Below are 72,089 nucleotides of genomic sequence, written 5' to 3' on the forward strand. Positions count from 1 at the left end.
ATTTTGGATGATGGTTCTTGAAACAGATTAGAAATGCATAACATTTTGGACTTGTACGACATGGCTTAACAGATCTGTTTCGTAAAAGCCATTAGGCCTTCATTCTTCAGAGGCATGGATTCGTTCAAAAGTGACAAATTCCAGCAACTTTTTGTCCATTTAATGTTATTTAAACTAATATTTTGTTTGTTTTTCCCTCACTCAGGTGGTGACGACTGGCAATGGGGTGGTTGTAGTGATAATGTCAATTTCGGCGAGAGACTTTCCAAGAATTTCATAGACGAATTAGAAACTGGTGATGATGCAAGAGCTGTCGCCAATCTCCATAACAACGAAGTTGGAAGAAAGGTAAGGCGACTAAATCTTATCCCATTATAATGTATGCCTAATAAACGCATCCTTACATGTCAAAGTGACAAAACTAGAAAAGCCAATTGTCATATTGCTGGGTTTGAGGCAAGTTGCGATTGATTCGGTGCATTTTTGGCGTATCGTGGGAATTAGGGGCATAATAGAAATGGAACAAATTGGCTTATTATATTCAGCGAAACGAAACGAAACGAAACGAAACGAAACGAAACGAAATGAAGTTCTCACGGCTATTGGACATTATGCAGATTGTCACAGCTCATCTTGTGATACCAGTTGTTCCTCACGGGTGCAATGAGTCCGCATTGTTGATTAAGAAACACATTTCTCACGGCTATTTCTGAATGAATTATGAATTGATTTTGATTGCAAATTATGCAGATAGTCACAGCGGATGTTTTGATACTCATTTCAAAGTTGTCATTCATTCCTAGCAGGTGCAGTGAGCCCGTTTCGTTGATTATCACTTTTGGCCAAAAGTGATAATCAACGAAACGAAGTTCTCACGGCTACTTCTGAATGAATTATGAATTGATTTTGATTGCAAATTATGCAGATAGTCACAGCGGATGTTTTGATACCCATTTCAAAGTTGTCATTCATTCCTAGCAGGTGCAGTGAGCCCGTTTCGTTGATTATCACTTTTGCCAAAAGTGATAATCAACGAAACGAAGTTCTCACGGCTACTTCTGAATGAATTATGAATTGATTTTGAATGCAAATTATGCAAATAGTCACAGCGGATGTTTTGATACCCATTTCAAAGTTGTCATTCATTCCTAGCAGGTGCAGTGAGCCCGTTTCGTTGATTATCACTTTTTGCCAAAAGTGATAATCAACGAAACGAAGTTCTCACGGCTACTTCTGAATGAATTATGAATTGATTTTGAATGCAAATTATGCAAATAGTCACAGCGGATGTTTTGATACCCATTTCAAAGTTGTCATTCATTCCTAGCAGGTGCAGTGAGTTTGTTTCGTTGATTATCACTTTTTGCCAAAAGTGATAATCAACGAAACGAAGTTCTCACGGCTACTTCTGAATGAATTATGAATTGATTTTGATTGCAAATTATGCAAATAGTCACAGCGGATGTTTGATACCCATTTCAAAGTTGTCATTCATTCCTAGCAGGTGCAGTGAGCCCGTTTCGTTGATTATCACTTTTTGCCAAAAGTGATAATCAACGAAACGAAGTTCTCACGGCTACTTCTGAATGAATTATGAATTGATTTTGATTGCAAATTATGCAGATAGTCACAGCGGATGTTTTGATACCCATTTCAAAGTTGTCATTCATTCCTAGCAGGTGCAGTGAGTTTGTTTCGTTGATTATCACTTTTTGCCAAAAGTGATAATCAACGAAACGAAGTTCTCACGGCTACTTCTGAATGAATTATGAATTGATTTTGATTGCAAATTATGCAGATAGTCACAGCGGATGTTTTGATACCCATTTCAAAGTTGTCATTCATTCCTAGCAGGTGCAGTGAGTTTGTTTCGTTGATTATCACTTTTGCCAAAAGTGATAATCAACGAAACGAAGTTCTCACGGCTACTTCTGAATGAATTATGAATTGATTTTGATTGCAAATTATGCAGATAGTCACAGCGGATGTTTTGATACCCATTTCAAAGTTGTCATTCATTCCTAGCAGGTGCAGTGAGCCCGTTTCGTTGATTATCACTTTTTGCCAAAAGTGATAATCAACGAAACGAAGTTCTCACGGCTACTTCTGGATGAATTATGAATTGATTTTGATTGCAAATTATGCAGATAGTCACAGCGGATGTTTTGATACCCATTTCAAAGTTGTCATTCATTCCTAGCAGGTGCAGTGAGTTTGTTTCGTTGATTATCACTTTTTGCCAAAAGTGATAATCAACGAAACGAAGTTCTCATGGCTTTTTTAAGCCAATTATGGAATCTATTTAGAGTGGAAATTATGCAGATTGCCACAGCGCATCTTTTGATACCAATTTCAAGGTTGTCACTCACTCCCATCAGGTGCAATGAGCCCGGAATGTTGATTTAGAAACACAGTTCTCACGGCTATTTATGAATGAATTATGAATTTATTTCGATTGCAAATTATGCAGATAATCACAGCGGATGTTTTGATACCCATTTCAAAGTTGTCACTCACTCCTAGTAGTTGCAGTGAGCCCATTCTGTTGATTATCACTTTTTACCAAAAGTGATAATCAACGGAACGAAGTTCTCATGGCTTTTTTAGCAAATTATGGAATCGATTTAGAGTGGAAATTATGCAGATTGCCATAGCGCATCTTTTGATACCCATTTCAAAGTTGTCATTCATTCCTAGCAGGTGCAGTGAGCCCGTTCCGTGATTATCACTTTTTGCCAAAAGTGATAATCAACGGAACGAAGTTCTCACGGCAATTTCTGAATGAATTATGAATTTATATCGATTGCAAATTATGCAGATAATCACAGCGGATGTTTTGATACCCATTTCAAAGTTGTCACTCACTCCTAGCAGGTGCAGTGAGCCCGTTCCGTTGATTATCACTTTTTGCCAAAAGTGATAATCAACGGAACGAAGTTCTCACGGCAACTTCTGAATGAATTTTGAATTTATTTTGATTGCAAATTATGCATTTCAAAGTTGTCACTCACTCCTAGCAGGTGCAGTGAGCCTGTTCCGTTGATTATCACTTTTGCCAAAAAGTGATAAATTCTAGTTCAAAACAACTGCTTGTATCACAAGGGATTGATTTATACCCAAATCACGGATGGTTCTTCCATCTTAAGGTAGAAATGACCCCGTTTCGATGAATATCAATTAGGGGGGGGGGGGTCCAATTGATATTCGACGAAACGAGTCAATTACACCTACTTGTGACTTCATTTCAAATTCAATGATACTTCAAAACAACAGCTTGTATCACCTATTCATTTCAAATTGAATAGGTTCAAAACAACTGCTTGATTTATACCAAAATCACGGATGGTTCTTTTATCTTAAGGTGTTAGGCACAATTACCTCGGGCCTTTCCTTTCAATAATGTCCACAATATCCCGCTGTGCGCATTTTAATGATAACTTAAATATTATGGTCGTTTGTTTTAATACTGAAATAAAATTGAATTGAATTGAAGGTGGAAATGACCTCGTTTCGTCGAAATCAAGGGGGGTCCAAACTGATTTGTTTGAAGGATGATGGTAACTGCACATTCTTTGAGAGTTGTTCTTTTCAGGTTTTATCCTAACTGAAGCAGGTCCTTAAATATTGTACCAGAGAAAATCTTTTCTTATCTTCCCAGGGCATACTTTAAAGATGCTAATTAGACACTTCTGTTTGGTAATTAAATTCACTTCATTTCGGTATTAAAAACAAACAAAAAACCATTCAAACAAACAAACAAAACATACAAGCGAGTTATACTTTAAATCAGAATGAGTTTCATGCAAACTTTTATTCATAAAGTAACTAATAAAACAAGGACGTCTATAACAAAGTCACGTTTTTGCAATACCATACAAATATATATACATTGAAAACAACTGTTTCACAGCTTCAAATCTCAACCACTTTTTAGGTGTAGCGTCTTTTCATTTCATCAATGTGGGGGTATGCCCCAATCGAATCACCAATTTTTTACATTCGGTATTTTCCATAGAAAAAAATGGGGTATTGACATACTGCGGTTTATGGTCACTGAATATATTAACAAATTCGGTAATTGGGTTGTTTGATTTCTCGAGTACCTATTGTGTTTTATTTTGAACTCATATCAGCAGTGTCAACCAAATATACCTAAATTTTCAAGAATGTTAGGTTTTATTGACAATATTAAATGATAAATCACATCTCGGCATCCACCCATCCAAATCCCTGAAAGGAATTGTCCAAATCCCTGCAAATATTAATAACATACTCCTACTCCAGATGACAAGATCTGAGCAAGGCAAGATCCAGCAACTTGCAAGGTTTTAGTTGCCTGATTAGAAAGTTATTACCTCAACATGATTTTTGCTTCACATATCAATGCAATGACAACGATACAATCTAAAATCAAGCTAGTTTCCAGTCACCCAGTCCCTGCGAGGGTCTAGTTGTCCAGACACCAATCAAGCAAAGCTCCAATTGTCCAGATCCCACCATGCCAATTCTATTCATCCAGATCCCTGCTACCAAGATTTTAGTCACCCAGATCCATGCAAGATCCTCTTATCCAGATGTAAGCAGGAAGGGTTTCAGACATCCAGATTCCGCTATGCGTGGTTTTAGCCATCCAAATCCCTAAAAAGAGATCTAGTTGTCCAAATTCCAGCAAACGAGATTCCAGATGACCAAATCCCTGCAAGCCATGTTCCAGTCAATCAGACCCATGCATGGAGGTTCCACGTGTCCAAATTCAATCGAACAAGGTTCTAGTTGTCCAGATTCAGCAAGTAAGGTTCCAGTCATCCAGTTCTCTGCAAGATATGGATTAGTCATCTAGATTACCCAAATAAGGACTCTAGTGGTCTAGATCCCCAGCAAGAAACCAAGTTCCACACATAAGATCCCTGAAAGAAAAGCTCTTATCATGTTCACCTCAGCAAATAGTAGTTTAAATATAAAAGCAATATAAATTTCAAGCAATGCAAGGAATAGCTAGGTTCCAGTCCGCCCAGTCCCTGTGAGGGTCTAGTTGTCCAGACACCAATCAAACAAAGCTCCAATTGTCCAGATCCCACCATGCCAATTCTAATCATCCGGATTCCTGCTGCCAAGATTTTAGTGACCCAGATCCATGCAAGATCCTCTTGTCCAGATGTAAGCAGGAAGGGTTCCAGACATCCAGATTCCGCTATGCGTGGTTTTAGAATTCCAAATCCCCTAAAAAGAGATCTAGTTGTCCAAATTCCAGCAAACGAGATTCCAGATGACCAGATCCCTGCAAGCCATGTTCCAGTCAATCGGACCCCTGCATGGGAGGTTCCAGGTGTCCAAATTCAATCGAACAAGGTTCCAGTTGTCCAGATTTAGCAAGTAAGTTCCAGTCATCCAGTTCCCTGCAAGAAAGGGTCTAGTCATCCATATTCCTCAAGTAAGGACTCTAGTAGTCTAGATACCAGCATGAAACCGATTCCACACATAAAGATCCCTGAACGAAAAGCTCTAATCATGTACACCTCGGCAACTAGTAGTTTAAGTATCAAACCAAAAATGTGGACGGTTGTATTATCTGGATTAAAATAAGGATCTAATTTCCTTAATCCCAACAACTTAAGATCTAAGCTTTAAATATAACAGCACACTGAATTCCTTTTGTCCAGATCCCTAGTGTGATCAAACATGCAGGAAGAAAGAATCCTGTCAATTCAGTGCAATGGGTATCACAACCAGTATTTTCTATTTCATTCACATGTGGTGAAGTTATCCCTTATAAAAATGTTATAAGGCTAAGACAAAAAATATATTGTGTTGCCCTCCCAAGTGTAAAGTGCAGAGGGTCGGACGGTCGGCAAAAGGTTTTTGTTTTTTTTACAAATGCCAATTACATCTGTGTATGATATATATGTCAGTGTACACACAATGTGAAAGTACCAAGCTTATAGGCTTCTGATCTTTTCAGGCTTTTGCTTGAAATTCAGACACAAATTATTCATAAAAAAAGCCGGTCCTTTTGGACCGGCACTTCTATCACTTCAAAATCATTCCACTGTACCAGCTTAACATTTTCATTAAATTGTCTTCCTTTCTTCATGGTCTTAGGTGTCAATCTGAATGCCATGTTGTAATCCTGAAAAAAAGGAAAAAAGAAAGAAATCGTAGTATGAACTTTTAAAATATATTTGCATATCACTCAGATTAACAGATTAAATCAGATTCAGATTAAATCAGATTGAGATTAAATTTATTTCAAATTAAGTGGCCCGTGAGGCCAAATTACATGAAATATTACATTTGCATTGTTAACATTAAAAGACATAAAACATATAAAACATACATGAAAACACCATAAAATTACTCAAAAAAATTAATTGCACTTTGAGGCAAAATCTCACACTCACACATCTCACACACCCCTACATCTCCACACACACCCCTTACATACACCCCACCCAAACTATCAGCCCTCCATATACACACCCCCCACACACCACAGATGCACTAAAGAATTTAATTTAATAAAACAGTAAGTAATAAATAACATAACAAAGTATTGCACATAAATTGGACAAGCCAAATTATAAGGAACAAATTGAATACATCAAGATAAAAATGCTGTCATAAAATCACAGTTAAACACAATGTTGCTGTCATAAAATCACAGTTAAACACAATGTACGAAAACCATGGCAACCAGATTTCACTTTATTAATTCTAAGATATAAAAAGTTCTAGGTAGAGTATGTCATATTTCAACAGATAGAGGGCGCCAAATATGCTTTAAAACCGCTCTTTTGTCGCTTAATTTGGGTCGATGCATTTTGTTTTTATTGGGTGCTTCCCCAACCTTCCAACTTCTTAGATTCACCTTAGGGGCTGTGCAATAATTATGAGCCAGGGGTAAAATTTCCCCTCGGCCCACCAAAATCGCTTGCCCCCCCCCCCTCGGCCTGCCAAAAAGTCTTTGCCCCCCCCCCTTGCACATGCCAAATTCTTGGGATCCCAATTTCCAAATCTTAAATGGTCTATATACATGTTGCGAGCGCAGCGAGCAGGAAAATTTGCATATTTAAGCGTTTCCTAAGCGTTTCCTAAGCCTTTTTAGCGCGTTTTATTTAAAAGGCGCCCCATGAATGTGTGCCAAAATCGCTTCCCCCTTCTCGGCTTGCCAAAATTGCTCGCCCTCCCTTTTGGCTCGCCAAAAATTTCTTTTTACCCTCCCCCCAGGGCTCATAATTATTGCACAGCCCCTGTTATGTTGTCACAATCACACCACATGTTGTTGTGGTGTGCTGCCTTATAACATGTGATTGATCATTGTGAAGATCATCATCATTCATGATCATCCTCCACATTCCCTATATATTTAACTTGTAAACCTGAACTTGCAGTATTAATTCTTACCTGGATATATTCACAGCCATGCATGAGGCACTGACAATGTCACAAGCTACTCGGCTTTGAACGGCTGCACTCCCAAGCAAGGGCGCACACCACTAAATAAACTCCCATTGAAATACGTGTAAATATACATGAAAGTAAGTTTGTTTTTCTACCCCATGTAAAACCATTTTTCATATTTTGGTAGCACCAATGTCTTAAATAAAGATTAAAATTTAATTTAAAATGGGTTTTTTGACACAAGTTGAGACTAACTTTTAAGCTACGGGGACTTGAACAGCGCCACCCTTATTTTCAGCTTGCACGAATGCCTCCTTACCATGTCCGTACGCGGATTAGTTTTGGGAGCCAAACTTTTTGACCAGATCAAGATGCACCATTTTGTGATATTCTGAACATTTACCAATTGCATATCTTTTAATTTAAATATAATAAACAATCATGGCTACTCATCTTGCTCCTAAGGGACACCCACTTGTTTGCACTACCGACCTATGTTTACCGGGACTATCAAAGGTTACACCAAATGCGGAAGGATTTAGTGGTGTGCTGCCTTCTAAGAACAAAATATTTTTGTTTTTCTTTATTTTTGGAATCAGTGTTAAACATCTTAAAAAGTGTCATTTCTTTTTTATTGCTAGTCGCTCCAAAGTTATAAAACAGCGCTTCAAACAAGTTCGCACCTAGTAAAATGTGCTACTTTTTGCCCTTTTGAGAATTCTAGGGCCAGAGCAACATAGTAGGCCATGTTAAACTGTATTTATATTCCCATTGATATCAGAAAAGTGATTGATTTCTTTCAAAAATATTCACAATCATAAATATGACAAGGTGGACAAACAGTATGTGAGCATTCCCCCCACTCTTTATCATGCAGTATATACGGATATGCCAAAGGCCTATGTTCTAAAGTTTGGGGGTATGGGTAGATGGAACGTCATTTTGGCACTTTAAAATGTTCATTTTCCAAGTTGTGTGTATTATTGTGGCAAGATCTAAAATTAAGAAAACCCATCATTCAAATTGTTTGATATATTTCTCTCTTGGGAATTGAATATTTGATAATATCTTTAAAATACCGGCATTTTGGGCCGTGTATTACGAAAAAAGCATGCATTGACTTTCAAAGTCTATTGCGAACCAATTAAATGGTCAGTGATTATTTTAAAAACGTTAATATACGAGTTTTGTTCGTATAATTACATTTTGCATCAAAATAATTTCAAAGATGTTTCACTTTTTCTGCGCCGGGATAATCAAAAGTGACCACTCCTATGATGTTAAGGCCAAAATAGCTCATTTCTATAGCACGGTCTTAAATTGTCAATTCGATGGGAACTTGTGTTTTGAAGACAATTTCGTGTGCGTTTAAGAATGAAATCGCGTATTTGTAGACGGTAACAGAAAACAGACATTTTTTCTTTGCAAATAGAAAAGTTTCAGGCAAAAATCTCAACTTTTGGGCACTTAAAATCAGGTATCAATCATGCCCATAGCCTAAAAAAATGAGTCTTCGAAGGGCGCACACCACTAAATAAACTCCCATTGAAATACGTGTAAATATACATGAAAGTAAGTTTGTTTTTCTACCCCATGTAAAACCATTTTTCATATTTTGGTAGCACCAATGTCTTAAATAAAGATTAAAATTTAATTTAAAATGGGTTGTTTGACACAAGTTGAGACTAACTTTTAAGCTACGGGGACTTGAACAGCGCCACCCTTATTTTCAGCTTGCACGAATGCCTCCTTACCATGTCCGTACGCGGATTAGTTTTGGGAGCCAAACTTTTTGACCAGATCAAGATGCACCATTTTGTGATATTCTGATTATTTACCAATTGCATATCTTTTAATTTAAATATAATAAACAATCATGGCTACTCATCTTGCTCCTAAGGGACACCCACTTGTTTGCACTACCGACCTATGTTTACCGGGACTATCAAAGGTTACACCAAATGCGGAAGGATTTAGTGGTGTGCTGCCGCAACGGCGCAAAATAAATGATACAGCTCGTCGTACAACCAAGAGAGGGCGCACAGTACTAAATCATTTATTTATCTAGTAACAAACACACGGCGCATGTGCGAGCCGGGAAGTTCAAGCGTGTGAAAACAAAGCTGAGAGATGTAAACATGACCGAGAGCAGAAACGACTCGGTGCAGAAAATCACGTCTTTTTTATGAATCTAAACAAAATCACAGCAATCCTTTCACGGAATATAACGCCAAAGTCATATCTATCACATGTCAAAAAGAAGCTGAATTTATCAGATAAGCGAGAAAGGGTCGAAATTTCGGGTCAAAAATGTTTTCAAAAAAAAATCATATTAATTTTTGTACCCAATAAATGGCTATAAAAAATCCCATACACCAACAATCTGCATAATTCCCACTCTAAATTGATTTCATTATTTGCTTTAAAAGCCATGAGAACTTCGTTTCGTTGATTATCACTTTCTGTAAAAAGTGATAATCAACGGAACCGGTTCACTGCACCTGCTAGGAGTGAGTGACAACTTTGAAATTGGTATAAAACATCCGCTGTGTCTATTGGCATAATTTGCAATTAAATAAATTCATAATTCATTCAGAAATAGCCGTAAGAACTTTGTTTCTTAATCAACATTCCGGGCTCATTGCACCTGATGGGAGTGAGTGACAAACTTGACATTCGTATCAAAAGATGCGCTGTGGCAATCTTGCCGAAAGTGATAATCAACGGAACGGGCTCACCATGTACCACTGTACCTGCTAGGAGTGAGTGACAACATTGAAATTGGTATCAAAACATCCGCAGTGACTATCTGCATAATTTACAATCAAAATAAATGTATAATTCATTCAGAAACAGCCGTGAGAATTGTGTTTCTTACTCAACAATCCGGGCTCATTGCACCATGTACCACTGTACCTGCTAGGAGTAAGTGACAACCTTGAAATTGGTATCAAAAGATGCGCTGTGGCAATCTGCATAATTTCCACTCTAAATAGATTCCATAATTGGCTTAAAAAAAGCCATGAGAACTTCGTTTCGTTGATTATCACTTTTGGCAAAAAGTGATAATCAACGAAACAACTCACCTGCTAGGAATGAATGACAACTTTGAAATGGGTATCAAAACATCCGCTGTGACTATCTGCATAATTTGCAATCAAAATCAATTCATAATTCATTCAGAAGTAGCCGTGAGAACTTCGTTTCGTTGATTATCACTTTTTGCCAAAAGTGATAATCAACGAAACAAACTCACTGCACCTGCTAGGAATGAATGACAACTTTGAAATGGGTATCAAAACATCCGCTGTGACTATCTGCATAATTTGCAATCAAAATCAATTCATAATTCATTCAGAAGTAGCCGTGAGAACTTCGTTTCGTTGATTATCACTTTTTGCCAAAAGTGATAATCAACGAAACAAACTCACTGCACCTGCTAGGAATGAATGACAACTTTGAAATGGGTATCAAAACATCCGCTGTGACTATCTGCATAATTTGCAATCAAATTCAATTCATAATTCATTCAGAAGTAGCCGTGAGAACTTCGTTTCGTTGATTATCACTTTTGGCAAAAAGTGATAATCAACGAAACGGGCTCACTGCACCTGCTAGGAATGAATGACAACTTTGAAATGGGTATCAAAACATCCGCTGTGACTATCTGCATAATTTGCAATCAAATTCAATTCATAATTCATTCAGAAGTAGCCGTGAGAACTTCGTTTCGTTGATTATCACTTTTGGCAAAAAGTGATAATCAACGAAACGGGCTCACTGCACCTGTTAGGAATGAATGACAACTTTGAAATGAGTATCAAAACATCCGCTGTGACTATCCGCATAATTTGCAATCGAAATAAATTCATAATTCATTCATAAATAGCCGTGAGAACTGTTTTTCTAAATCAACATTCCGGGCTCATTGCACCTGATGGGAGTGAGTGACAACCTTGAAATTGGTATCAAAAGATGCGCTGTGGCAATCTGCATAATTTCCACTCTAAATAGATTCCATAATCGCTCACTTAGGCCATGAGAACTTCGTTTCGTTGATTATCACTTTTGGCAAAAAGTGATAATCAACGAAACGGGCTCACTGCACCTGCTAGGAATGAATGACAACTTTGAAATGGGTATCAAAACATCCGCTGTGACTATCTGCATAATTTGCAATCAAAATCAATTCATAATTCATTCAGAAGTAGCCGTGAGAACTTCGTTTCGTTGATTATCACTTTTGGCAAAAGTGATAATCAACGAAACGGGCTCACTGCACCTGCTAGGAATGAATGACAACTTTGAAATGAGTATCAAAACATCCGCTGTGACTATCTGCATAATTTGCAATCAAAATCAATTCATAATTCATTCAGAAATAGCCGTGAGAAATGTGTTTCTTAATCAACAATGCGGACTCATTGCACCCGTGAGGAACAACTGGTATCACAAGATGAGCTGTGACAATCTGCATAATGTCCAATAGCCGTGAGAACTTCATTTCGTTTCGTTTCGTTTCGTTTCGTTTCGTTTCGTTTCGTTTCGTTTCGTTTCGCTGAATATAATAAGCCAACAAATTCTAGTTTTATCATCGGAGATGTAAAGAAGTCCAAACACTTTGGTTCCACTAATGTGCTAACTCAGATATCACAACACATAGCGCCATATATACTATAATATTGATGTTGCTATCTTCAGTAGACGAGAGATGACTGTGTTCATGTTCATGGCGTTATGTATCTACATACGAATTAAATTGTTATTGAGCAATCCTTTAATGTGAGAAAAGGCCGCGGCTGATTGTAAATTTCAATGTTTAACGTTTTTCTTATGTTTTTTTCTTAACAGGTTGTTCGTAAGAACATGCAACGACGATGCAAGTGTCACGGTGTGTCAGGTAGCTGCTCCGTCCAAACGTGCTGGGACCAACTCGCTGACTTCCGCGTCATCGGATCTATACTCAAGAAGAAATATCTGGATGCCGTCCGTGTAAATTATGTTCGTGGTCAACTCATCAATGGAAAGGTTGCTTCGAGAACTGAAGAAGGAGGAGCCAGCGAGGATTCAACTGTTTTGAAAAAGGCGAATTTGGTCTACTTGGAGAGGTCCCCTGATTACTGTAACGCAAATTCTACCATCGGTACACGCGGTACGGAAGGCCGTGAGTGTCTGCGAAATCCTAAAGATTATGCTTCAGTTGATGAACTGGCCGCGTGGGAACATCACAGTTGTAAGAGACTATGCACTAAATGTGGACTTAGAGTAACGGAGACAAAGGTTGTGGTGGAGTCTAGATGTAATTGTCAATTCCAATGGTGCTGCAACGTGAGATGTGATACATGTAAATCGGAGAAGACCGTTTATGCCTGCGAGATTTTATGAACTTGAACTGGACAGTTTTGTGCACATCGTGGATTTATAGGCTATTGTGACGTACTTGATAACTGACAAAAACATACAGTAAGGTTATTGCATTATGATGCACAGCAAGGTGCAACACAAGGTGCAAAAATGCCGTCCCTATGTGGGAAAACAGTAACCGTTTAAATAACATTCATATGGAACAGTAGAGGGTGAACGTTTAACACGTTTAAATAACATTTTTGAAAACTTGTTGTAGCATTGGGTCAGACTATTTGAAAATGGTCGTATGCACGGCAAAAACAGCAGACCACTTAAAAGCATTAAAACACTTTGAAAGTATGAAGATGTGTTATTATTATTAACACAATAGTGTTGAAACGTGTTTTAACACGATAGCGTGGTACTAATAATTAACTTTAACATATTTGTATTTTAACGCGTTTTAGTGTTGGAGTATTAACACTCCCTATGTAATTAGCCATTTACGTGTTCACGTGTTTGTTAAGTGTTTGGTCTGCTGTTGTTGTAGTGTACCAACAAGTATTTTCTCTCGATTTAATCAATAGTCCATTGAGGATAGGGTAATACATACACTGTAAAACATATTTTAATCAACACTGAGTAAAAAAGTTTTTTACTCAACAGTTGAGTTGAGTGTTGAGTAAAATATTTTTTACAGTGTAAGATTTTTATGGATGAGCAGTTGACGAAATGTGAGATTTTAACCAAACGAGCTCATCGCTCTAATGTATTTATAAACAAGTATAAGCGAACTGACATTATAAATAAATTTGTGCATTTTGTAAATAATATGTAAATATTTTAACATGTATATAACAAAACCTATTTTGGATACTTAATTCACATGAACTATATTTTTGTTGTTGTCACTTTTGTATACCAATTAACATTATATGAGAAATAAAACACTCGTGTAGATGAAATATGACTTTATACCGCTTCGATTATTTTGCTTTCGTAACATTAGGGGCTCTGGTATGAACGTTTGGACAGTATTTTGTGGGACATAAGAGCGCATCAGACATATCGAATTGTATTCTAAATATGAGGAATGTCCTTCTGATATCAAATAATTTAGATAATTCGCGATATAATACAAATTTTATGAGAAATGATTAAAATTTGATATTTTTAAAATTTCGATATTTAACAGTCTTCGAAGTAAACTTTCTAAATAAATTGATATGTACTTAAAGTACATGTAGCTGGGATGAAAAGCCGACGTTCAATTGAAGATTTTGACCGTTCATATTGAAGATTACATTTTTTCCCAAAAAGACCTTTTTTTTTTGGTGTTTGGGGAAAAAATCGTCAATACAAAAGGTTAAAATGTTCAATTAATCGTCGGCTTTTCATCCCACCTACATATACTTTAAGTGCATATCATCAGATTTATAAAGTTTACTTCGAGGACTGTTAAATATCGAAAATATCAATTTTTAATCATTTGTCATAAAATGTGTAATATATCGCGAATTTATAAAAATCAAAATTATTTTATATCAGAAGAACATTCTTCGTATTCAGAATGCAATTCGATATGTCTGATGTGCTGTCATGTCCCACAAAAAATCTGTCCAAACGTTCATATTTAAAGGTGAAATAAACTGAACTGAACCCCACCCCTTAGAAGGACTGGTATCTTAATAAAAGGCCATCCAATTTTGTGCATATTTTTGCATTTTTCTCAAAAATCATAGCGCATTGGTGACAAGTAAGATACCGTAAAACCCCGTCTACAAGCATATAGAGTGCTTCTGATGAAAGCTACATTAATCCAGGCACCATTATGGAGTTCGAACAAATAAATTACGGATCCAAGCATATGCAAAGAAGTATTATTTTAAGACCAATCTATTGTATTGGTATATTTACGCTTGCTTCGAATTAATTTAGCTTTCATAAAAAACACTATATATGCTTGTAGACGGGGTTTTACGGTATGTATATTATAGGGCAAGGCCTACAACTACTGCACTGGAAATTTTATTTCAGCACAGACAACAGTTGTGGAGTTACAGTCAAAAATGAGGGAAAACCAGTATTTGATCAATAACTACGCCTTGAGTTGTTGAATTTTCAGTGCAGTAGTTGTAGTCCTTGCCCCTATAATATACATATCTTAGTTGTCACCAATGCGCTATAATTTTGGAGAAAAATGCAAAAATAGGCACAAAATTGGCCAGGGGTGTACCACCTTAATAAAATCCTGAGTCCCAAAGCTGCCGCGCGCGTTAGTAAGATCTTTGAAAATCAAGAAATTCCGTTTTTATATCTATATTTTTTTATCAAAATAACAAAAATAAGACACAAAATTCCAACGCAGAGAAGAATTATTGTGTAGCAATGTCTTGATTTGTCTATTATTCTATACAACATGTACATCGGACACAAAATGCTTGTCCAAAAGCCTGTACTGAAACATAAACAATAATGATAATAATGAAAAAATAAATAGGCCTAAATAATTTTTAAAAATCAAAATTATTTGAAATCAGAAAAACATTCTTCGAATTCATAATACAATTCGATATGTCTGATGTGTTCTAATGTCCCATAATAAATACTGTCATTAACGTTCATACCCCAGCCCTTAAATGTTAGAAAAATAATCACAAATTACATGGTTTTATTTAAAACAAACTCATATTGAATATAAAAATTAAATCACAGCATTATGCTTTATATGTTAGAAAATTAATCATCAGGCACGAATCACTTTTTCAAACCATGCAAAAAAGTTTGGGTCTAGAAATCACAACTTTCGTCGGCAAAAATATTTCCGTTGGTACATTTACAAGTTGTGCCCCCCCCGTTCCAAAATCATGGCTACGCCACTGTCTCTCAACACGCGATATTCAAAATTCCCGGGCACCGAGATTGTCGAGTGCATTGACGTCCCAGTAATACAATGAAGGCTGACAACAATTGAGCACAAATAATCACGACGTCATTGCACTGGACAATGTCGGCGCGGGAATTTGAATATCGCGTGTTGAGAGCCGCTGTTTTAATTCGTTTTTGTTTAAAATAAAACCACGTGATTCGAGCTTGATAATTAATTTTCTAACATATAAGGTATAATGTTGTGATTGCCGGAGTCAAGTAACAAAGTATACAAAACTAAAAGTAGGCCTATACTCTTTCAGAAAGGAAATTCATCTAGTGCAGCAGATTTCTGACAAATGAGCAGTTTCTGATAAAAGCACCAGTTTTAATTTCCCCACGCCATTTTTTTTCGTCCACCATATATAACAACTTTCCATAAAAAACTGCACAGTTATGTTCTAAAGGGAGAAAACTAATAACTGTTTTGAATTGGGATCTTATACTTTTACTTTACCTTAAAATATCTAAAATTTTAGTCAAAGGTGGAAAAAAACTGTTACTGGTTTTGTGTCTTTACGTACAACGTAAATATGCAGTTTTCATCGATATGGAAATTGAAAGTAAGTTATTATATTGGATGAAAAAATTGGCACGGAAAAATCAAATTTGACGTTTTTCTCAAATCTAAAAAATTCCTTATTTTGTCAGAGATCTGATGTGCTAATTAGATTTCTAGCAACATTTTCTTTCTGAAAAAGTATTCTTTTTATGCAAAATGTCACCGGCAGGTATACTTTTAGTCTTTGGGCTTTGTTATCACGGCATGCAAAAAAAAAGAAGAAGAAAAAGACTTATTAAAGAGAAAAGTTTTAAAAACTTGAGGGACTATTCATAAAAGTTTTGCTTTTAGGTCGCTAACGCCTATAACCCCCACCCCCTTTTTTAATTCTTTCTTTCTTTCTTTCTTTCTTTCTTTCTTTCTTTCTTTCTTTCTTTCTTTCTTTCTTTCTTTCTTTCTTTCTTTCTTTCTTTCTTTCTTTCTTTCTTTCTTTCTTTTTCTTTCTTTCTTTCTTTCTTTCTTTCTTTCTTTTTCTTTCTTTCTTTCTTTCTTTCTTTCTTTCTTTCTTTCTTTCTTTCTTTCTTTCTTTTTTTTTTTTTGGGTAGCTGGCCACAAAGTTATGGGTTGTTTAACGTCAGAGGTCATCCAGGGGTCATGTGGGCCAAAAAAGGTAATTTTAACCGAAAATGCTAAATCTGGCGGATAATCCACAATCTGGCGGCCTTCGGCCCCGGTGTTGTCACTTCCTATTCAAAGGCGTAACGCATGATCGTTCCCAAAGTCAAAAATACCCCCCTATTTTGCGCGGTTTCAAGAACATTTTCAGCATTTGTTACCCCTATTTTACACAAAAACGGGTACAAATTAACCTTACAAATTACCCCTATTTTTGCATTTCAAGTACACTTTTACAAAAGCACCCCTTTTTTAACATTTCTAGAACACATACCAAAGAACACAGCGACCAAACTGGCAAGTGAGTTCCTGAATATTACTTGGAATGCACAAAAGTGAACACAAAAATGGAAAGGTTGCTTCGAGAACTGAAGAAGGAGGAGCCAGCGAGGATTCAACTGTTTTGAAAAAGGCGAATTTGGTCTACTTGGAGAGGTCCCCTGATTACTGTAACGCAAATTCTACCATCGGTACACGCGGTACGGAAGGCCGTGAGTGTCTGCGAAATCCTAAAGATTATGCTTCAGTTGATGAACTGGCCGCGTGGGAACATCACAGTTGTAAGAGACTATGCACTAAATGTGGACTTAGAGTAACGGAGACAAAGGTTGTGGTGGAGTCTAGATGTAATTGTCAATTACAATGGTGCTGCAACGTGAGATGTGATACATGTAAATCGGAGAAGACCGTTTATGCCTGCGAGATTTTATGAACTTGAACTGGACAGTTTTGTGCACATCGTGGATTTATAGGCTATTGTGACGTACTTGATAATTGACAAAAACATACAGTAAGGTTATTGCATTATGATGCACAGCAAGGTGCAACACAAGGTGCAAAAATGCCGTCCCTATGTGGGAAAACAGTAACCGTTTAAATAACATTCATATGGAACAGTAGAGGGTGAACGTTTAACACGTTTAAATAACATTTTTGAAAACTTGTTGTAGCATTGGGTCAGACTATTTGAAAATGGTCGTATGCACGGCAAAAACAGCAGACCACTTAAAAGCATTAAAACACTTTGAAAGTATGAAGATGTGTTATTATTATTAACACAATAGTGTTGAAACGTGTTTTAACACGATAGCGTGGTACTAATAATTAACTTTAACATATTTGTATTTTAACGCGTTTTAGTGTTGGAGTATTAACACTCCCTATGTAATTAGCCATTTACGTGTTCACGTGTTTGTTAAGTGTTTGGTCTGCTGTTGTTGTAGTGTACCAACAAGTATTTTCTCTCGATTTAATCAATAGTCCATTGAGGATAGGGTAATACATACACTGTAAAACATATTTTAATCAACACTGAGTAAAAAAGTTTTTACTCAACAGTTGAGTTGAGTGTTGAGTAAAATATTTTTTACAGTGTAAGATTTTTATGGATGAGCAGTTGACGAAATGTGAGATTTTAACCAAACGAGCTCATCGCTCTAATGTATTTATAAACAAGTATAAGCGAACTGACATTATAAATAAATTTGTGCATTTTGTAAATAATATGTAAATATTTTAACATGTATATAACAAAACCTATTTTGGATACTTAATTCACATGAACTATATTTTTTGTTGTTGTCACTTTTGTATACCAATTAACATTATATGAGAAATAAAACACTCGTGTAGATGAAATATGACTTTATACCGCTTCGATTATTTTGCTTTCGTAACATTAGGGGCTCTGGTATGAACGTTTGGACAGTATTTTTTGTGGGACATAAGAGCGCATCAGACATATCGAATTGTATTCTAAATATGAGGAATGTCCTTCTGATATCAAATAATTTAGATAATTCGCGATATAATACAAATTTTATGAGAAATGATTAAAATTTGATATTTTTAAAATTTCGATATTTAACAGTCTTCGAAGTAAACTTTCTAAATATATTGATATGTACTTAAAGTACATGTAGCTGGGATGAAAAGCCGACGTTCAATTGAAGATTTTGACCGTTCATATTGAAGATTACATTTTTCCCAAAAAGACCTTTTTTTTTTGGTGTTTTGGGAAAAAATCGTCAATACAAAAGGTTAAAATGTTCAATTAATCGTCGGCTTTTCATCCCACCTACATATACTTTAAGTGCATATCATCAGATTTATAAAGTTTACTTCGAGGACTGTTAAATATCGAAAATATCAATTTTAATCATTTGTCATAAAATGTGTAATATATCGCGAATTTATAAAAATCAAAATTATTTTATATCAGAAGAACATTCTTCGTATTCAGAATGCAATTCGATATGTCTGATGTGCTGTCATGTCCCACAAAAAATCTGTCCAAACGTTCATATTTAAAGGTGAAATAAACTGAACTGAACCCCACCCCTTAGAAGGACTGGTATCTTAATAAAAGGCCATCCAATTTTGTGCATATTTTTGCATTTTTCTCAAAAATCATAGCGCATTGGTGACAAGTAAGATACCGTAAAACCCCGTCTACAAGCATATAGAGTGCTTCTGATGAAAGCTACATTAATCCAGGCACCATTATGGAGTTCGAACAAATAAATTACGGATCCAAGCATATGCAAAGAAGTATTATTTTAAGACCAATCTATTGTATTGGTATATTTACGCTTGCTTCGAATTAATTTAGCTTTCATAAAAACACTATATATGCTTGTAGACGGGGTTTTACGGTATGTATATTATAGGGCAAGGCCTACAACTACTGCACTGGAAATTTTATTTCAGCACAGACAACAGTTGTGGAGTTACAGTCAAAAATGAGGGAAAACCAGTATTTGATCAATAACTACGCCTTGAGTTGTTGAATTTTCAGTGCAGTAGTTGTAGTCCTTGCCCCTATAATATACATATCTTAGTTGTCACCAATGCGCTATAATTTTGGAGAAAAATGCAAAAATAGGCACAAAATTGGCCAGGGGTGTACCACCTTAATAAAATCCTGAGTCCCAAAGCTGCCGCGCGCGTTAGTAAGATCTTTGAAAATCAAGAAATTCCGTTTTTATATCTATATTTTTTTTATCAAAATAACAAAAATAAGACACAAAATTCCAACGCAGAGAAGAATTATTGTGTAGCAATGTCTTGATTTGTCTATTATTCTATACAACATGTACATCGGACACAAAATGCTTGTCCAAAAGCCTGTACTGAAACATAAACAATAATGATAATAATGAAAAAATAAATAGGCCTAAATAATTTTTTAAAAAATCAAAATTATTTGAAATCAGAAAAACATTCTTCGAATTCATAATACAATTCGATATGTCTGATGTGTTCTAATGTCCCATAATAAATACTGTCATTAACGTTCATACCCCAGCCCTTAAATGTTAGAAAAATAATCACAAATTACATGGTTTTATTTAAAACAAACTCATATTGAATATAAAAATTAAATCACAGCATTATGCTTTATATGTTAGAAAATTAATCATCAGGCACGAATCACTTTTTCAAACCATGCAAAAAAGTTTGGGTCTAGAAATCACAACTTTCGTCGGCAAAAATATTTCCGTTGGTACATTTACAAGTTGTGCCCCCCCCCCCCGTTCCAAAATCATGGCTACGCCACTGTCTCTCAACACGCGATATTCAAAATTCCCGGGCACCGAGATTGTCGAGTGCATTGACGTCCCAGTAATACAATGAAGGCTGACAACAATTGAGCACAAATAATCACGACGTCATTGCACTGGACAATGTCGGCGCGGGAATTTGAATATCGCGTGTTGAGAGCCGCTGTTTTAATTCGTTTTTGTTTAAAATAAAACCACGTGATTCGAGCTTGATAATTAATTTTCTAACATATAAGGTATAATGTTGTGATTGCCGGAGTCAAGTAACAAAGTATACAAAACTAAAAGTAGGCCTATACTCTTTCAGAAAGGAAATTCATCTAGTGCAGCAGATTTCTGACAAATGAGCAGTTTCTGATAAAAGCACCAGTTTTAATTTCCCCACGCCATTTTTTTTCGTCCACCATATATAACAACTTTACATAAAAAACTGCACAGTTATGTTCTAAAGGGAGAAAACTAATAACTGTTTTGAATTGGGATCTTATACTTTTACTTTACCTTAAAATATCTAAAATTTTAGTCAAAGGTGGAAAAAAACTGTTACTGGTTTTGTGTCTTTACGTACAACGTAAATATGCAGTTTTCATCGATATGGAAATTGAAAGTAAGTTATTATATTGGATGAAAAAATTAGCACAGAAAAATCAAATTTGACGTTTTTCTCAAATCTAAAAAATTCCTTATTTTGTCAGAGATCTGATGTGCTAATTAGATTTCTAGCAACATTTTCTTTCTGAAAAAGTATTCTTTTTATGCAAAATGTCACCGGCAGGTATACTTTTAGTCTTTGGGCTTTGTTATCACGGCATGCAAAAAAAAGAAGAAGAAAAAGACTTATTAAAGAGAAAAGTTTTAAAAACTTGAGGACTATTCATAAAAGTTTTGCTTTTAGGTCGCTAACGCCTATAACCCCCACCCCCTTTTTTCTTTCTTTCTTTCTTTCTTTCTTTCTTTCTTTCTTTCTTTCTTTCTTTCTTTCTTTCTTTCTTTCTTTCTTTCTTTCTTTCTTTCTTTCTTTCTTTCTTTCTTTCTTTCTTTCTTTCTTTCTTTCTTTCTTTCTTTCTTTCTTTCTTTCTTTCTTTTTCTTTTCTTTCTTTCTTTCTTTCTTTCTTTCTTTCTTTCTTTTTTTCTTTTTCTTTCTTTTTTTTTTTCTTTCTTTCTTTCTTTCTTTCTTTCTTTTTTTTTTTTTTTGGGTAGCTGGCCACAAAAGTTATGGGTTGTTTAACGTCAGAGGTCATCCAGGGGTCATGTGGGCCAAAAAAGGTAATTTTAACCGAAAATTGAATATTTGAATACAATGATCCTTATGACATTCTAAACATGTTTGATTATATTTTAAAATTCATTAAGGGGGTCATAAGTTTCAGTTTCAAATGGGTCAAAGGTCAAGTTTTCAAAATGCTCCAATTGAGCTGAAATTTAAATGCAATGATCCTTCAAAATTCATTTAAGATCACAAAGGGGTCAAAGGTCAAGTTTTCAAAATGCCAGCTTTCCATGATCAAGGTATGTTAAAACGCAATTAATGAAATGTCTTGTTAAAATTAATCCTATCCAGTATCACAGCGTGATCAGATCATCAAAGTCATCCGCCTAACTTACCTCGTGCCCTTGCAAAGGGCACAATTATCCTAGTTTTAATTTTTTGCATGGAATAATTTGAGACCTTTTTTGTCTTTTTAAAAAAAACTTTATTATTTGGCCGAATTTCAACCTAAACCACTTTTATGTTTATCGATCAAGTCTTCAAGAGTATTTTGACACCTTTTTGGTCCATCCTCTGGTTCCCTGCTGGTCAGTTGGAACAGATTTTCCCTGTTTTTTATTTTTTATTTATTATTTGGTACTTATCAATTATTCAGTTATATGCTCATTGTTAACATTAATAATATTTTACAATTAAATAATGAATTTTATGAGATTACATAAGCACACGCAACAATATTTTGATAGCACTCACAAAACAAATCATAGGTCAGAGTTCAACTGTACCAAAATTTGGCATTTGCTTCATTCAATATTATTGAAATATGAAAATAAGATAACCTAATAATGTAACCCTTATTTGCATCTGAGACGAATATCGTCTCAGTTTTGCATATTGGGGAATGATGTGACGTGATGTCCCAGCAACAAATACAGCACGTTAACGCTTAAATGTCGATAAAGGAGTATAAAAACGTTATAAAAAAAAAAAAAAAATACTTTTATAAGTGAAAAGGCATCCCAAATTTTTATCACTTTCCTGATTTTTCTGTCTTATTTTAAACTAGGACTATATCTTAAAAGCGCTTTGCTCGACAAAGCCCTCCCGACCTCCCTCTCTACCTTTTAATGTGCTGGAAGCTGCACAAAGTATTATCTTCCTCAAATTGTCCAAACTATCCCACAGTGCATTCGGGATTTGTTATTATGCCAGTATCACATTATTCTTGTAGGCATAAATGTAACGTAATTCAACAAATATCACCCCCTCCCTGTGAATCTTTCATAATTCCCCCTGATTTATTCCCACGACAAGTTTGAAGGATACGCCTCGTCGATTTTAGCAGTAAATGCGCAGCCGTGATCCACTCGTTATTTTCTTTGCCTGTCTCATGGAAATAGAGAGGAAGTGGCGGCCGACGTTTGATGTGCACTCATGTCGATTGTCTTTTCGGGATATACAAAGGAAGATCCTCCTATGGAATTCAAATTCAACCTCCTTACGACTTCACATTTGATTTAGCTCCCATCAGAACAACATCTCATCTCGCTTACGATCATTCGAAGCTATTCAACTAAAACAAAATACAGGATACTTTAACATCTGCTGGAATCATACTTTGACACTGGAATATAGCATACTTTATCAGCATTCTGCGGAATACTCTTCATCATGTTTCGTCAAGTTGCTGCAGTTTTATATTTTTGTTTGCTATCTGCGATGCAGGTACATTGCTTCATTAATGGCTGGTAAGTATTTTGCAATATAGATCATGCATTTCATAGGGCAAGTTCTTTGAGTAGTAAATTAAGTGTTTGTTTTTCGGTACCATGAAGTTAGGGCATCTTAAAAGCACACATTCGTTTTTATATTGTAATAATAAATAATATTATGATACCATGAACGATTTTTTTAGTATCGCGATGTTAGGGATGCATCTCACGCACGCATTTAGATCTTTAATTGTAAATAAAAACAATATTATGATAGCATAAATGACTTTATAACAGAAATAGTGTCTTTCATTGAACAACATAAGATTGAACAATTTTGAATAGTTTACGAGTTTATGTCGAGTTAAAATGATGCAAAACATAATTATAATAATAGTAACTTTAATGCATTTTTTTCACACGAGGTGGGCTTTAATCGTGTCGGTTAGTAAATACGCGGTGGATTACTCAAAAACTAGCGATAATTGTTTGTATTTTTAAATAAAATTATGTGAAATCTGCACGATTTCAGCTTTATATCCATACTAAATTTACCAAATATTTCAGAAGCTTGACATATTGCCTTTAAAAACACAAATTAAGTCTTAAGATTAAAATGTTTGTTTTTGACAGGTCGCAAGCAAGTAACCTGCTTCTAGCTGGTTCAAAGGTAAGAAGCATTATTATTGTTTATACCATCCAATGTTGTATTTTAATATATTTGTTGCAATCGTTAGCCCTCTACACAGCAAATACAAAACGTTTTCGACATCATTCGCAAAAGGTTAGAAAGGTTGCCTGAAAACGTTTAAATGTCGGGTTATATAAAGTATATAATAAAGGGTATAAATAAACGTTTTCATAACATTCAAATACAGTTTTGATAATTTGCTGCAAACATTCTAACATATCGTTATTTAAATGTTGACAAAACATTTCGAAAACATTCAAAAAATGTTTCTGTAGTGTGTTTTCATACAAAACGTTTTCATTAGCTTTATTTAACCCGACATTTATTAAATTTATTAAAACGGTTTTTTACCAAAACCAAAACCCAAAATAAACCTGTTTAAAAACGTTTTGTGTTTGCTGAGAAAGGTTTTGACTATAGACAATAGGCAGTTCAGGCAATATTTAAAACAGTGATAAAATGTTGAATAATGGACATTATTGGATAGAACATAAATTCAGCATGAAAATGCTTTTTGAATTTTTCAAAAAGGCCAACCGGTTTTCGAGCTATGGCTTGTTTTGTCGGGATAACTTGGCAAAAAATTTGAACGTTTTAGGAACCTATTTCTTATTATAGTCTTTGTTTTGGCATGGCACCATCATAATTTCATTAAGAAATTGTTTTTCTATAATAATTTTACAATTATCTTCTTTAAGCTATCCCACATTTGTTTTCATAAGAAAATAAGTTGTACCAAATTTTTGATCAATTATTTTGAGGAAATAGTCGCTAATTTGCATAATTAGTAATTTAATTAACAATTTTAATTAATTTTTGCAGTGGGAATTGTGATTTTTGATCAATTAATAAATGAAATGTTACTTTAAAGTGACTGACACACAAAGAAATCATCAAAGTATCAAAAAACATTTAGAAAATGTAATTAAATTCATTAAAAAGGTCTAAAAATTGCATTAATTAGTGTTCAGTGAGCATGAAAACTGGCAACACTGTACGTTGGTTTTCCTCATATGAAGCCCAAATTTCCTTGAAGTAAAGGGTTTCCTTTGATTATTGGAGCCTTGCTGCAGGGGAATTTCTTTGAAACTGTGGATTTAGAACAACTTTATAGGCATGTATATTGATACTAACATGCATAAATATTGCTTGAAACCATCATTATAAAAATTCAGTCCTAAATTTTCAAGAAACTGTAACTTTCCAACCACTACGCCGATTTTGATGCAGGTTGATACAGTTATTCATCTTGACATACTCTACTTGGAAAATCAATTGCTTTCAGCACAAAACCAGACTATAGTACCAATAACAGAGCATTTATAGAACTATGCACTCACTATATGGCAACACTGGTTTCCATGTTTACTGTGCCATGCTCACTGTGCAATCAGTGGATGACCTTGTCAACGAATTCAGTGAGCACACTGAACTACCTATAGACAAAAAGTTATAAAATGTTGAAAATTGTCCATTTCGTTGCCATGTTTGGAATCAGCATGAAAAATGCATTAGAATGAGTACAAACAAGCCTAGTACTAGTATTGGGTTAGAGGTTCTTAAGATAATTCTTGATATTTTGAGAAAATATCTCGAAAACTTTTGTGTTACACCCTTTGGCTAGCACGCAGTTCTTATACCGAGAAGATTACTAGGCCGTATAAAATTAATGTTGGTTCTCGTCCAGAGGATTTTCATGAATTGATGAGGGAATGAGTTTTTTTTCAATGTCAAATGAGCATTATCAGTAGTTTTCGGTCTTTTCCAACAGTGCTTAAGGAAAGGATGGGCCCTTTTTAAGTGTGAGATTCTGAGGGATAAACCACCTATATAGATTACCACAAATAGACTTGGAAGTGATCCCTATTCTCTAATAAACTTATTCATATGCATGAGATTTTCATAAATCATTCCAAAGTCTAAAAAATATTAAAAATCTAAAAAACAAAAAATCTTTGCAAATCCCAGAAATTGGGAAAGGAGGGGACGAGAACCAACACATTAATTTTAACCGGCCTTACATCTTCACTGGTTCTTAAATTAGACAAAATTCCAAATCTTGACAAAAGCGATAAAACTTAATAAAAGCGGGTTAACTTGGAAAGGGACTTAAAGCATCATTTTATGGAGGGTTTTGTCAATGTCATTTATGACCCCTTTTCATGGCGGTAACTTTCTTTAGGTATCATTATCTAATTAGCATCGTGTTGGGTATGTTTATTGAAAGGATCGATATGGTTCGATGAATGGATCTCTTATGATTATGAATTATGTGCGTGCTTTTTAAAAGTTGTTAGGTATATTCGTCTTAGCTTCTGACTGATCTAGATCCGCCACTGAACCCCCCACACACACACACACACCCCGGCCACATGATATGGCTAAACGTATAACTTGATCTCAGTTGCAGCAAAGTTGAAAATAAAAGCTTATGCTATGATGGTGATTTGATTTATAAAGAGTAATCTTAAACAAACTCTTCTAACTCCACCATTTGACGTCGATCTCAAATTTTTTGTCATCTCTTCCACAGACCTATTTGTCTTACTCTGACAGCCTAGCAGCTGGAGCAGGCCACGCCATGTCGGAGTGTAAACATCAATTCAAGTGGGATCGATGGAATTGTCCCGACAACTCGCTGTCGTTATTCACCGAATTGCATCGTAAGTTGATTTAACCTGCAATTAAGATTTTTTTCTGTAATTCTCAAAACATTAAAAGAACTTAGCCATATATATCCTGTAAAAATTTACCTTCATTACCGGTAGCTCTAGTATACAGCCTCTGCCGCTACCCATAACACACGAGCAAATATTTACGAGGTGTGCTACTACCATATAATCCACAATCTGGCGGCCTTCGGCCTCGATGTCGGCGCTATGGCCTCTTCTCACCTCGGCGCTGCGCGCCTCGGTATCGGCACTACTCTCCTCGCTGTCCAGTTGGACATCGCAATCCGAGGGAACTGATCAAGTCTACTATTTCGCTTCAAATACTTTCGGCAAAAAAATACGTAAGCTAACTTTATTCTAGCCTCGATTCGAGGCTTCTGGGCTCTGAGATGGTGGTTTTTTTCTTTCTATTTTTTCCCGTTTTTTTTATTCAGGTGTCTTCATATCCTGCCCACCCACCTCTGATCTGTAAATGATAATATCAGATTACTACCTCTCGTCGTTGTCATGGTTCTGAGAAAATAACCAGAGAAAATTGCTAATTTCAACCACTGCACCAGTTTTTATGTCTTCAACACTGTTTTATTTCTTACTCACAACTCAGTGTATTGTAGCCTCCTTCTAATTTTTTCTTGCCATATTGAGAACTTTACAGTGTTGTGAGTAAGACATAAAAACTGGTGCAGTGGTTGGAATCAGCAATTTTCTGAAATTAAAAAAAAAACACCATCCCAGAGCCCAGAAGTTTCGAACCGAGGCTAACTTTATTCACGAAAGAGTGTTAATATTCGTAGTCGTACACATGAGTATTTCAAAACTGTTTGCTTTGATTCCAATGTTCTTATTTCAGTTAATAATTGTGAGATTTTGTTATTTTGTGCTTCTTTACAGCGACTCGTGAGATGTCTTTTGTTCATGCCATCAGCACCGCCGCTATTGTGTTCACGTTGACCAAGAATTGTAGTCTGGGCGACTTCAGCAAATGTGGGTGCGACAACAGCAAAGTCGGACAACAGGGTAAGAAACCAGAGAAGATGAGAAAAAAGAAACTTATGTTGATATCTTTTATATCCTACCTCGAATTCTAACTCACTTGTACCATAAAAGGCCCACCACCCAACTGGTAACACGAGACTCTCTATCAATAAGAAAACGCATATTATATACCGTAGTGAGCCCTAACGTCCTCGTACGTAGGGCCTACTCGCAATTGGGTTATTCCAGATTTCGGTCGATCCTTCATGTAATTATTTCGTGTAAGCTAATCCTAACCCTAATCCTAATCCTAATCATAACCCTAATCCTAGACCTAACCCTAATCCTAACCGTAATCCCAACCCTAAACTTAACCCTAACCCTAATTTCGTGTAAAATTACATGAAGGAATAACCCAGATTTCCATGTTTTTTCACCCAATCATGATCAAGGTGTGTGTCCAAAATTGAAATATTCCAGCAAAACAAATCAGAGATTATAACTAATATTATATGTTTTTCCTTTCACTTTGTTTTAGGCGGTGATGACTGGCAGTGGGGTGGTTGTAGTGATGATGTCCAGTTCGCTGAGAGGATTTCCAAGAATTTCATCGACGGTTTAGAGACGGGTGAAGATGCGAGAGCTGTCACCAATCTCCATAACAACGAAGTTGGAAGAAAGGTAAGATGATTTAATATTTGATCTAATCTTAATCGACTGAAAATATCCAGTTTGAGTCACGTGCGATGGCCCATCATTAATAGAACTTTGTTTTCATTTGAAATATAAACGCAAAAAAGATTTTCTTTATATTTTTGAGGCGTCTGTGTTAGTAGTTTCCAATAGCTCTTTTTGCATGATGTATTATCATGCTTACAAGTATATGTTGCAATAATAGAACTTGACTCTTTTGGGCAAAAGAATACAAAATGTACGAATATTATATATTTTGTCCGTCGCGTCGCTGAACCACGCGCAACATAAAAACTATAATGTAGAAATGTTTTGCTATCTTCAGTAGACGAAAGAGTATAATGTTACGATTCCAAATCAATTTGTCTATCGAGTGTGACCGAACCCTTTAATGAGATCCTGATGGGGAAAATACCACTGCTAACAGGTACAAATTTCAATGTTAAATCTATTTCTTAATTGTATACTATTTACTTCTTTATAGGTTGTTCGTAAGAACATGCAACGGCAATGCAAGTGTCATGGTGTGTCAGGAAGCTGCTCGATCCAAACCTGCTGGGACCAACTCGCCGACTTCCGTGTCATCGGATCTATACTCAAGAAGAAATACCTGGATGCTATCCGAGTAGATTATGTTCGTGGAAAACTCATCAATGGAAAGGCTGCTTCGAGAACGGCAGGAACCAACGAGGATTCAACGGTTTTGAAAAAGAGACATTTGGTCTACTTGGAGAAGTCTCCTGATTACTGTAACGAAAATTCTACCATCGGTACCCGCGGTACGGAAGGCCGTGAGTGTCTGCGGAGTCCTAAAGATAAAACTTCACTTGATGAACTAGCCGCGTGGGAGCATCACAGTTGCAAGAGACTATGCACTAAATGTGGACTGAGAGTAATGAAGACAAAGATTGAGGTGGAGTCTAGGTGTAATTGTCAATTCCACTGGTGTTGTAATGTGAAGTGTGATAAATGTAAAACGGAGAAGACCATTTACACATGCGAGATTATATGAACTTGAACTGGACAGTTTTGATATACAACGTTAGTGCCATCATTGTAACGAACTGGAAAATTCTTTGATGATGTGAAATGCAAAACTGTCAGTTTGATAATGATATGCTGCTTACTATGTAAGTTGGACATGATTTTTCATACTTCCATGCGAACTGAAAAGGGCTTGTAAAATGATGGCGATATGCTAATCTTTGCAGAGTCGCAACAATTGATGTCGTGTTATCAGTATACCGAGGACTTGAGAAAGTGTCCACAATATTATAAAAACAAACCAACACCTATCTGGAGTTTGTCAAGTTTGACCTGAAAAAGGTTTTTTTTAAATGGTTTGGCAAGGGTGCCATTTTTATGAAATTATACACGCTGCTGCTACCAATGTCAATTTTGATGCTTACTTTGTACATACGAGGGGGTATCCAAAAGTTTTTGATATCACACAGAAGTGAAAGAGCTATACCAATGAAATTTTGTCAGTGTAATCACTGGTCCTTATGTACATTATGGTCCAAAAATGGTCTCATAAGTATGTTTACTTTCTTTACAGGTGGCGCTAGATGGACAGTAGCGCATAACCTGCAAGATGGTGAAAATTGAGGCACACAGCGTGATTAAGTTCCTGCATTTGAAGGGTTAGGCCTACAATTCTCAGAAAATCTATGATGAAATGAAAGCAATCTACGGTGATGATTGCCCATCATATGGCACTATTGCTTTTGAAAAAGAAATTTCCAAACTAGCCACATGTCCCTCACAGATGAGCCAAGAAGTGGACGTCCATCACTTACGGATGATGCGGCCACAGTGAAAAAAAACTCAAGAAAGTGGAGGATATTATCATGAAAAGGTTATGCGCCTACTTCCCATCTAGCGCCACCTGTGAAAAAAGTAAACATACTTATGATACCATTTTTGGACCATAATGTACATAAGGACCGGTGATTACACTGACAAAATTTCATTGGTATAGCTCTTTCACTTCTGTGTGATGTCAAAAACTTTTGGATACCCCCTCGTATGTTGAATGCAAACTGACAATACAGATTTATTGACTTGGTCGAAGTACAGTAGGTTATACGCTGTATAAAATGCGTTGGTTCAAATAGATGCTTAAAAAACACCAAAAATAAAGTTATGGCTAGGGTAGTAAAAGTGTCTGTATTTGGGACATTGATATTGAGATATTATATTTGTTTTCTATAATTATTTGATAGTTTTGTTGAAATATTATCAAATTTCATCTGCACAGAATAGAAATGGCAAATGTCGATATCATAATCATATCTGAGCAATAAGTTGAATTGTTTCTCGTTATTTAAGTTTAATATACGATTCAGTTATACCCCCGCGATATAATTAGGAATCACTACAGTGGGTCGTACCGTGTTTCGATCTATACTGTACATTGGGCAATTCCAGTTTTGCTATTTCAGTGAAATCCATACACCCCTATGGAAGGAATCACACATTTAGGTAACCATAATTTGGAGTCACACTCACTCTTTGGAAGATTAAGTTCATATCTTCCATCGGCGGTCATGTCTTCCATATAGGGGATGATGGATTTCAACTGGAACAATCGTGTAAAATGTACACAAAATATGTGTAGGAGATACACAATTCGTGTGACAGTTATACAAGTTCTGATCGTTTACGGAGTTCTATTTTAGGCATACACAAGCTGGGTAATTTGCATGCATCTTGTTTTCTTGCGTATGGAGTATGAACCGGGCATACGCTGCGTATAATGGTAGAATCTACAGGGTGTCCCTGAAAGAACTGTATCGTCGGGAACGGATTTTTAAAATAAATATATATATTAAAGCATAAACCAAACATGACTAAATAACCGATGTGATTGAGGTATATATCAGATATCACGTACTATTTTGACAATTGACCGCTCCGTTTTTTAAATAAAAGAACTTTACGAACCTGACTCATTTTCAATCCGTTTCACGGAGTCAAATATCTATCAATGACAAATAGACGCCTCATTCAAAAAGTATGTGATAGCTGATTTGTTTCTCAACCACACCAGTTATTTAGTTTTGTTTAATTTTGGCGTTAAAATAGCCAAACAATTAAGTTTCCGACGATACAGTTCTTTCAGGGACACCCTGTAGTTGCAAGCGACAACATAATTTAATAATCGAACATTAATTACTGGACAGTTCTTATACACGATCTAAGAAATAACCATTCTGCTCACTCCGTTTTAAACTTGTAAATAAATTGTATATTTTGTAAATAAGTGTTAATATTTTTAATGTATAGGACAAACCCTATTTTGGATACTAATAATTCACATGGACTGGTCATGTGTTTTACTGTCACTTTTGTTTTAGTATTTATGTTGTGTCATGAGTTGAAATAAAACAACCAAGGAGATAACAAAATATCCGTATATCGTATTATCGTAGTAATCAATTGTTTGAAAAGGCTCCAACGTGATCAACTTGTAAACTATAGAAAATATATAGAAGATAAAAGATAAAAAACATAAAAGATGTTTACAAAAATAATTCCCGGCACTCCGACCATATTCAAGGTCAAAGGTCAACACAATGGTCAAATTTGAATCTGGTTAAAAAGCACAACAAATAATATTCCTCTCATTTCAAGGATAAAAAGTATAGTTTGACCTACCTGCAAAATACCATTCTTGAGTTATAAGCAGAAATGTGGGGTGGTTAGTTGTTTGTTTTTTTTGTCACAGGGGTCAAAAGTTTAAGTTAAAAATAGTCCGATTTCAACGTAAATGGTCTCAAATTGCTCGTCATGTAAAAACAAGTCAAAAAGGAATCGTTTGCACTGTCTAAAATGCTTTGTTATTGACACGATTGGGCAATAAAGGTCAATCCCCTGTACAACCTATACATGCACATATTGACCATTACCTATATAGCGTGATGTTTCCCAGGTATCGAAGCATCCTACATGGTTACAACAATTCCTTATTTTACTTGTTTTATACAGGACGAACAATTTGAGACCATTTTCGTTGAAATCGGAGCATTTTAAAGTTTTGATCCCTGTGTGGCCAAAAAAAACTGACCATCCCCCAAGATTTGATCGTTTTGCTTATAACTCAAGAACGGTATGTCCCAGGTAGTTTGTTAAATCTTGTTAAAAACCATAGGCCTGCCAATGTAGTTATCTCGTCAAGAGGAGTCAGAAAAAGTATAGTTTAACCTATTTCGATGTACAGTTCTTGAGTTATAGGGGAAACGGTCAGATGTCAAAATTTGGATTCTACAGGGGACAAACATTGAACAATTTCTCTGATTTTGATACAAATGGTTTCAGATTACTCCTCTTGCAAGAACATTAAATAAAGAATATAGTTCTCAGATGGTCTGTTACCTTGGTAACATAGCAAATTCATTTTTTTTTTGTGACGTTACTTGTGTAACAAAACATCCAAAACAATGCAACTTTTCTCATTTTGATTCATTTTTGCCAAAGGAACAATTGGAGACCAGTTGGATTAAAATCTGGGCATTTTTCAACTACAAACGAGACAAATCACTGATTATCAAACTATATTTTATTAATCTACAAGTCCAATCTGAGAATACGTCAAAAATGTTCATCTTCATTAACTTTAAAATTATTGTTAAACATTTGGCAATTTAACGAGAGCCATTCAACAAATGATGTGAAATTTACAGTACATGTCAAACGCGCGAAAATACTATAACATTTATGATTTTAGCTGAGATGAGCGAAGTAATTTACATGATTATAGTTAAGCTTTTCATTTGTATAATTAGGCCTATTTGGTAGATCAGAGCTAACTAAATACACAAAAATGCACATACGCAGAATTGAAAATCACCGTGCACCATGCATTCAACTCTCAATTATTTATTTTTAACAGTTGAGTACATGCAATAAGGCCGTGTAAAATTAATATTTTGGTTCTCGTCCCCTCCTCCTCAATTTCTGCGATTTGTCAGATTTTTTTTTTTTTTTTTTAGATTTTTCAATTTTTTAGACTTTGGAATGATTTATGAAATCTTCATACATATAAATAAGTTTATTAGAGAACAAGCATTACTTCCAAGTCTTTTTGTGGTACTCTAGGGGTTTATCCCTTAGAATCTCACATTTGAAAAAAAAAAAAAAAAAGGGCCTCATCGTTTCCTCCAGCACTGTTGGAGAAGACCGAAAACTACTGACAATGCTAATTTTACATTGAAAAAACAACAACAAAAAACACCTCCCTCCCTCATCAATTCATGAAAATCCTCTGGACGAGAACCAAAACATTAATTTTATACGGCCTAAACTTGATGCAACAAACTCGGTGATAACGTGCGTTTTCCAGGTCCCGGATCCTCTCGGAAAGTGTACTGCATTTTAAACATACACATGAGCACCCCTACCCGTGTACGTGCACCCTAATGCATCTTTTGAGCGCAGTGTCATAACTATAATGTACAAGTTCACAGAACATTTATAATACTTGAAATAAAAGAGTGCTGTCTTACCCTTTCTAATGATTGAGAGTCAGGCACATTGTAATTATACGTAGCTTACAGACATAATCGTATACTTCAACATGAAGTATATTTCATGTAACAATCGTATAAATTAGAGTGTTATACACGTAGAATACAAATAAATGGAGCAAAAGCTACATTAGAAAATATCTTTTTGGCAATGTGATTGGCTTATATAATAGCATACATGTTATAAAATTTCAAAGAAATATAAAGTTACATTATGTACATTTTGCAAGAGGAGATTTTTTTACTTCAATAAACCCCTGCTTCTTATGTTTTTCTTACATAAGTAACAACCGAATCGTAATATTTGGCACCTCAAAAATAGTCTAAATTGTTTATAACATCAATTATTGCAAATTATCGCCCATTTTTCGAGACGTACGTGTTTAGAAAAGAAAATAGTTTCTTTGGTTATTTTTGTCTGTTTTATATGTTGTTGCTATATCCCTTTCGTTTCGTGTATACACAAAATGACAAATATACTGTTTTTGATTTGAGCAATATAAAAAATAATTGGCGTTTTTGCTTTATACTGTTTTTGTTCGATACAATAACGTCAGGAACCATTGTTAGGCCTATAGCTTAATGATAACATGACCAGAACTGCCATTATGAAAATGGTCACTCCATGTCCAGCAAACACAAAATGTTTTACAGAAAACGTTTTTAGCCTTCCGTGTCTTCTTCCGATTCTAGAAAAATAAATTTGTATGGATTAATAAAATATTATCCTGCTTTACCAAATGAAATATAGCTAAATCCTAATCCTGGCAACAAATGTCCAATTTTGTGCAATTTGAGGGGAAATGGGCCAAAACATACAATTTTGCAAGTTCCAATAACAATTATTGAAGTCACAAAATTCAAAGACTCAGCACAAGTCTAAGGACTACAAATGTTGGCTATATACGAATTTGCTCATAATTTTAATATTTTATGTCAATTTTTATAAATAATTGTGAAAGGATAATACTAAATGTGTTTTACAAAATTAGAATGCATTATAACCTGAAATAAATCTTCGTAAAAGTTTTTGAGTTTGATTGTCACAGCACAGGTAAACACCCTACAACCCCCCCCCCATTATTATGTTTTGATGAGTCCAAGCGTGTGAAAATATGGATCCAAAACATAATAATGATAAAAATTGGATTTTGGATTTTACGTCTCGTCCAATATTTTTTAAACTCATAGCTCGACCAATAAATATGGGCTCAATCAATCCAATTTTATATCAAACTTGGTCAAATATTAATTTTTTTCTTTAATTGCCAGTTAGAACTAAATATAGGATAAGGAATTAGCTATATGTTTCATTTGTCAAAACAGGATAATATGTTTTTAATGCAATTTTTCTGGAATCGGAAGTAAGCTGAAAGGTGAGACGCTACTTCGCGGCAATCGGCAGATCTAGAAGTTTGCCATATACCGCCATGCACTTTCCGAGGTGTACACGTTGCAGTACGTACACATTCTCGTCTCACGCAGATTGGTCGTCAAATTTACACCAGCCTGTTTACTCAGCATTTGTATTCGACTCTTCGTTTAACCTACTCAAGAAAGTCCCTTTCTTATCAGAAGGAACACCATTTAGACTCAATGCCTTCAACTGATTGCCCAATGGTTGATAGGATGCCGAATTATCTTCATTACCCCTTAAATACCTACAGTGTTTCATCTCTTCATACAGATCTGTTGAATTCTTTACATCTGCAACACCCTCAATAGTGTCTTCGGCAACACCAAGCTCTTCTTTCTTAGCATTTCTCCTTTGTTGGATCTCGTTATACAATTTCTCGCATACAATCACTCCAGATGCAGTTCTCTGCAATGAGATCCTGCGAGTCTTGCGTCGTGCTGACGCCGATGTTTCTTTCATCAAAGTCGATTCACGCTTCTGTATTACAGGTGTAGCACCTGTTTGACGAATACCTCTGGCGCTTGGATCACCCAACGGAGTGTTCGGACTTTGCAGTCCTGCTGCAGATGGGCTCACGTTTAATGCGCCCTTTGCACCAAACGATGATGAGTCTTTAGCGGTCAGGGCACCTGGTGATAACGGTGGACTGTATGCTGCCGTTTTTGACAGTGGGGATACATGTTTAGACGTAACTGGTACTTTCGAAGCAATTCGTGATATGATCGATTGTTTGGGAGCATCTTCTTCGGATTCCTCCTCCGAGTGAAAATCTTCCACGTCGGTGAGTTTCATACTTGATGTGTTCCTGACAGATGTGAATGATGATACCACTGAATTTCGTCTAGATTGATCAGATAAATTCCCACCACCGGACATTCTCTTTTTATGTTCATGCATTTGTTTTTGATACATCTCGACGTAATTTGTTCTGAGTACATTGTTGCTCTTTCCAGATAGCCGGTCTGAATACCTGCTGTCATTCACACCTGTAGAGGTTGAAGGTCGTGGCTTCTTCAAGATTCGTGCGTCTGTGGCGGTTGGTTTAACATAGCTAGAATGAGGACGTAGGTTGCGTTGGACTTTGAGTGTGGAAGACCGATAAGGCGCTGGTGTTGATATTGGACTCTGTTTGTTTGCTGGTTGGTTTCCATAAACGTTTGGCGTCTCATCAATACTAAGACGACATTTAGGTGTAGTTTCGTTTTTTGGTATCGGTTTTCGGGTAATCGTTATACTGGTTACCTCGACTTTGATAGACCCCGGAGCAGCCGATTGTTCATTCCTATTATTATTATTTTCATCTAAATTTATTGTTTTATCTTTCGATTCCGGTTCCGGCTCTTTTTGTTCAGTAATTGCCTTTAAATTATTTCTCGCAAAAGCCCATTTGGCACTAAATGGTACCTTCGGTGCCGCAGATGATTTAGGCGTAGTACTTACTGCAGAAGACTCCGAAGCACCTTGTGTACTGTTTTTAGCGGTGTCATTCTTTTTGTTATCTTCAGATTCTTCAGTCACCAAAGAAGAAAATATAGTGACAACCTGAGATTTGATCTCTTGTTGTCTTTCAAGCAAGCGACGATAGTGGAAGACTTGAATCTCGGAAGAGCTCATCAGCGACAACCGCTTCCTTGGTATATGTGTGTAGTTCTTTCTCTTATTCTTAGGTTGCTGCCGTACAATCTTTTTGGGCAACAACGACGCTAATTCAGCTGGCGACGGCAAAGTAACAGCTGCAGGTCGTGCCCCTGCCATATACGACGGCAAATCCGACGGTTTGGGTAGACGCGGTACTGGACAGTCCGACCCGGTTACTTTCCAGATATCCTCCTGAGTCCGACGGACGCAGTATTCGCGTGTTTTGTCTATCATACCTAATTCATGTTCAAGTTTCTTGTCTTGTGTTCTGTTCAAAGCTTGAGCTTTGCCGATGATACGGGCAGATCGCGACTTCCATTTGTCTAATTTACGTTTGTAATGAAATTCGGCATCTTTGCGAGCGGTTGATGTCATGGTTACCTGTAGACGATTTTCGTATCTTAGTGAAAATTGTCGTCTGATTAAGGTATCGACGTGTCGTCAAAATGCGCTCATGATGATACATCATAATGATGGTTCATCCTTGTTCCAAGAATTCTGTTCCTCACTGAGAGTGAATATAACCATTATTAAATGGCCATTGTGCGTGGGTCGTTTGGCCATAATGTTGACCATTTTGTAGCCTAAATTTGTAACATCCACGCAGTCGAGTCTTCAAAACGGGGTCGAGTCTTCAAGACTTGTCATGCTTGTAGCGTCCCGATTTCTTGTTGGATATCACTCAGCAACATCGCCAATGAAAACAATCAACGAATGATATGTCAGTAAGGGTGTGGTGCACTTCTGCTCCGCCATTAGCATGATTAGTTAATTAACAACGCCCATTACAAGAACAATTAACAGGTGAATCTGATGTCTTGAAGAACACACGGAGATAGTGGTAGCGCCCCAGATCTCACGTTGCTAAATTGACTTATTAATTTCCAAATAACTCCTCGCTTTGAGAAATACAAGACAGACTCTGATCTTACGGTGTTTGTGCTTCTTGGGGTAATCGTGACTTAATGTAGACCTTTGTTTAGACACCGGCAGCTTATGATTATGGATCATTTTGCAAATATGAAATAATTGTTGCCAGAAGTGTTTGATTCTAAAACCAAAAATAATCATTTTTAAATAGTAAAAAGATGACTAATTTATCTCAATTGTCAAAATTGTTTGACCTATTACCTTTCTTGGTATCATGCGAAAAGACAAAGACATATTCAAATAAAAATCGCAATTGAGCAAGGTTATCCAAGAAAAATAGTTAATTAATTGTAGAAATACTTTGCTTGAAAATTTAGCAATTTGATTGTGACGATCGATATGTGGTGGCATAGCAATATGATTATAATCAATTACATTTCGTGCTTACATATTTTTACGCAACTGATTATCTGTGTAGTCCAATGTAATTAAAATTTTTCTTCATTTTAAAAATCTGCAATACTGATGATTTGTAAATTTGCTCTTGCAATTTGTTGCTTCATATTCTTAATTTATATTGAGAGATAATTCATACAAATGAAAATATTTAAGTGAAAATAAACAATTTCTAGACTCTAAATATTGATGTTCGTCACATAGGGTTTGCCAAGCTAAAGCGCCTTTTTGATGGTGTATTGATTATCGATAATATTATAACGGGACACTAAATGATGAAATATTGATATCTGAATTGTTCCAAATTGATATGAATCGATACATAAATGAAACTGGTTTATTAAATATTCATTAATATCCCGTTAGATCCTGGCCCGGCTTTTCAAGTAATATTTGTATTTAGGCTTGTGCGTGTAAATCAAGCAAGACGACAATATTTTGTTGTTGATAAAATAATTATAGGACCTAGTATTGATAATTTTGATTGAAATTTATAATCAATGAAAACAATTTATCATAGAGCAGACAAATTGTATAAGGATTATGCCTCTTGATGTTTCTGAGGGTATTTAAAGTAATCAGTAATAGAAAATTGTTTACGACGGTGATCAAGAATGTTGAATTCTACGACCAAATCAAAAAGTGCAACCTCGCCAAATATAGGCCTACACTGCTGCCATGCCAGTTATATTGTTGTAGAACTGTTGCTCCACTATGCTAAATTACACACATTTTGTGATTATGGGTCTAAACTGCATCTAAAATTGGTTATTGGTCCCTATCTTTAAAACAAAAGCACGCATTACAACCAAATTGTACACATTTTATTATGAATTTCTGATGATATACAGGGTGTCCCATAAAAAAATACCGAACAAATACAATTGAACGTAAATCGAGAAATAGATATCAGAATCAAACAATTTAAAATGTAGCGCATAGCTTATTTTGTTGTGCATCACATATGAAAATTTTATTTTATTCGGTTGATTGGTTGCGAAGAAATGAACGATTACATAATGTGTGCATCAATTCAGTTCATTCCAAGTTTGATCAACAAACGCTTTTTTCATACTTGCTCACCGCTGCCTAAAGTGTGTGTATCTAATTAAATTTAGTATTATTATCTACTAGCGGTCACCCGTCTTTCGCGGTCAGAGTCTTTCGCGGTTGGTAAATTTTGTATATTTTTTGTACATGTAAATGTTTTATTTAATGTGATTAATGGTATGAGAGGAGATTATCATTTAGAAATATAATATTTAGTATCTTTTCCATATAAATCAATGGCTTGAAATTGCAATTAGATCATGATGGAAGTCTTCTTGCCACCATATCATATCCACCGTGAGAAGTCTTGCCCCTGTGGGATGCTGGGCCCCCGGCCCCTGATATTTAAAATTTTTATGCATTTGTAAATACATTAATTTTTTGCCCATTTTGGACAAATTTGTTGTACCTTTTAGCCCATTTGTTACCATTTTCGTCCAAGTTTGTCCATCCCCAACCTTGAAATGTACCTTGCTGCCCCCTGCAAAAGTCCTGGCTACATCACTGAGCAGATGAACACAATTTTATGTACTTCCCTCTTGGGCCCCTATGGTATGCTGGCTACGGATATTTAAGATTTGTGTGCATTTGTATGCATTTTGTTGTACTTTTTATTTGTTAGCCCATTTTGGATAAATTTTGTTGTACCTTTTACTTTTTAGCCCATTTGTGACAATTTGCCCCCCCCCCCATGAAATTTGCCTTCTCCCCCTCTCTCTCTCTCTGAAAAAGTCCTGGCTACACCACTGTGCAGATGAAACAATTTTATTCACATATCCTTACACTCTGTTTCATATAACATATAGCATGGTAAAATTCAGTGGTTTGATAAGGCATGCAAATAGGCAATTGGATCATGACCTCAGTAAAATTGTTGACATTATTGATGTGTGACTAATTAGGTGTTTATACACAGTCCCTGGTATTATATAATATTGTGTGATTGCTTAAAAGGGCATTTCGTGATCCACAGCCTCATCCCCCCACTTCTCAAAAAAGTTGAGATTTTTACATCACTGGAAACCTCTTGCTACATAATGTTTATGTACAAAATATTTCTTGCAGATTAATTCATTTAGCAAAGATATCGTGAAATTTGAATTTCGTTCTGGTGCACCAGAACAAAATTACAACGCATTGTCAGTGTAATACACATAATCATGCATAACTCGCGAACGCAAAATTTTTGTAGAACACTTACTTTCAACATTGGCAAAGTATTTTGCACAGACACTGATTATGCTGCTAACCTGTGAGTTACGGTGAGCCTTACCATGCTTACCAGACTTGTACCTGCGTTGCTATTAAAAAAGTCACCCATTTTTCTTAACCATCTGTCTCTATGGGACAGGAAATTGTCAAAAGTTGGGGGAATCTTCAAAAGTCACCCATTTGGGCTACTTAATCACAGTTTGGCAACCTTGTTTAATTTGGGTGATTTGGAGACTTTGACCTAATTCACTGATTATGCCGCTAACCTGTGAGTTATGGTGAGCCTAACCAGACTTTTGTACCTGCATTGCTAAAAAGTCACCCATTTTTCTTAACCATCTGTCTCTAGGGGACAGGAAATTGTCAAAAGTTGGGGGATCTTAAAAAGTCACCCATTTGGGCTACTAATTCACAGTTTGGCAACCCTGTTTAATTTGGGTGATTTGGAGAGACTCCTAATTCAATAAACAAACATTTAACTGTTGACAATAGGTTCTAGTTTGAACACTGGCATGATAATGTTGACAAATTAGTTGAATAAACAATGCATGTTAATTACTCAAGTCAGATTCTCCTGTGTAATGGTATGAGTGACCCAATCTCAGCATTGATCAGATCAGACATAGGATTTGCGGGTGTTCATGTTAAACAGCATGACTGTATTGTAGTGTATTGTGACTGTTTACTCAGTGTTTAAGGCCCGGTCACACTATGACGAATAGGGGTGAACGGCAAGCGACGTTAAGCTGCGAATTGCAAGTTTGAATTTATTATTATTGATATTGATGTTAATATTTTTGATTATTATTGATATAGATATTAAAAGTTTAGATTATTATTTATATTGATTTTACTATTTTTGATTATTATTGATATTTATATTGGTTTTTTTATATTATTATTGATAGGGCCTATGTGTAATATTTTTGATTATTATTGATATCGATATTAATATTTTTGATTATTATTGATTGCCGTCGTGTTGTCGCTAAAGGTCGTTCCCACTCGTCACCGAATCTTGTTTTTCCTCTTTTTGTCGTCGCTTTGCCGTCAACATTTTGTGATTTTCACGTTCGTCACCTTTCGTTGCTTATTGTCCGTCATAGTGTGACCGGGCCTTTACTCAGTGCTTAGCTCGCAGGTTGCTTGCTAGTGCCTTTGAAACTAATTAACATAATTTGACACCCTTAACGTAAACAAAAACAAAATTGGACGTTTTATTGGGGTGCGGACAACTTTACTCTACGCAACGCAAAAATCCGTTTTCCGAAATAATGTAAAACGTAGAAGTTTTTAGCCTTACAAAGTCGCCAAACTCAGTAATTTATTATAGATTTTGTAATCGGACGGTGTTATGTCATTCATGCTTTCACTGCAGAAGAATAACAGTTTGTCCGTAAAACTTTGATTTCTGTAATTGGAAGCTTTCCAACTTCAATTCGTCATGTTGTGCAAATATGTTATATTTTAGCTTTCCAAAGAACATTTGAGACAAGAATAACAATGATCAAGTGCTTACAGCTTTACGTGTGGTTTTTGATACCATGCAACATCATTACTGTTAAAGTTTTAAAAGATTTAAAGTTTGCATTAAAATTTCTTGGAAATATTCCAAAAACATCAAGGTGTGTGAGAAATTTTTAAGCCTGCTGGAATTCTTTATGCAACATTAACGAAAAATATATATTTACAAGTAGCGAGCATCGTCTTACATGCAAGCTTTCATTTTCAATATCGTGCAGGTTTTCAAATTTGAACAAAACCTAATTAAATGTTTTGCAAGAAACAGATTGTTTAAAAAGAACGAGGATTTCACAGAAGAAAATATGAAGCCCATTGACATTTAACAACTAGTGTGCATTATGTTGAATGATCGTTCTTTCAAACTTGGAATGAAGTGAATTGACACATGCGTTATGTAATCGCTCATTTCTTCGCGATCAGTCAACCGATTCCAGCGAAATTGGCGTATAAGATGCATAATCAGATGGGCTACACACTGATTTTTAGATTTTTGGATTCTGATGAGTTTTTCTCGACTTACGTTCAAATTTGTTTGCCTGGTAATTATTTCTGGGACACCCTGTATGTTTCTGCTTCTATCAATATACAGTATGATATTCACTCAATTAAGGGGGAAAATGCAAAACATAATAATGATAAAATTTGATGCTTTACGCCCAATAGTTGTTGGTCTCGCTATGAGTTTTAAAATATCGAGTTATTTTTAAAATTCATAGCTCAACCAATTAATATAGGCTCACTCGATCCAATTTTATATCAAAATGATAACACTATCACGACGCTATTACGACAAATTCAAAAACTCTCCGAAAAACACTTTCTGACAAAAATCCAATTATTTGATTTTAAATGAATGAATCTCCGACCCAGGAGTTCACACTTTCTTACTTGCCCAGCGGGGATGTCTATTGTGGTCCCACTTGCAGCATTTTCTTTCAAGAACATGACAAATGATGACCATTCACCATCAATATCAGGAGTATATAATCATACTGTGCACATATCTATACACTTACAGAAGCAATATCTTAACGCGGCTGTGTACTCTAGACATTGTTTCTTTCGCGAAATTGAGTTTTTTTTATATGTTTGTACTTTGTTATGTTTTTTATAAATACAAGGAATGAAAATCCAGATTTATAAACTCCAACTGCAATATTTTAAGGATTTTATTTCACTATTCCACTCGTGTTTGAAATTTAAAAGGAAAGAAAATCTTTGTTGTACCAGCAGGGTACACGCGCGCAATAACGCATCGCGTTGCGTATCGCGCAATTTGGTAACGCACAGATACGCTACGCATACGCGACGCTTATCTGCATGCGTGGCGCATCTTATGGAAACGCCACGGAAGCACTGATTTCACAAAAACCTGGCGGTCAAATGGCTCCGTTTTAGCTGATAAAATGTGATTTTTTCAAGTTCTTTCCCCCGATTTAAACATCAAGATATGAATAGATTTCGCCCAAACTTCTCAAGGGGCTGTGGATTTACCCGATGTTCACGTAATGTAAGGTAGAAAAACAAGATCTGCCGCATTCTCCTGTAAGCTTCGATCAAAGTGCAAAATGTGACCACTTCAAACTTCAACGGCCTTTATTTCAATGTTCATTTTCTCGGTAAAATGACGATTTAGGTACACGATAACTTAATAAATACAGCATCTACAGGTAAGCAATTATGCTCATCATAAAAGCATGATTGACTTAAGAAACAGTTTTCTCATTTTTTTACATTTTGGTCTATTTCAATTTTAGGCATCATTTTGTGAAAATAGGCGGTTGTGAATTTTAAAAAGTTCATTTTTATGCCTTATATGGTCAATATCTCCAAAAATAAGGCCAATATCAAAAACTAAAAAACTGTTTTTGGAATGGAGCCTCAAGATTAAGAAAAAAGCAAAACGAAAATTTTTAGAAAGAGTGTTTTTTTGTTATGATGTACCGAACAAAAATTGCCAAAAATTCACTTTTTGTGATTTTCTTCATAATTGTTGTTTTACACCAAAACTGTACTTATTGAGATTCATTGATGTATTACCTATATAAAAAGGTATACTTTTACATGTCTTACGTGAATAATTACAAAGTTATGGCACTTTTACTACATGCGTATCTGAGAGTACACAGCTACCTTAAAGACACTAAACATAAAGTACAAATGTAGTAATCAGTAGATGGATAATTGGAATCATAAACTAATCAACTAGACTCGCATTTTTCTCGAGATGCTATGGTATTGCACCATATGGCAGTTTTAAAAACGAATGCAGGATAAATTTTTTTTTTTTTTTTTTTTTTTAAAGATTTTTTAAAACTAAATTTTAATTAAGGGGGTTCGAAACGATGTTTCTGGAAAACAGAAACTGAATTTAGAACCATTTGAATAGATTGAATAAGTTAAGCTAAATACACTGAGCAAAATAGTTTTTGTTTGAAGGAAATCGGACATACGGTTGTCAAGATATACATGTTTTTAGTTTCTTTGTATTCTATTGTTTTTGCCAATATATTGATGAAGTTAATGAGGAAAATTGGCATAATGTGCTCATGAATATTCATGTTTGCCAATATTATACCAATATCTTATGAATAAACCTTCATACTACTTTTATTTTATATGATTTTGACATGAAACTTTGCCAATGTGTTTCTATGGCCTAAAACATTAACATGTGATTTTCCGCCCATCTAATTTGCATATTTGCATAATTAATTAGCATTATACTTAAAGCTAATTAATTATGCAAATATGCAAATCAATGGGCGGGAAAATCACATGTTAAAGGTTTAGGTCATAGAGACACATTGGCAAAGTTTCAGGTCAAAATTTAAAGGTAAAAGTAGTATGAAGGTTTATTCATAAAATATTGGGAAAATATTGGCAAAATTAATATTAATGAGCACATTTTGCCAATTTTCCTCATCAACTTCATCAATATATTGGCAAAAACAATAGAATACAACGAATCTTTCAACAGCAATATCTCAAAACCGTTTGTCCGATTTGGCTCAAATTTTGGAATTAAGATTATTTTGCATATCTCTCTGCAACAAGTCTATTTTAATCTCAATCAGAGCAACTTGATTTTGCCTTTCGTACCACCTTAAGATGTCATTTTCGTGTGCTCAAAATTACACAGCATAAAATTGTGGTTGATTTACACATTTGAAGAACCTTTTTTCATTGCTCTCTTTTTTCATTCAAATTGTTGGGAAAATAAAGTCACTACTTGCAAAGGGAGGTATGAAAACACGCAGAGCAAAATTTTCAACATGGTGTATTTAATTTAGGATTAGTGCTTTCCAGTTATTGTTTTTGTGTTAAGTGTACATATACCTTTTGTGCACAGTATAATAAAATCCAATACCACAGTAGATAGCTACTTCATCAATACCAATATCAGCAGTAGATAGCTACTTCATCAATACCAAACGGTAGATAGCTTCCTCACCAATACCAATATCACAGTAGATAGCTACTTCATCAATACCAATAACAACAGTAGATAGTGACTTCATCAATACCAATATCACAGTAGGTAGCTACTTCATCAATACCAATATCAGCAGTAGATGGCTACTTCATCAATACCAATATCAGCTGTAGATACCCAGCAAACACAAAACGTTTTCGACATCATTCGCAAAAGGTTATAAAAGGTTGTCAGAAAACGTTTAAATGTCGGGTTATATAAAGGGTATAAAAACGTTTTAATAACATTCCAAAAACATTCTTGAAAACTTGATACAAAACATTCTAAACAGAATGTTATTTTGGTGTTGAAAAAATATTTTGCGAAAAATGTTTGCCCAAAATATTGTCAGTAACGTTTTAAAAACGTTTTCATGACCTTTATATAACCCGACATTTAAATGTTATAAAGGTTTTGAAAAAAAAACATTTTAAAAACATTTCTGTGTTTGCTGGGTTCAAATATTTTAACATAATGTTATTTAAGTATTGACACAATATTTGGCAAAAAAGTTTGCAAAAATAGTTTACAATAACATTTTTTGAAAACAATTAAAATTATTGTTGTAGTGTGTTTTCATACAAAACGTTTTAAAACGTTATCATGACCTTTATATAACCCGACATTTTAATGTTATTAAAACGTTTTTACCTAAACAAAAAGCCAAACTATAACTTATTTAAAACGTTTTAAAACGTGTTTGTGTTTGCTGGGTAGCTGCTTAATTAATACAAATATCAGCAGTAGATAGCTGCTTCATCAATGCCAATATCACAGTAGATAGCTACTTCATCAATACCAATATCACAGTAGATAGCTATGATATCAGTAGTAGATAGCTACTTCTTCAATGCCAATATCAGCAGTCAATAACAACTTCATCAATGCCAATATCAGCAGTAGATAGCTACTTCATCAATGCCGATATCAGCAGTAGATAGCAACTTCATCAATACAATATCAGCAGTAGATAGCTACTTCGTCAATGTCAATATCAGCAATCGATAGCTACTCCATCAATGCCAATATCAGCAGTATATCGCTACTTCATTAATACCAATATCAGCAGTAGATAGCTACTTCATCAATACCATTATCCGCAGTAGATAGCTACTTCATCAATATCAATATCAGCAGTAGATAGCTACTTCATCAATACCGATATCACAGTAGATAGCTACTTCATTAATACCAATATCAGCAATAGATAGCTACTTCATCTATACCAATATCAGCAGTAGATAGATACTTCATCAATACCGATATCACAGTAGATAGCTACTTCAACAATACCAATATCAGCAGTAGATATATACTTCATCAATACCATAATCAGAGTAGATAGCTACTTCATCAATTCCAATATCAGCAGTAGATAGCTACTTCATCAATACCAATATCAGCAGTAGATAGCTACTTCATCATTACCAGTATCAACAGTAGATAGCTACTTCATCAATACCAATATCAGCAGTAGATAGCTACTTCAACAATACCAATGCAGTAGATAGCTACTTAATCAATGCCAATACCAATATCAGCAGTAGATAGCTACTTCATCAATGCCAGTATCAGCAATATATAGCAACTTCATCTATACCAATATCAGCAGTAGATAGTTACTTCGCCAATGCCAATATCAGCAGTAGATAGCTACTTCATCCATGCCAATATCAGCAGTAGATAGCTACTTCATTAATACCAATATCAGCAGTAGGTGGCTACTTGAACAATACCAATATCAGCACTAGATAGCTACTTCATCAATACCAATATCAGCAGTAGATAGCTACTTCATCAATGCCAATATCAGCAGTAGATAGATACTTTATCAATACCGATATCACAGTAGATAGCTACTTCATCAATACCATAATCAGAGTAGATAGCTACTTCATCAATTCCAATATCAGCAGTAGGTAGCTACTTTAACAATACCAATATCAGCAGTAGATAGCTACTTCGCCAATGCCAATATCAACAGTAGATAGCTACTTCATTAATACCTTTATCAGCAGTAGATAGCTACTTCATCAATACCAACATCAGCAGTAGATATATACTTCAATACCATAATCACAGTAGATAGCTACTTCATTAATACCAATATCAGCAGTAGATATCTACTTCATCAATACCAATATCCGCAGTGATAGCTACTTCATCAATACCAATATCAGCAGTAGATAGCTACTTCATCAATACCAATATCAGCAGTAGATAGCTACTTCATCAATACCAATATCAGCAGTAGATAGATATCAATACCAATATCAGCAGTAGATAGATACTTCATCAATACCGATATCACAGTAGACAGCTACTTCATCAATACAAATATCAGCAGTAGATAGCTACTTCATCAGTATATCAGCAGTAGATAGCTACTTCATCAATACCAATATCAGCAGTAGATAGCTACTTCATCAATACCAATATCAGCAGTAGATAGCTACTTCATCAATACCAATATCAGCAGTAGATAGCTACTTCATCATTACCAGTATCAACAGTAGATAGCTACTTCATCAATACCAATATCAGCAGTAGATAGCTACTTCATCAATACCAATATCACATAGCTACTTCATCAATATCAGGAGTAGATAGCTACTTCGTCAGCAGTAGATAGCTACTTCATCAATGCCAATATCAGCAGTAGATAGCTACTTCAGCAATACTAATATCAGCAATAGATAGCTACTTCATCAATACCAATATCAACAGTAGATAGCTACTTCATCAATACCAATATCAGCAGTAGATAGCTACTTCATCAATACCAATATCAGCAGTAGATAGCTACTTCATCAGTACCAATATCAGCAGTAGATAGCTACTTCATCAATACCAATATCACAGTAGATAGCTACTTCATCAATATCAGGAGTAGATAGCTACTTCGTCAGCAGTAGATAGCTACTTCATCAATGCCAATATCAGCAGTAGATAGCTACTTCCGCAATACCAATATCAACAGTAGATAGCTACTTCATCAATACCAATATCAGCAGTAGATAGCTACTTCATCAGTACCAATATCAGCAGTAGATAGCTACTTCATCAATACCAATATCAGCAGTAGATAGCTACTTCATCAATACCAATATCAGCAGTAGATAGCTACTTCATCAATACCAATATCAGCAGTAGATAGCTACTTCATCATTACCAGTATCGACAGTAGATAGCTACTTCATCAATACCAATATCAGCAGTAGATAGCTACTTTATCAATACCAATATCAGCAGTAGATAGCTACTTCATCAATACCAATATCAGCAGTAGATACTATATAGTAACTATACCAAAAGCAAAGTCAGGAGTGGATAACTGCTAGAAACTCCTTACACATGTAATTCATGTAGAACTCCTATGGTTAAAAGAACATAACTATGAGTCGATTTCAAATTAATTTTTTGGAACGATAAGCATTTCCATCCTAATATGATAAATACCCTGAGTCATAAAGCCATAATGTACGATCTTAAAATATGAAATTGGTTAATTTCAAAGCTGATTTTTTTTACATATTTGTAATGTTTACACACGTCCCAACTTGCACCTAAATGGAATCGGCCAAAGTTCGACATAAAGTCATAATTGACTTTTTGTCCTCCCATAGAACTGTATGTTAAATGGCCAAAATAACCAGTGTGGTTTCTTTTACTTTACCTTGTTATTTCAGCTTAAAATGGACAGCAACCCTTCCCGGCAGTTATTACTAATATTATTTCAACATTCTGAATAAAGAATAACAAAATTAAAATTCATGTTCCACCAAAAATACTGTCGAAACGTTCATACCAGAGCAAAAATCTAAGAATTAAAGATTCTACCACGGTTCATACACACAAGCTCACGTTGCATCTATCCTTTCATAAGGCACTTCTAGAATGAGCCATAGGGAGGGTCAAATTGGGGGAGGGAAGATTGGCCAGCCGAAAGTGAGGAAGGAGGAAGCAATTTTTGGCAAGCCGAGAGGAGGGGCAAGCGATTTTGGCAGACATTCATGGTGTGCCTTTTAAATAAAACGCTCTAAAAAGACTAAGGAAAACAGTATAGGGCCTATTAAAGGGCAAGTGTTCCCGTTCGCTACGCTCGCAATATCCCAAAAATCTGGCATGTGCAAAAGGGGTGGTAGAAATGTTTTTTGTTTGTTTGTTTGTTTTTTGCAGGGCGTCGGGGGGAGGGGGCAAGCAATTAGTGACATATCGAGGGGGAAAAGCATATTTGGCATGTTGTTTCCCCTATTCCAAAGACTTTTCTTTCAGCTTAGCCAGCTTTCTTGGTATGGGGGGCAAAATAGAAAGTTCGGGACAAAGACGAACAAAATTTCCTGGTTGTATCATTGGACCCGATTATACCAGTGAGATATAGCTTCTTTTTTTTTACTTTGCACTTTGCCTTCCCGATTTTCTTTTTGAATTTTTTTTTTATATTAGAGGAGTAAGCCTATTTTTCTTATTTTTTGTTAGGCCCTGCCCCCCGCTGACTACGCTCTATTGGATACCACTAACAGGTTTATCACACTTACGCCTCACCGTCCTTACGCTTCTTTATTTAACGATTTCATCACATGACTGATATTCTATACATTTTTCGCGGGCGTGGACATTTGCTTTCAGTCGTTCGTCATGTTATCATGTATCAGAAACACAGACAGGGACAGGTAGATTGGCGTAGGCCTATATGGATATGGTATGATTGAATTGCGATGATTTATCTCGTTGGAACTAAGCCTGGAGGCTGGAAGCCAGAAATCTGAAACTAAAGACGAAAATATGACGTACGTTTTATAATATTGTTGTATTTTAATCATAAGTCAGTAGGCCCTATGATACAGTGTGGTCTTTGTACAAATCCTGGGGGGGTGTCCAAGTATTCACGTTCAAAGACGTATCATGGTAAGTTTTCTAAAGGGCCAGAGACAAAACACCGGTGGGCATGCGACCCACAGGACCTACAAAAGTATATCTGTGATATTTGAATTCTTCTACACACTCGCTATGAAATGATTAATGCAATTTTTGCCAAAACTGACTACTATTCGCAAGATGCTGTGAACTACCAAATCGCAACAGTTTAAAATAGTTACTAACCTTAAGGGCACTTCATCAATATACCAAAATCACTAAAAGGTATCCCCGAAACTGTGGCTCATCCCCTGTGAGTATATCGGGGGGGGGCGGGTTGGGGGGTGGTAAAAGCAGAGAGCAGCAAAAAGGAAGGGCGACATAAGAAGGGCGGCAAAAAAGATTGGGGTCAACCTTTTGTGCTGTTAAGAAGGCAAAACTTTTTTCCAGCCCCCTGGTTTGGTAACTTTAATAGTACCTTAATATATTTAGGTGCTGTTCAGTAAGTCATACCATAGCTGATACCAAATTTTTATTTAATTTTACAGTTTGTACGGTTTCTGACAACATCGCGCATCGGACCCGGGATCGGAACACGGATGTCTTAACGACTGCATGGATGTATGCAGTTGCAGAAAAAGAAGCAGAATTATTATAGGTAGGCTATACATTTAGCTTCATCATTACCATCGTGATCAATTTAATCAAGACATGGTCATCGTCACTGAAATGATTGATCGTAAAATTTAAAACAAAATCAAAGCTACCAGAAAAAAAAAGACAATCTCAGTATAATAATTCTCTTTGGAATGGGTTTAGATTGCATTTTAGCTATACATATTAAGGGTAGACGAGGTATTGTTGGTCGAAGCAACCTAAAAATCGATTTTCATATATTATTGAAAAATAACACCTTGATGTTTTGCAAAAGATCATTCTACAAATCGTATACTTTGCAAACTTGCTTAATTTATTGTTGTTAATGAGTTATGTACGTTTTACTAAAGTGTTGTTGTTTCAGCCCTCTTTACAACGTAACTCAAGAACCGCAGCACATATAAAAATATATCTGTGATATTTTAATTCCTCTACACGCTCGCTATAAATTGAGCAATGCAGTTTTTGCCGAAGCTCACTACAATTCGTAAGATGCTGTGAACTACCAAATCACAACAGTTTAAAATAATTAATAACCTTAATGCTCAGATTCGATGGATGTTGTATTTTACAATCCACGTTAAAATGGTATAATGTTGTATTTCAAATGATTGAAACATGTCAAGTTGTCATTCAATCACTAAAGAATAGAAAAGAACAATTATTATTTCAGAAAAATGATTAACCAGTGCTTGTCTTTTGATTTCTTAATTCACAGCTTTATAAATGTAATTTCACGAATCCATTATATTCAGGGTTAATTTGTGATGTTATCTTAATAAAGGACATTATTTTTTTCTGGGAGTTCTTTTGCCAAAGTTAGTAGCACCCCTCTGTAGCACTTTGAAGGCCTCCAGTCAGTTTATTTATTGGCCGTTTACCCAGGACAGAAAAGATACTTTCTTACATTTGCTCTGCATACCCAGTGTTAAGAAATAAACAAAATATGACTATCATTTGAAAACTGATTGTCAAAGCATACTTGGTCAAAGGTAATACATAAAACTGCCAATTTGTTAGCTTCTGCTCCACGATTTTTTTATCTAGGTTAGATGGGGTAGTCCTATTCGTTGACTGGATAGTCATTGGCTTTAGTAGCTTCGTAATTTGCTCACTGCCGGGGCTCACTGACCATTGCTGACAACGTGAACAGGCCTATTCGAAGCTCAAGCATGTCTCGGTACCGGGCTCTGGGTCTAAACTACGGTTTTTTTTTGGTAGATCAGCGGTCACATTTTTATGTCATTAAATTTGATTGAAAGTAAATATCCGAATGAGTCTGCTGCCTTATATTGTATAGAGCAAATATTTACGTGTATGGTACAAGTTGTAAAATTTATACAATTTATACCCGAATTTATACAATTTAGAAAATGTAGAAAATAGTAGTCAAACTTACGGCTGCTCTCCTGATGCCTTGAAAACCCCTAAAACTCGTTAGCTTCCGAGAAAGGCGCAGGATTGGTTGTTTTAGCAGATTTCCCATACTTTAAGTATGGGGAAATTTTACCTTGGATTCTTTTTTTCTCATATCTGAGTTGCTTCCAATGATTGCTATTTGTGCTATTTGTGCAATTGGTGGAAAGGGCTTTAACGTGCCGGCTATAAGAGCAATTATGACATTGATCACCAAGTCCCTTCTAGCCGTCAGCAATTTGTGCAATTTATGCAATTATTAACTTAGATTCTTTTTTCTCATATCTGAGTTGCTTCCAATGATCGCTATTTGTGCTTTTTGTGCAATTTGGTGGAATGGGCTTTAACGTGCCGGCTATAAGAGCAATTATGATATTCATCGCCAAGTCCCTTCGAGCCGCGCCGTCACACTTTCTTACAACTTATAGGCTATTCGTGCAATTGACTGACATAAATGGCACAAATTGCAATACCTGAGGCTATTTATGCAATTTGTAAATATTGCTTACGTATGTGGCTATTTGTGCTATTTGTACAAATTGCACACTTTCTTGCAATTGTAGGCCATTCGTGCAATTGACTGACATAAATCACAAATATTGCAACACCAGTGGCTATTTATACAATTTGTCCGACATAGATTGCAACAATTGCGACTATCTGTGGCTATTTATGCAATTTGTGAAAATTGCTTAAGCAACTGGCTATTTGTGCTATTTGTACAAATTGCACACTTTCTTGCAACTGAAGGCTATTTGTGCAATGACCAATCCTGCGCCTTTATGGAGAGAGCTTCCGGGGCTATACATAATACACAGTACTCTCACCATTGACGCGTGACCTCTACAAACAGATTGAAACAGTGTATGTTATAGGTATATGGGCATTGCCTTGTTAACGTCAGTGTGAAAAATAACCGGCCAATATTTAAAGTACTCTCTGAAATTCTAGAAAATATAGTTTTGTAACATGTCCTAAATTTTTAACTAATTTAGGTTTTTGGAAATATTCGCACTTTGGTATTTTAGTGTATGTTATAGGTATAGGGCATTGCCTAGTTAATATCACTGTGTGACAAATAACCGGCCAATATTTAAAGTACTCTCTGGAATTCTAGAAAATATAGTTTTGTAATATGTCCTACATTTTTAGCTAATTTAGGTGTTTGGAAATATTCACACTTTGGTCTTTTATGTAAACGACAGATAACACACACAAAAAAACAAAGAAATTATTTCCAAACCGTGTTAAGTCTACAACCATTATGTTTCTCATTTTCAAGAATGCTGGGTAACTTAACAATATGCAGACTATTGTCTCATTTCGCAAACAAAGGCCCACATAGCATTGTTACCATAACTGAAACTATAATACCAGCTCATTGCAATATCGCACAGGTAAAACAGAAACATGTGTAGTGTGTATTTAACCAGAGAAGATCTGATTTAACATAGTTGAGCTGTTTTCAATGAGTGTTATCTTGGTTTAATAGCTTTTAATGGGGTTTAAGTCCTGCAAAGGTCGTGGTGAATTCTATATACTGTAGACAAAACTGCATCATGATAAGCTCTCAAATTTGGCCATTTTAGCCTATAAAGTGCAAATTTTCGTGAGCTTCGCGCGCATGTATTCTACTTTTACACCATATTTCACCAGTTTAGCTTCAATATGGCAACTTTTTCTCGCGCATTTGAAGGTACACCGAGCGGAAAGAGTGGAAAAAAGAGTGAAAGAGTTAAATGAAGGACAACCCCTTTTTGAGTAGAAAAAAATCACTTTAAAAGGATTGCAAAAAGTAGGCCTTGTTTTTGGGTTACTCCTTCATGAAATTAAGGTTGGTTTAGGGTTAGGATTAGGGTTAGGGTTAGGATTAGCTTACACGAAATAATTACATGAAGGATCGTGTGATGAAGCGCGCGAAAAATGTAAATTTCAGACTATTTTAAAATGAAGGTGTGTTTTGCAATTTGATGGGCCAGTGGCGCAAAGCGTGTAATATTGATTTATCCCTGTCAATTCGGAAAAAAATCTAAATTTAGTAGGTCCGTCTGTTCCGATAAAATACAAATTCCCATGCCCATTCGCGATTTGCTCATCCGGATGATCGTAAAAATCATCAAAATTCAGATTTTGGTATACCTCATTGTCATAGATCTATGTGCTAACATAGCCTGCAAGTGGTTCAGCCGAAAGCCATGTATTTAAAACAAAATAAGATATTTTACACGAATCTGTAATTTAGATACTGACAGTATCTAAATTAGCTGCATGTATTTGAATGAGGCTTCAACCTAATTCGTCTCAGACTTCAACTTCGTCAGTGTACTGCTGCATTTTGTCATTTCAAAAATACCAAATGACAATTTGAATGACTTATCCTTTACTTTTAAGCAATTTATAAACAATTGCGCTGTAGACGGGGGAATATACGGTTTGACCCAAAAAAAATTGCAACAAAAGGTTTTTTAACTGATTTTGGTACTATGGGACCTCAGGAATAACAGAAAAAAAGTCCCAAAAAATCGGGCTACCGGAAAGTGGTTTTCCAAGATGGCGTCCAAAATGGCCGCCACAAATTTTTATAATTACTATAATTCATTTATTTTTCACCACAGAGTTGGAATTTTGGTGTCTAAACCCATGTTTTTGGGTCAATGATTTTAATATGATCAACAAAAATATTGCAAAGTGATCAGATAACCTAAAAATCCAAGATGGCGTCCAAAATGGCCGCCGATACCCTTAAAATTGCTATAAATCACTTATTTCTTGTCATAGAGCTGTAATTTTGGTGTCTATCCCTATGTTTGTGAGTTCAACAAATCCAATGAGACCATTAAAACTTTCACCAAGTGATAGCATCCATCATGAATTTCAAAATGGCTGCCATTTCTGATATATTTTGCCAAAATTGCAAGTTTTGAAAATAACAGAAGCTATACATTATATTTTTAATGTTTTATATAACTGTTTAATTAAACAATTAAAAAAAATAATACAAAACAAATAAAATGGAATCATTAATTTTATTAATAAATGATTTATTCAATATATTTCCATCAATAAGAATAATGATATCTTATGGGAGCTCTCGATCATCTTCAAACAAGCAACTCCTAATTGGCCAGGAATAATTCACACTATCCATAGAGGAAACAAGCACCCGGGTCAGTCTTCGGTTGTGTTTTTGCCTATGATAGATTGTATTCAGGGGATAAGACCTGTATTCTTTCCACATTGGAGTTCCTTTGCAGTTTGGCAATGAAATATAACCTGTCACCAATAGTCATATTTGACCAGCCCCTATGCTGAGATCATCCATGATGCACTGGAGAACAGCCCATTGAAAAGGATCGTCTTGCTGCTGGGTTGTTTTCATACATTCATGAATTTACTTGGAGCAATGGGTACTCTAATGCAAGGGACAGGACTTAAAGACATCCTAGAATCTGTGTATGGTGAAAGTGCTGTTGTGCTTATGTTCACTGGAAAGTCTGTCCAAAGAGCATTCCAGGACCACCTGCTGGTAGACAAGTGTCTAAACCAAATGATTGTATCAGATGTGCTGCATGATAATCCCCAATTTCAGACATTGATGGATGAATCTGAAGATGTGTACTCTTCTTTGATGATAGGGGAAACAACATTGGAGAGTATTGAGACATCTGATATATTGGGCAAGATCAAGCTAGAACTTGAAGATGTTGAGAGTGGCCAGAGCTTTGATCATGGCAGATCGCACCGGATGTTTGTCCATACGCCTAAGTGCTGTTGCTGACTGCCTTCCAATTTTTGCTGCAACTGGACATTACAACTACTTGAAATCGGCATATCTCTACATTCATGAGATGAGTGAGCTTGAGACCAAACATCCAGACGTTTTCCAGAAATTCTCCAATGACTACCATGTTATTCGCCGCAGTAATCAGTTTTGGGCAGGCCTAAGTTCAGATCTAGTAATTGAACAGACGTTAATGAGATCACTGAAGAGTACTGGAGGCTTAACACGTGAACGAAGAGCAGTGATCACCGTGTATGATAACAATGCCATGCAGGAATTCAATCGCCTCTCCTACTCTACAAGTGAGCAGCATAAAAGAGTCCGCTGAATCAAGGATCAACATAGAGATACATTAGACTTATCCAAATTAAGTTCAAAGTTGGATACTTACTCACACTTCTCTTCAGACCCTTCCTTAAGAAATGTTGTGAATGGTGTAGTGGCCGATGCCGATGTTAATGTTCATGAGTATGAGTCAGTTGGTATGGCAATTGTAGCCAAAATGCATGACCAACCAGCCTTTAAAGTATCATTCAAGCGCAAAGACAAGGCAAAAACCCTTGAAGATTCGTCTGCTGTACCAATTGCTCCAGATCAGACCATTGACCCCGCCCTCTTATTTCAACGGTTTGTAGTAGTGTAGCAAACAGGAGAGCTTTCAATGCAAGAGGTTATGGATTACGACATCAGTACATTTCCTCCCACCTTGTTTGAGGCTAGAAACATTTTCCGAGAAGCAGATGAGCCTCAAATAGCTACCACTATCGCTGAACATTCAAGCAATGTGACGTCAGGTGATTGCGAAGTCCTCAAAGAGTCTTGTCCAATTACTGATCATTAAGTCCTTGGTGGCGGTTCCTTGTTGCATCGAGTACCATGGAAAACTGGAGACAGTTATGGGTTGATTGCACAGTCATATGCAGATTTCACTGTTTTCCATTATGGATTGGCAACTGTGGTTTTGATGGGTATGGTGGAGGTCCATCAAAGACAATACACACCAACGACTCAACAACCATTCTCCCAAACCAGTCAAGGCAAATCATTGAGGATTTTGGTAGCAAAGCTATGGCTGTTATGTTTGGCAGCAATGGGGAGAGTTCACTTGCAACCCTGCGCTACAACATATTTGTCAAAAAGATAACATCTGCAAAATCATTTGTCACTCCTGAACGTTTGCCTCCTACTGCATCCTCCACCAAATGTCACCGCCTCAGAGTTTACTACCAGATTATGGTCTGGATGGGGACTAACAATGGTATGGATGTCTTGGACTAGGGGTGGAAAATAGACAGTAATCAGATGTTTCCGATCATGACTGACATGAAGGCTGCCCCTGATAACCTACTCAAAATGATCCACTGTAATTGCAAAAGTGCCCACCTCGCTGCAGCTGCCAAAGATATACGGACTACCATGTCATGTTAAATGCGGACCCCTGCCAAACTGACTCATGTTACAACCCATACAGCAATCAAATAGTTATGGAAGATGATGGAGAGTGAAAATGATGTACTATAGCTAATTAACTCAATTAAAATGATCAGAATTTTAGTCCTACCTGAGTAAGGAACGTCATATGATATTGAAAATGAAGGCTTCTAGTAAAACATCATCATTATGTGCCTATATGTATGACTGAGTATACAAAATATTGTATGAACTCTTTATGCCTATTATGTCTGAGTCTACATAATATTGTATGAACTCTCTATACCAACTATGTCCGAGTCTACATAATATTGTATGAACTCTTTTCCAAATTAGACTCTTTACAAGCCAATGGGATTACGCCTCTACCTGATTTGACTAGCCAATTTATGCCAGCCAACATTTGACCTGCCTATTGTGTCTCACCAATATTGACTTTTATATTATCATTGCTGAAATTGGGCAATCTATTTCAGCTTAACTAGGAGACTTGTCTCAGTATTCCTGCATAGGGATGGTAGGGATATCAACCAACCAACCAACCAACCAACCAACCAACCAACCATCGCACTGCATTTTTTTGATTCCATCAGTGCTGGCAACTTTGTGGCTGTTGTCTTTACCCACTGGGAAGTACTTGTAAGATAATATAAATACAGTTCAAGTCATTTTAAGGTTTTTCTCACTTTACCAACCAATCATAGTGAGTCACGTCACTACCAACCTCAAACGACAGGTAATATATACAGTATAAAACAATTTTGGCGACAATATTGGATGCCAAATTTCTGGCTGGACCTCCAAACATGGGTGTAGATACTAAAATGTCAACTTTCAATAGATCATTATTGCGTTAAAAAGTATCACCTAAATACTAGATTTTAGGCAGCAATTTTGGATTTATAGCTTATCTGATTAATCTGAAATATTTTTGTTAGTCAAAGAGGAATCCTTGACCCCAAAAACATGGGTGTAGACACCAAAATAGCAACTCATGGGTGAAAAATAAGTAAGTTATAAGGATGTTTTTTGCGGCCATTTTGGACGCCATCTTGGATTTCTAAGTTATCTGATCACTCTGCAATATTGGATGATCTCAGCATAGGGCTGGTCAAATATGACTATTGGTGACAGGTTATATTTCATTGCCAAACTGCAAAGGAACTCCAATGTGGAAAGAATACAGGTCTTATCCCCTGAATACATGTCTATCATAGGCAAAAACACAACCAAAGACTGACCCGGGTGCTTGTTTCCTCTATGGATAGTGTGAATTATTCCTGGCCAATTAGGAGTTGCTTGTTTGAAGTTGATCGAGAGCTCCCATAATATATCAATATCCTTATTGATGGAAATACATTGAATAAATCATTTATTAATAAAATTAATGATTCCATTTTATTTGTTTTGTATTATTTTTTAAACAGTTTTATAAAACAATAAATATATTAATGTATAGCTTTGTTATTTTCAAAAACTTGCAATTTTGGCAAAATATATCAGAAATGGCAGCCATTTTGAAATTCGAGATGGATGCTCTCACTTGGTGAAAGTTTTAATGGTCTCAATGAATTTGTTGAACTCACAAACATAGGGATAGACACCAAAATTATAGCTCTATGACAAGAAATAAGTGATTTATAGCAATTTTAAGGGTATCGGCGGCCATTTTGGACGCCATCTTGGATTTCTAGGTTATCTGATCACTCTACAATATTTTTGTTGATCATAATAAAATCATTGACCCCAAAAACATGGGTTTAGACACCAAAATTCCAACACTGTGGTGAAAAATAAATGAATTATAGTAATTTTAAGATTTTTGGCGGCCATTTTGGACGCCATCTTGGAAAACCACTTTCCGGAAGCCCGATTTTTTGGGACTTTTTTTCTGTTATTTCTGGGGTCCCATAGTACCAAAATCAGTTAAAAAACCTTTTGTTGCAATTTTTTTGACGTAACCCCCCTTATGTTCATATATTCCCCCGTCTACTGGGATTGTCCCACCGGGAATGTTTGAAACATTTTCCTCCCTCAGTGACATGTGACCCAGATATCGCACCACGTAAACAACACCAATAGGCCAATTTTTGTACGATAATGGGTGGATTGAGGTCACAAAGTCTGTCAAAAGCCCGGTCAAAACGAGGGGGGGGGGTCAAAAAGTTTAGTGGTTCATTGAGGGCGGTGACAAAAAAGTTTGCCGAAAACTACCCCCAACAAAATTATTAATGATCACTCCCCTAGTCCGAGGTTGCTCAGACTGATATTCTCCACTTTCAGTGGAGAAGGCATTTTAAATAGTGGAACTCCCGGTGGAACTCCCGGGGTGAAACTCAAATTTAGCTAGTGGTGGGCGCCCATAAAGCACACGGACTGTCTTTACCAATAAATTTTCTTTTGCGCATGCCCACTTTGGTGATGGAAAACAATGAAATTTGTGAAGGAGGTACATTTATGAAGTTCGTGATTCCCATTTTTGAATTTGTTGTGCCGGCCTGTACTGCATGCATGTTGGTTGGGTAAGACGTATATTAGTAAAATGATGCCACACTGATACATGTTACACTGTTATAGTAATCCATCATCCATAAACTTGATGACGCGTATCATTATTTCATTCTTTTTCTGACAACGTCAATGTGTTGAATGATAAAAGTCTTGGGGCATGCATGGCAAAGCCGCACTGCCAACATGTACATCACTACATGGCCACGGCTGCGCTGCCGAGTGTAAGGTGAATTCTGAACCATAAATTTCGTTTCTGAACATCATTTTGCCAAATCATTTTTTACAAATTAAGCATGCTATTATTAAACCGTCCATCATGATTCCACACGCTTGACAATATAGGGGAAGGTGGGGCATAACGGAACACTTAACTTCAAGGATGCTCTGTGACGTCACCATAAGTAATATGACTGTAAAAATATATGTTCAGTTGAAGATTGTATTTAACTTTAATATACCATTAACCAATATAACTTGAATCTTACAGTTTTTATAAAAATGAAGAAATATTTTCAAAAAAATAAATCCGTTTTGCCCCACTATCGGGCAAAACGGAACCCCTATGGGGCAAAACGGCACCCTGGGTGTAAACTTATATCAGTAGTTCCATCGGTAGGCCCTAGGCCTAGTTATATGTAGGCCTATATTCAGTTACAATATTAAGTGGGCCTACCATCTCTGTGGAGTGAGTAATATAATCATTAAGTAAGCCTATAATATGTATGACCAATATTTGATTAGAAGGAAATATTAAGTAGGCCTACCCATCTCTGTGGAGTAAGTTAACTTTTAATCATTAATTCTATCTGTAGGCCTAGTTTAATATGTCTATGTTTCAGCGAAGTGTTTACCATGCTCGAGTAGGCCCCTAGATAACGCCTACATTTCCTTGAGTGAAGATGTATTTATGTACAATTGGGGCAAAAGCGGAACCCATCTGTGGGGCAACGCCCGGGCAAAACGGAACCCTGTTCCGTTATGCCCCACACTAGGGGTTCCGTTTTGCCCCATACCCGATTTTTTAGAAATAGGTTGCATGCATAATACATTGTAGCATATAGCCCATGCAGTACATACAGCTCAAAGCTAGTACCTTAGTGTTTACATATACACAATTATTTAAGAATCCGATATTAATGAAGTAAAATTTCAGTACATTAAACATCTGCATATCTTACGTCAGACAGGTTGTAATTATTTGACTCGATCTTGCTCGGATGTCAGTAGATTGTTTCAGATCAAATTTTTGTTGTAAATCTGGGTGGTCATACTTGTGTTCCTCGATATAATTTGCATAGACGACAGTATTGCCAAGGCCTATTTTTCCCGTGGGTCCGTTTTGTCCCGGGGGTCCGTTATTCCCCACCTTCCCCTACTAGTGCAGGCCTACCACGCAAGGTCCTGAACTAGATCTACTATCATGGCATGCTAACATGAAAGAGTATACAGTTAACTAGAGTCTTAGAAGTGTAGTTTGAATTTGCTCACTAATAGCTATTGCCAATGATTGGAGGCTAGAGGCCTTTTTCTATCAAAATCTAGAGATGTGAAGGGCGGGATGGTCGAGCGGTTAAGGCGTTGCGCTGTCGGCCGGGAGATACGATCGGTGAGGGTTCGAGCCTTGGGCTTGCCTTAGGTGAAAATTCACTTCCCTCCCAAAAAGTTTCTATATGGCTGGGAATCCTTCAATTAAGTCCAGTTTCATCACAGAATTGATTTAATTGTAGAATTTCTTCTCGCCTCCATACACTGCTTAGCACGTGCAGATATAGGTAGTTTATGTCAGTGGCGTAACTACAGTGGGGGGGGGGGGCAGAGGGGGGCAACGTGGCGCCAATTTGACCAATTCAGCATCGATTCTGTGCCCTCCAAGCGATGATGATAGTCAAAATTTTGTTGCGTGCATTTCAGCACAAAATCAATTAAAAGAACATTTTAAGACTGATATTCAACTCCTAACCAAACTTATTGGTATGCCTTATTTGTCCACCAATTTTGTTTCTTGCCCCGGGCACTACCAACCCTAGTTACACCACTGGTGTATGTGCAACGTCCATGATTTGGAAGTCAAGTAAAGCTGTTGGTCCCGTGTTCAGGAGGATTCATCCCTGTGCACGCTTTAAGTGTCGGAGCTATTCAAAAGAGAAGGGGAACCATGCCCGGTTCTGATATCTGCACTCAACCCTCTAGGTTCAAGAGTACAAGATGGGCACGATACAACGTAAGTTGTCTACCCATAAATCTAGTAGAACTAGAACTAGAAGTGGAGACATTTTTGAATGCTCGGGGCAAAATCCCACCATTTCATCCCATGGAATGTTGTGAGCCATATATTAGGTATAAAAGGTGAATTCAAATTTGCCGTCAAACCACATCATTTTATATATCAAATTAAAGCCCTTGAGTAAAGAAAGCCAAAACTGAAAATCATTTGTCATAGCACTTTCCACAGCAAAGTTACATCTTGTTAGGCCCTTTGCACTTGATTATTAGTTTCCTGTTGAAGATTTTGAAAAGGGATGAGGTGACTTTTAATTATTAATTATTAATTATCTTTTATTGTCTTTATTTAGTTTGAACTATTACAAGCAACTATTGACTGATTTTGACTAGAGCGGGCATTTAATTATTTCACAACAATATTTGATTTTATAAATAAGTGAAGGTGGGGTTATTCTCTTTGTTCATTCATCATTATTGTTGATATTATTACAGTCAAGTAATGGCAAGTAGAAGTAGTTGAAAGTTATTTTAAAGCAGAAAATTAGAAATAAAAATAAAATAATTAATTATTTTGAGATTTTCAATTTTGGACACGGGCGGTAAACAGGAAACTAATAATCAAGTGCGAAGGGCCTTAAAGAGTGACTTTCATCAAAAACATTCAGCCAACAGTTGATGCATCAATTGCTTTACAAAACAGCATAGTCTTGAGATAGAGCAGCTTTTCCTATGTGGAACTGCTATCAAAATCCCTATATAATTCTATATGTGCGATTATCTCATCACAAAAATAAATCATATATTTGAGTCAAGTGAAGCATAGACAAAATATTTATGTAGGTTTTGATTGAAAATCTTTTCTTTTAATTTTCTATGTAAAATTCTTTTTGTGTTTGGGCCCTGATAAATGGTTTAGCACAGTTGTAGTAACTACAAATTTCGAACGTTTGAGGAAGTGCCATAGGGTGTCTCTAGTCTAGTGTTAATTGTTTTCATGAATCAAATGTCGCAAAATATTAAGGGCTCATATTGAAATACCCTACCACGTTTTCACACAGAAAGAAGGCAGGATTCCTATCGCTAAGCGCGCGCCCAGGAAAGCTCAGTCATAAAAGCGGATGGATTATATGCATCAGTGATACACCCTGCCCAGGATTATAACAAAACAAGGCTAGCACAGAAAAGCTGCAGGATGGCGTACACCTTCCTGTGTAAGGGAATTTCAATATGAGCCCTAACCCTAAGGGCTTTTTAGCAAAGGGACAGGGAAAGAAGGAAGAAGGAAGGAAGGAATTTTAAGAGAAAACAAAGAAAGTAGTTGTTTGCTCTGGGTGGGATTCGAACCTGAGACCCCTCACATGCCAACCACTGGGTTGGCGACACTTTGCCATGGGCGTTGGGCTATGCTGGTTAACGAAACCATGCCTATATATCACTTTGGGTTATTGCGTCATCACACTATGTGGGATGCGTGCATGAACAGCGCATATATCAAGTAGTATTTTGTAGGTATGAAAGGCAAACCTTATAGTTTAAGCACATTTGCTAGTCGGCCAAATTGGCCTAAACCGATGCACGTTAGGGTTAAGGAAGCCTATATTGAGTTTCGATAGTAGTAACCTAACCTAACCTTTTTGGCGACGGGACAGGGAAAGAAGGAAGGAATTTTTCAAACAAAGAAAGATGTTGTTTGCTCTGGGTGGGATTTGAACCCGAGACCCCTCGCATGCCAACCACTGGGTCGGCGACACTTTGCCATGGGTGTTGGCCTTCGCTGGCCAGTGAAACCGTGCCTATATATCACTTAGGGTGATTGCATCATCACATTATGTGGGGTGCACACATGAACAGCACATATATCAAGTAGTATTTTGTAGTACCCGGTACGGTGTAGGGTTAATATTGACAATAATTAACAACCTGTTTGACCTGGAGCAACACTTTTTTCACACAGACGGCTAAAATAAGTATGTATCTGAATGTACATTTATTAAAAATGCATATAAACACATACACAGCACTTCTCTCACCAGCCATTGATGGAGCTCTGTCAGTGCAAAATCCCACCATTTTATCCCATGGAATGTTGTTGGGAGTCATAAAACATTACAGTCATACATTACTGCTGCTGTCTTGCACTCTTATAAAGAAAGGAAGGCAGCAATAAGGCAAATCCTCAAATTTTTCTTCCCATATATATATATAAACAAATACCAAGAAATGAACAATACTGTCCTTCAGTGCTTGCATCTGCTTGAAGAGCATTCACATATGCTTAAAAAGTATTGCATTTAACTGATGTACAAGGTTTCTTCTTGGTTTGCACTTTATCGAATCAAATCCTCTATTTACTGTGTAATTTGACAGCGGTATGGATTTATTTTTGGTTTCCCAACTTTTTTTCTGTGTTCTACCTCTAAATGCCTGCCACTGCATTTATGTGGATTCATGCTTTCCGAGGATAACACTACGTTGCAGATAACACACTGGTTCTAATCTCAACATTACCCTCCAAACCATACGTGAAAACTGGTGCTGATGAAAACTTTTTCATATTTGGCACCTTTTTTGGCTCTTTTTGTTCGGCACTACTAGATTTCCACTTTATATCTTCCTTGACTTATTCTTGATGTCAGGCTTCATTTCATAACACAATAATTGAACAGTATTTTGATTTTTTTTCTTCTGGCAAGTAACCCCCAAAAGGGTCGTGAGTGACTCAGGGTTCACCGTGGAATTAGGTGTAAGTTGAGACATGTGTAAACATGACAAATATGCTAAAAATTCAGGTTTGAAAAAAAAATTGAGCAAATTAATTTTTAAAAGATAGTAGCCTTAAATTGCAATTCAACTCCATTTAAGACTTCAAAATAGGCAGCCTTTGCTCTAAAGATACAGTTGACTCATTAAGATAACTATCATTCAAATTCAAACATCAACAGACTATTTAAAATGTGTTGCAAAAACTTACAACGCTGATCTACCAAAAAATGATTGCAAAGGACTCTTGCCTCGAATGTGTAACTAGTTCTCAAGTAATGTACAGTCTATGGCTATTCTTGGTATTAAACCAATGGTATCACGCCAATTAGCTTAAACATCACATTCAGTTAACTTATACTTATGATTATAATCGTGTAATTTTTTGAAAATTTTGCAGATTTTAAATGTTGTTGGACAGATGTCATTCAGCTATTGGGAGCAGAAGTTGTTTGAACTGGAATGCTAGGCTGGGATTACTACCCAATGGGATCATTCATTCATAGGTAAGAGTTATTAGTATTCTTAATCGTCAAAATGCATATAGGCCTGTTTGATAGGCTTCTTTGTAGCTATCTAAATTTCAAATGTCACAGGTGAGGAAGGTTAAAAGAAGAAATGGAAGAAAGTAGAAAAATCCAGGGTGTATATCTCTTATTTCAAATAAGGTCCGCTATCTATACCTTATTTAAAATTAGAGATAGCGAACCTTATTTAAAATTAGAGATAGCGAACCTTATTTTAAATTAGAGTTAGCGAACCTTATTATAAATTAGAGATAGCGAACCAAGTTTGAAATTAGAGATAGCGAACCTTAGAGATAGCGAACCTTAGAGATAGCGGACCTTATTTGAAATTAGAGATAGCGAACCTTAGGGATACGGGATTGTTAAAATTAGAGATAGCGGACCTTATTTTAAATTAGGCCAAAAAAAAAAAGGTTCGTCTCAAAGCTTGCGCGCGCGTTTATAAAAACACACGATTTGACAAAAAACAAATGCGGAAATTTTTTTTATAATTTTATAGTTTTTTCCAGAAAAAATCGGCGAAAATCAGACTTTTTTCTCAAAAAACCATGAAAAAAAGTCGGAATAAAAAAAAAAAAAAGAATTTCGTATTTTTTTTTAAATTTTTTTTTTGTTTTGAGACAAATCTTTTTTTTTTTTTGGCCTTAGTGATAGCGTAACCTTAGAGATAGCGAACCTTCAATAAATTAGTGATAGCGGACCTTATTTAAAATTAGAGATAGCGAACCTTATTTAAAATTAGTGATATCGAACCTATAGGTTTAGTGGACCTTTTTCGTAATTGGTGATAACGAACCTTAGGGATAGCGAACCTTAGAGATAGCGGTCCTTAGAGATGGCAAACCATAACCAATAATTTTGTGAGTAGGCCTTATCAGGGTTGTAGCTAGGCCAAGTTGAGTGCCTGCTAATTTTACTATCCAATTCATGAATTAGGCGCAGGCTCAGGTACTCTTTGATTTTTTAACTTCAAAACATTAGATTTTGGCCATTGCAATCTAAATGTGTTCTGGGACCATTTGTCAGAATTTGCACAGATAGATATAATTTTTGCACTGGTAGATATTTGCTAAACATAGGAAATCTTATTCTAATACACTCAGCTTCATTCTGATGTGCTGCATCGAGTGCCCAGCTGTTAACAATTAAAGCTCGGCGTATGTGATATCACAGAATCCCGTATGTGAAATCACTGACCCGTCTTTGAAATCAGAGACGTCTGTGAATTATGAGTGCCGCGAACTGATATAGCGCATTGTGTATTTGTTGCAATATATTTATTAGGGCTCATATTGAAATACCCTACCACGTTTTCACACAGAAAGAAGGCATGATTCCCTCGCTAAGCGCCGCCTCAGGAAAGCTTCGGTCATAAAACGGATGGATTATATGCATCAGTGATACACCCTGCCCAGGATTTTAACAAAAGAAGGCTAGCACAGGAAAGCTGCAGGATGGCGCACACCTTCCTGTGTAAGGGAATTTTAATATGAGCCTTTATATTTTTGCTTAAGTGCTTCTAAGCTAAAATTAAGTTTGTTTGGCTTATAATATCTGAATGAAGATTGTGTGTTGATATAGCATATGGCATGTACACAGCACTTACGCAGTTACACTAGTTGTGGGTTGCTTAAATGCATGACTAGCGCACGCTTGTTTGCATTTACAACTAAGTTGGGACTTTATTGATGAGCAGTAACAAAAAACAAATTTGTGCCTATATTATAAGCCAAATAAACTTCAATGTGGTGTCTATTTTATTTCATGTTATTTCCTCAATGTGAATATGAAATACTGAATTAATATAAATTTGCAGGCGAAAAGTTTATCATGATGGCTAAAGGGTTTTGTTATCTCAGAGAATGAATGTAGAAGACTTTCATCCAAACTTTTGGTGTTTTCAGTCCTTACTTAGCATTTGGAGAACAACATGTAGTTTGTTTGTGTTTCTGATCCATTAACACCAGTCGGAGTCATAGTTGTGCACCACCTATAAGTAATAGTACCCCCACTATCTCTTAGGGTGTTCCTGATGATTTTGATGTGATATTCATTATCTTCTCTCCTTTATATGGAAAGAAGCTGAAAGAAACACAAGAGTCTTTAACATCATCAGTGGAGACTTGGATTTTGAGGGCACTCTCTTTGATTTTTATGTAATATAAATTCATTATTTTCCATCCTTTCTTACAGAGTTGTAAAGAAGGTGAAAATCACACAACGAGTCCTTGAGAGGATCAGCGGAGATCTGCTTTTGGACATACAGCATTAGACTGTGTCTTTCAAGTAAGTGACCATATTACACAACATCTCCATGCTTTTGTCATTTATAGAAAACTGGGATTTTGCAATAATAGGGGAAAATTAAAATTTTCATTCACAATGGAATCAAGGAGTTTCCTTTCTTATGAGCCAACTGACATCGTCTGGTGTCAATGGCTTAGAATAAGCTCAACAGTGCCCCCACATGCCAGATATTGGTGATGATGACATCCGAGAGAATCATAGTAAGTGAAAAAAGTTTAACAATGAGTTGCCTAATTAAATGTAATGTGAAACACTATAGGTGATGGGAAACAGAAAAACAGACCTTGATGAAGTCTTAAAGTGTATCAATATGCAAAGGGTGGTTTTCAATGCATTGAAACATTTTTTTGTAAAAACTTTCAATCAAACAAAAACTGAGATTAAATTTGATATTTTCAGAATTCTGATGTATTATGTCTAAAATTATTTTCCATCTTAGAGAACGGGACAAAAGATCAAAAGAAGCTTCAATTTACTTCCAATATTTTGAAGAGCACCATCATGTGTCAAGGGCTGTTTCAGGTCAAAATATACAAATCTTGTTGTAATATAATTACAGCTTGATGTAAAATGTCTTGTTTTGTCTTTAATATACAGCTTTGTGCTTAACTGCCAGCTGGGTATGCTATGCTATGCTATGCTATGCTATGCTATGCTATGCTATGCTATGCTATGCTATGCTATGCTATGCTACTAACAAAAGTGCAAAAATACTGTTATGATTTTAACAGTTCTCTGAATGAGCAAATTGCTATATTGGCTTTAAAACTTTTTCCAACGTGAACTTATTCAGCGAATTCAGTGAATTAATTGATCAATCATCATCATAAATGACCTTCTCCAGAGTCTGACATCACGCCATTTATCATTTCATTTGTTATTAATGTCTTTTACTTTGATACGTTGTTCTAGTTTGTGAACCTTGGGCTATTGCCTGTTGCCGGCCGGCACAGTGTAAACTGATTTGGTAGATTATGTGCATTTATTTACTTATTTATGTATGTTTATTTATTTATTTATGTTCGTTTGTTTGTTTATTTATGTTTTTGCTTATGTATTTATTTATTTTACTCTTCACTAATTTACTCACTTTATACTCACTAATGGACAAATTTATATACAGTACTCAATAATTTGAAGGATCAGACTTATTTCTTAACATTTTTCAAAAAGAACATAAATCAGGAGATTCGCATTTCATTTATAAATGTAAAATGTTTAGACAACAGAACACTGCACTACCAAGTACTGAAGCCCCATTACCTTGGTCAGCACCATGAGAATATAACAGAAAGACTGTAAATCAGGATTGTCAGTTTCTGATCCTTTAGATATTTTAATTGAGTATTATTTATTTATATATTTTACTCACTCTTTCACTTATTATTGCTGTACTAGTGCTATTTCACAAGTTGTTCACTTACTCACACTTTAAAAATATGTAAATAAATAAATAAATGCAATATAGAAATTAAAAACATGTAAATAAACTGTTTTTCAAGGAAATGAATACCTTACATGAAATGACGGATGGCGCTGTGTCAGACTGAGGAACAGTGTTTATGGTGATCATTTTGAATTGGGAGACCTTTTTCACCTTGGATAATTATTTTAGATTGTGTCTTTATGCCAGTGGATGAGGCTGATGTCAGCAAATACAAATTTACTGTACGACCAAAAATAGTCATAAGGTATTGAAAACTACAATTTTTGCTCTTTTGAACCATATAATTTTTTTCACACGTTAAAAAGTGCTAATTTTCTTTTTTTTAAAGTTCCATAACCTTTGAACGATCATAATTTTGTAACAGTAAATCCCACATAATGTTGAGATATCATTTTAATCCATGAAAATGCAAAAATTTCAATTAACAAAATGACATGTGCCTCATTTACTCACATTGGGTCACATTTATTTATCTGTGTGCCAAACAATATTTACTTACATGTTATACCAAACAATATTTACTTGCATGTTATTGGATGGGAGCAACTAGAAATCAAAGACAGGGAACAGACCAAAATGAAAAACTTATCAAAGAAGCCATCTGGATAAGAAAGAAGTGAGCACAGAGGCACATATATGACCAAGTCCTAAATCAAACCATGCCATCAACGTCACCTCTGCCAGGAAGCACATGTGCTAAGTGTTGGCACAAAAGTTATGAGGTATGTAACTGACATCAAATATTGTTGTTCAGAAGAATTTTGAATTTATAGTAAATTGACAATCCTGATGAACTTATTAGCAGAAAATTTACTTATGTTGGACAAAATAATTATTCAAATTGGATAAATATTTGGAGGTCATGACTGGGACATTATGGAATGCAGTCAGAATCTATAACTTTGAGAAATGTTCATATATACATGATTAAAATATCCTCGTAAATTTTATCATAAAAGTAATATTGTTATTTTTTCAATCAGATCCGCTTTTGTGGTGTATTTGTATTTGAAAGGTACAGAGGAATTTGTAATTTTCTAATCATGATTTTAGTCAGGCCAGTTGGATAAACTGACTGCCATTGGTACTACCGGTATAATATTTTGCCGACCCAATGCTGTCTGCGGCGAGAAAATTGAGTGGGTGGGCCTTCAGCTTCGTCAATACTTGGGTTTTTTGGAGCAATTTATAAACAATTTTATTTTCTTACACTTGCGCTGGGATCACTGAATAGGTCTTTTAAAAATGAGGATGTGAAATTGTGTCAACAAACTAACCCTAAACAAGGATTTTACTTAAATAAAAACACCCTAAGCGAGGTCTTGGCTTATTCAAGGTGCTGTTGAAGTCGGCTCCAAATTTTTCAAAATTTGGTGTGTAAAATCGCTCGGAAACCACTCTTTTAAAAGTACTTCAATATCACTTTGTACATGTATATCAAATAAGCCAGGTCTAATAAGTTAAACTGACATACCCTGAAAAACTGAGGCTTTAGGCGCGCTGAAGTTGTGACAAAATTGGAAATTTTGAATAAAAGGGCTAAAAGGAGTATTTTGTGATCCTAACGTCCTCTTTTTATGACATTTTTCAGTAGATATCCACGAAAAAAGCTTATTCCCAAAATTTCAGTTGATTCCGATTCAGTTGATTCTTATTTTGTCAACATTAAAAAAATAAACATATTTTATGATTATGATTGTGAAATTAAAAAAAAAATTTTGCAGATTTTCAAATGTCGATGGACGGATGTCATTCAGCTATTGGGAGCAGAATAGACTGGAATACAAGGCTGGGATTACTTTCCAACAGGATCATTCATTCATTAGGTAAGAGGATATATTCTGTGTTTTGTAACAAGTGAAATTTAATTTCAAATGTCACAGGTGGGGGGTTAACTGAAGAAAAAACAGTGGGTACTCAAATTTGGTTTGGGTAAAAACTAAGGTTGATTCAAGCATTTTTTGTGCTCATGTAGAATTTCTTTTACTATTTGCAATGTTGCTGAAAATTTTGATCAGCGGTAGTCGCATGTAGCCACACATAGTTTGAAGTTGTAGTACAGCTGCTAAACTCCTAAACTGGGAACCATTGTGCACTTCCTATTAGAAGCATGAGTTTTCATGATGTGGTGACACCTGAGGGCACAAAAGGCCATAGGGGTAAAAAGTTGGAAAATGCTATGATCTTGTTGAAAGTAATACCAAATGACTTGTTTGATCACAAGGATTAAAACTATGTCTAGCTTGTGCTATCTATGACATTGCTATAGAGAAAAAAACATACAAAAACTTAATTTTAGGTAAAATTTCACTTTTGGTTGTACATGGGTAAAAATTTCAACATGCTCCAACCTTGGAAAAAAGTGGTGGCAAATTGTTCGTATAGCTGACACAAATCAGAAAAAAATAATGTTTTGCCTTTTCAGTTCAGTTTAGTTCATGTTATGTACTGTGGTCATCTACTGAGATGGAGGATAAACAAGGTCAAAGGTCATTGGGTAGCCATAGGCTACTGTTGATCCTTGACTTCCAATGCACATAACAAGTTTAGAAGGCAAGCTCTATAACGCTTTCTTGATTCTTATCAGGGCATAACATAGTTGGAATTGCATTGCATTTTGCTACAAAATGTAGCCAA

At 35.9% G+C, this 72,089-nt stretch overlaps 2 protein-coding genes across 2 annotated transcripts in view; both read left to right on the forward strand.

Moving 5' to 3' along the window:
* Positions 1–12,838, forward strand: part of LOC140172148 (protein Wnt-8b-like) — a 15,010-nt gene extending 2,172 nt beyond the window's left edge. Inside the window, exons 5-6 of the mRNA XM_072195485.1 lie at positions 206–348; positions 12,250–12,838. Of these exons, the coding sequence (XP_072051586.1) occupies positions 206–348; positions 12,250–12,783 (677 nt within the window). The 3' untranslated portion in view covers positions 12,784–12,838. The remainder of the gene's footprint in view (positions 1–205; positions 349–12,249) is intronic.
* A 10,187-nt stretch (positions 12,839–23,025) lies between these two features.
* LOC140171356 (protein Wnt-8b-like) lies at positions 23,026–29,779 on the forward strand. Its single transcript, XM_072194598.1, has 6 exons — positions 23,026–23,370; positions 23,968–24,004; positions 26,559–26,688; positions 27,589–27,714; positions 28,211–28,353; positions 28,850–29,779. The coding sequence occupies exons 1-6, from the start codon at positions 23,294–23,296 to the stop codon at positions 29,375–29,377; spliced, it is 1,041 nt and encodes a 346-aa protein (XP_072050699.1). The 5' UTR covers positions 23,026–23,293; the 3' UTR covers positions 29,378–29,779.
* The last annotated feature ends 42,310 nt before the right edge of the window (positions 29,780–72,089 follow it).

The sequence above is a fragment of the Amphiura filiformis genome, chromosome 15 (assembly GCF_039555335.1).
Source record: "Amphiura filiformis chromosome 15, Afil_fr2py, whole genome shotgun sequence".
NCBI lineage: Eukaryota > Metazoa > Echinodermata > Ophiuroidea > Amphilepidida > Amphiuridae > Amphiura > Amphiura filiformis.

Bases quoted from the DNA above. Each gene is read 5' to 3' on its own strand.
- LOC140171356 (XM_072194598.1), top strand. From the start codon at position 23,294: ATGTTTCGTCAAGTTGCTGCAGTTTTATATTTTTGTTTGCTATCTGCG. The intron at 27,715-28,210 runs GTAAGAAACCAG...ACTTTGTTTTAG, and splicing joins CAGCAAAGTCGGACAACAGG to GCGGTGATGACTGGCAGTGG. The intron at 28,354-28,849 runs GTAAGATGATTT...ACTTCTTTATAG, and splicing joins ACAACGAAGTTGGAAGAAAG to GTTGTTCGTAAGAACATGCA.